A 72089-nucleotide genomic window follows, 5' to 3' on the forward strand; every position below is an offset into this window, starting at 1 on the left:
GAACCCCATCTTCCAGTCAAGGGAGTCACAAGATTGGCAGACTCTCCTTTTGTTTCACTTTCATCAGACCAAGTAGCAGCAAGACTCTTCTTCTATTTCTTGAGGTAGGTCCCACATTCAGCTCTAATGTGTCCATACGCTTCACATTCATGGCATTGAATTCCTTTGCCTTGTTTGATTTTTCTTCAGATTTTGTTCTTCTTCCAGCATCATTGGACCTACTGATGTCAAATGAGTTGTTCTTGACATTAGACTTTGACCTTACATCCATCCTTTTTAGGAGTTTGTTGAATTGTCTCCCCAATAATGCTACATCATTTGTTAGATCTTCATCAGTATCCTGACTACTGTCTTCCTCTTTCTCTTTAGTGTTTGACATAAAGGCTATGCTTTTGACTTTCTTTTCAGATCCATCACTCATTCCTAACTCGAATGTTTGGAGAGATCCAATTAGCTCATCCACTCTCATATTGCATATATCTTGAGATTCTTCTATGGCTGTCACTTTCATGGCAAATCTCTTGGGAAGTGACCTGAGAATTTTCCTCACAAGCTTTTCATCTGACATCTTCTTACCCAGGGCTCCTGAGGCATTAGCAATTTCAAGGATATTCATATGGAAGTCATGAATACTTTCATCTTCTTTCATCCTCAAATTCTCAAACTTAGTAGTAAGCAGCTGCAATCTAGATATCTTCACTCTAGAGGTACCTTCATGAGTGGTTTTGAGAATATTCCAAGCATCTTTAGCCACCTCGCAGTTGTTCACCAGTTTGAAGATGTTCTTATCAACCCCATTGAATATAGAATTCAATGCTTTAGAGTTTCCAAGAGCTAGTTCATCCTCCTCCTTTGTCCATTATTCCTCAGCCTTCTTATCAGTTGTGACTTCTCCTTCCTTAGTAACGAAGGGATGTTCTCAGCCTGTTAGAACAGCCTTCCAAGCCTTATTATCCAAAGATTTCAAGAAGGCTACCATTCAAGGTTTCCAGTAGTCATAGTTAGATCCATCCAGAATTGGTGGTCTGTGTACAGATCCTCCGTCTCTGCCCATAGTACTAGAAAGTAACATCCCAAGATCTCACCCAGAACCAGAGCAGGATGCCTGCTCTGATACCAATTGAAATTCTGGTATCAGATATGAGATGTCGAAGGTAATATCACGACACTAATATCTGAACAACAACTAAAATATAAACAGGATAAAAGACAAAGAAACAATAGAACAAGTGACACAAGCAATTGTTAACCCAGTTCGATGCAAACTCACCTACGTCTGGGGGCTACCAAGCCAGGAAGGAAATCCACTAAACAGAATTAGTTCAAAGACTCCCAGTAAACAACTTCAAGTTACAGTCTTTTCATCTAATCTCTACCCGTGTGACTTCTATCTAAAAACTCTTAGATACGAGACCCTACTCACTCCCCCTCAATTGCAGCAGTGATATAAAAACAAATATTATAAAGAAAGAAGACACTCTTCAAGAACACATACTTGATCTTGCTTAAAAGCTTCAACCAAGTAAACAAACACTCATGCTTCAAAGCCTAGAGTGGACAAATTACAACACAAAAGTCAGTCCAATTCAATCATCAATAAGATGAATGAATGGCTCACAATACATAAGCTCACACAAGGTTAAAACCTTGTAACTCTCTCACTATTTCGTTCATTTCTCTTGTGTGTTAAAACCAGGTTTTACATGGCCTTTAAATAGAAGCTTTTGAATGGGTCTGGGCATCATAAAACCCTAAATCTATTTTCCTTGCGTATCTTCTTATTTAACGACAGCTAACCATCCCTTATTGGAAAATAGATCATTCTGGTTTTAAATCAAATTACTCCTTGAATAGTGCATTCAATCTCCACATAATCACACACAAATTTGCATGAAAAACACAATCTTAAGATACATAACATTCAGACTTAATGTTCTGTATACACATGTCTTAACATCGGGTCTGACATCTTAGCTAAATCTTGCACAACCATATTTAAACATCCTACAGGAAACTCATATCACATGTCAAGACAATACGCGTAACAACTTGTGATAACTCTAGGTTTTACCAAAATTGATGCCAACACATAGAACCAACAGGTTGAAACACTATAATGGAGGTGACATCCCTACATATTACTCTGGCCATACTCTAATTGATCCACCAATTGCTACTTCTACAATATGAGTTCTATAATCGTCGAGCTAACGACGTTAAAATAAGCGCTGCGTGAGAGGCATTACTTTATTATTTTTGTCTTATTTTCCATTATTATCAAAAGGTAAATTATTTAATTTATTATTTTCTTAACAGGACTGACTTATGTGATGTTTATGTTTCAGGTTTCAGATTCATCCCTCTCCATAGCACATTCTCCACTAACCATATTTTTCAGGATGCAGAGCTTCGACGATATGCATGTTGTGTTCAGAGATGGTACTTAGAGGAAACAATATGTGGTCCTTTTTGAGAGACCATTGTTGCCAACCAGAAATCCTGACCCCATTTTCCTAAAAGCCTTAGGTCTTGAAACAAGTGTGATATACCTTTGCCACCAACTTCAATGGGAGGAATATTCTGATGCCATTAGTGTTACCTACACACACCTCACCCTAGAATTTCTTAGCTCACTCACCTATGAACCTTACATTGGTAGAGGATTCAAAAGAGGTCGTATTAACTTCAGACTGTTTGGAAATTAGTACACCTTCAACCATAAGGAATTTGCTAACCTGCTAGGATTTCAGTGTGGCCTTGATGCTATACCTGAACTCCCTGTTGGTGATTTCATGCAAGATGAGCTTGATAAGTTTTAGAGTGATATCATAGGTGGGAGAGGCCCTGACCCATCCACCAGCTTTCAAACTGCATTCGTAACCCAACTTTTAGATGCTTCTAAATGATCTTAGCCCATACCTTCTTTTGGAAGAGTGAGACTGATGACCATGTTAGTGTCGAGGAGATATTTATGATTTTTGTATCACCCGGTCACGTCCTGTAGCCTTAGAAAATTTCCTAATTGATAACCTTAACCTTACTGCTAGATCCTCCGAGGGACCTATACATGTAGGAGGAACGGTGACCAACATAGCCTATACCTTAGATCTCATTAGCAAACTATCTCGCCTAACCGCCTATTGTGGTTATACTTTAATTGAGCTGAACCATTGCTTGGACCGTGGCCTAGTAAGGGGAGTCTATTTTAGTCTTGTCCATTATAAGCTCCTGATAGACAATGAAACTATCCATTACTTTGGTTTACCACACCCAACAAGAACAAATGTCCATAACAAAGAAAATTGGTCATATGCCTTAGAAGCCCAGGATGAGATACCTGATAGACCCAAGACCCTTCCTGTTCCTGAATACCACCTTGTACCCCTCCCAAAAAAGACCACAGTTTATTCATCTAATGTTAATTTGCAGTGGCGCGATATTATCTTTAAGCTTGACACTATGCGCAAAGAGATGGTTTCCCTATGAGAAGATTTTATTGGCCTGACTTTATAGATGGAGGTCTCAGATGTTACACATGCCACAAAGACAAATTACCTTTATCAGGAAGTCTATAGTCTCCGACGCCAGCTAGCAGAGGCACAGGGTTCCTGACGCATATCACTTTAGAAGAGTTACTGGAAGCATTGAGGACACTACTCACACTACGTGTGAGGGAGATTTACCATTTTATTTATCTGATTCACCGTTATTAGACATGTTTCTATTATTGATTATATTTTTTATGCATATTAGATTTATTTATTCCCATAAATTATATTTGATTTCCCACATTCAATATTAAATACAATTATTCACGTAATTATCTCGATACATTGCATATAATACACTTGTTATGCAAATATATATCAGTATTATGCATTTACCGGTGATATTTAAAATTTTATGTGTCATTATTTATATTAAATATTATTTTTATTATGTCAAAATGTCATTGACGTTTCATGCATGTACCAATACAAATAAGAACCTTAGAAGATGCTACATACACCCCCGGATAAGGAACCAAGCCAAGCCAAAGCCTAAAATCCGTAAGAAGAATATGGCCCAATAACCATTTCGTGAAGATGGCGGACGCCATCTACCCCTTGGCGAATGCCATGGGGTCTGGAGCCTAAATTCGAGACAGATTTGAAAAAACACCTTTTTGCTCTAATTTCTTTCATCTTCAACCTCTCCAAACCCCATTTCCTCCACCATAAACCAACTTTAAAACCCACTTAACCTCAATAACACTCATCTACTCACTAACTCGTTACCATTCCCACTATCCCACTCACTTTCCATCCATAAAAACCTCACATTTCACCCAAAATCCACAAAAACCCCATTTCACCACCTCTCACTAAAATTTCCATTTTTCATCAACAAACATCAACAATGGCAGAAATTGGAGATAGAGAAATTATTTTTCGCAAGGGAAAAAATGAGAATAGGCAGAGGCGACAATTTGAAGAGTTGCAGACACGCAAATTTTTTGCTACGAGGTATATTGATGATAATTGTTTGTATAGCTTAGATATTTACCATAATGTTTTCTACATTCTTGATAACTTAGGATCACATGGTATTTTTTAGCATAAAAAACCTACCTATGAGAGGTTGACCTGGGAATTCTTGAGTTCCATGATTTATAATATCAGTCATAATGTGGAATTTAGAATGTTTAACGTGGAATATGAGTACACTACCGACTACCTTGCAGGTCTATTAGGATTCCTTTATGGAGAAGGTGTTGTTTATGAGGCACCCTTAGATTCCAATTGATCAAATGAGGCATTCCAACTGTGGAGAAATATGACAGACCACAACATTGTTTCCTTCGAAGGAAACCTGGCCTCAGATATCCACAACCCGACCATACGTGTTTTTCGACTTTTGTTGGCATGCACTACTTTCGCCAGGGAAAATTCCAATAAATTAAATGCTAAAGAGTTTATCTTTTTACAGGTTGCCCTCACACAGAGGAGATTAAATTTCGTCCCTTTGATGATAGTACACATGTGTGTTGTTGTGAAAAAGAAGTGGACCATATCATTTGGAGGATTGATTACCTCCATTGCACGAACTTTAGAGATAGACACTGAGCTAGATACATTAGAACCATTACCGAACTGCATAATTAATTTAAAATTTCTAAGAGACAAGCGTTTGTGCAAGGTAAGGGAAGAGGGAGGCTATCATCTCATGGTTCATAATGTGGCTATCCCAAGTGTTGTTTTACTCTGTTCTCGTCGTACCGATGTGCGACTTGAAAGAAATTGGACCTTTGACCTACAAATTGTACCCTTTGTCGGTCCATTGCCACCAAATGTCCCGGCGAACGAAGGTGATGGAACCGGTGACGAATATGAGCGGAGAAACCAGTCTACCGTTCATAATGCACCTCCACCTCATACATCACCCGCACACACCACCTTTTACTCACCCTTTTGCAGGTACATCTACTGGCCACTACTTTACTGAAGAAATGCTGAGAGAGAGAAAAGAGCTCGTGAAGAAGAACATGATGATCTGTTGTATGCCATGTATGAGCATCAACGGGACGCGATGGACTTCATGAACGATTCTCAGAGACAGACTGCGCGATCTATGCAGACCATCCTAAAGTCTCAGCACACCATTGCTTCTCAGCAGCAACGCTATCAAGCTTACATGGCCAGTCACTTCAACCTTATGGATATGAATCAAGCTTATATACTAGGGAACATCAGAAGACTTCAAGAGTCAAACACCGCACTGATAACACAGGTTGAGCAACTTGAAATTTCATAGAGTTCTCGTCACCGCAGTAGGAGACGTCACCCTCGACGTTCAGATCAGAGAGGAAAGGGTACTAGTGGCCAGCAGTAGAGTTGTCTAGGTTTTACCTATCACTTTTCACCTTTTATCGAAACATTGGGGACAATATTTGGTTTAAGTGTGGGAAGAGATATTTACTGTTTTCATTTTTATTTATGTTTTCTAATTTTATTGCTTTCTAGTTAGTTTTAATTATGCTTCTAGTTTGTTTTTAATAATTTCATGTGCTTGACGAGTCGTATGTGTAGTTTGTCTATTTCCCCTATTTCTTGAGTCATAACAATTTTTTTGAATAAGAAAACAACTGTTATTTTGAAAGTTTTGGGTTGTTTGACAAGTTTATGCTAGGTTGCAGAGACTTGGGAAAACTTTTGGAAAATCGATATCGTTTTGACACCGTAAGTTTCTTAATTATAGGAACCAACCCGAATACTTATTAAGTTGTGGCCTTGAAATCTCACCCTTGAATTAATCCTTAAGTAGTTTATTTTAGCAGTCAACACCATCTTAGCTACCACTACGTGAACAAGCTAATGCAAATAGGTGAATGATCCAGTAAAAAGAAAGAAAAAGAAAAAAATACATGTAGAAAAAACTAAGAATTTGAAAATGGATCCGCCCTCTTAGTTAGGTAACCCTCACCCGGTTATTTAACCCAATGGTAGAGAAACTTCAAAAACTTATACTTATATGTCTGTGCTAAATAGAAAAATTATTGAATGTTGACACAAATTTGGATCAGGGTCACCAACATGTTCGTTCACCATGTGAGTACAAGATAACGAGCTTAATGTGATTGCGCCTGAATGAAAAAGGATGAAAAAGGAATGAGTAAGTTAGGCCTAAGTATAATAACATAACATGGATTGGTTTGTATAGGAAGGAAACTTATGACCGCAAACTACGGAAAGTGTTACTATGATATCCTTAGTTCACGAGTTAGTACCTATCTATACAACCTTGATCAAACTAAAAGTCTTTAGCCTGAATTTGACACTGTGTTGCTGTTTTTTTTTCTTTTGTGCTCATAAGAGTTCGTTTGAGAATAAGCAAAGGTTTAAAAGTGGGAGAATTTGATAACACTGAAACACATTGCGTATTTGGCTCGAATTGCACATGATTATTATAGTTTTATTGTTATTTTCTTGCATTATGCTTGTATTTTGTCTTGTTTTCAGGTACATTACCTAAATAAATCCTTTCACAGAAAAAGGAAGCGAAAAGAGCAAGAATTAGAGATTTTCAGTGGAAAATACACACATGGCATTCCACATGGCGTTGGCCATATGGGTAGCCATGATGTGTAAGCTTTTACCCACGTTTCAAAGGTCACAAGACCATGTCTTCCACACTTTGTACACATGGCGGATGCCACGCCTATATGGCAGGCGCTATCTTCCTATTTCGTGCCCAGTCAAGGGCGGTTGCTAATAAGTGGCCATGACTAGAGTTTTTTTTTCCACACGAATTTTGAAAGTGTTATGTAACTTCCAAGGCATTGTTACACTATAAATAGAACTTGGGTCTTTAGTTGTAGGCATCCAAGTCTAGTTGCAGCATAGGCCATAAAATCACACCATTAAAGCAATAATTCCTCATATCAGAGGATTATTGCACCATTGTTGTAATCAGTTTGGAGCACTGTAGAGTAGAAGTTAATCTTGCCGTCAGTTTACTTTCAAGTCAAATTTATTTCAAGTTTATATCAGATTCAAGTCTCCGATTTAGAGCAGGTTTTTTTATACAATTCGCATTATTATTATTTATTTCTCGCACTGCCTTTAATTTGTTTATTTCTCGCACTCCCTTTAATTTGTTTATTTTCCTTGTCAGATTTATTTTATCATCGTAAATCCTTAGTGCTGGAATGTGAGGAGCATCATTTCGACAGTACTCCGTATGTTGTATCTGTAGGAATACTTTAGGGTCTGTTTTGATTTTAATATAAGTTTTATGTGTTTAATTTGACCGATTACTATGAAAGTAGATCCGTGATTAAGTCGGGTAAGATCGAAATTCGTCCGACATTTAAGATAAAACTCAGTTAGTTTTTAATTGATAAAAATAGCGAAAGCGCTTTGTTAAATTAATTAGGAGATTTTAATATTATTGGAAAGTGATTTTAAAACTGATTTCGGACGCGTTTATAGGTTTAGGATCCGGTTAGCCGAGCATATGCCGGAAACACTTTTATGTTAAAAGTTTCCAATCAAAAACACTTTTCAACAGAGCCTTAGAGGTAATTATATAAAAAAATGTTTTTTTCACTTTAACGCAATACGCGACCGGTGCACCGTGAGCGGCTGGTATAGATTAGAGGTTAGGTCCGGTTCTGATTACGCTAACACGATAGTTCCTTTTTGATTAACTATTTTTTAAGGAATAAAATATTTCCACATAAGTAATTCTATTTAGAAACAATATGAGTATTGTTTAATCGATGTGAATTACATTCCAGTATCATTTTCTTTAAATTTATCTTCACTATTTTTAATTCTTGTGCACTCCATACACCTGTTTGATTAACCTTAGATAAACATCGTTACGATAGTAATCGATAGATTGGAATTGGTCTTTGTGGGATCGATAATCTTTTATATTACTGTGACGTATTTCGTATACTTGCGGAAAGCACGCATCAGAAGCCAGTATATATTTTATTGATGCCTTCGGTCAAAGTCCAACCTAGTCTAGCAAAATCTATTTGAAACAGGTATATATTTTACCGGTGCCTTCGGTCAAAGTCCAGTCTCATCTAGCAAACTTTGTTTGAAGCCGATATATATTTTACTAATGTCTTCGGTCAAGTCCAGCTTGGTCTGGAAAACTCTGTTTAAAGTCGATATATATTTTATTAATGTCTTCGGGTTAAGTCTAGTGTCGTCTGGCTTTCTGTCTTTTAAAGTCCAGTCCCATCTGACAATTCTGTCTTTTAAAGCCCAGTGTCGTCTAACATCTTCCCCCAATGTCCTTTCTTCAACAAATTGTTACCCTCAGTGAGTATTCCCTTATTGTCCTTTTCATTCTTTATGGACAATCACTACCACATATCTTCATCATTCCCCACGGGTCTACTTATCATCCATCATAAAGTATAATGCAAGGGTTCATCTCATATCATAACATATCCCTAGCAAATCAAAATGAAAAAAAAAAGTGTCATTCATGCATGCATAACATATCATATCATGTCATATGCATTCAGGGACAAAATTCGAGTCATTTAGTGTTTAACTATCTACCACTGTGATCATATCAAAAATGTCCTTCTTCATATTCTATGGTTAAAGATGCTTAAATAGGGGCAACTGTCACACCTTAATTTTGATCCTGAATCAGCGAATTAATACATCAATCATGACATTTGCATCACCTGTACAACATAACATGCATTCCATCTCCCATCATGTATAAAATATCAACCAGAATAATTTTCCAGGTCTACAAACTGATCAGTTGAATCAATTATCGAATGTACGTCAAATTAACAGACAAAAAATTTCAAGATTGAGCCTGGAGATGTCAATTTTATTAATCTACAATTTGCGTAGTTTAACCTGGTATGCTCGTTTTATTTTTTCGACTTCTTTTGCGGTTATATTTTGACCAGTCTGAGCCTTTTCAACCAAACATTTTTTAATTTCAAAATTCGATCTTTTCTTGTCTGATTTTTGGAACTTTATTTTTTGTAAATCATTTTAACGCATTCTGTTTAATTTTTCAAGCACTTTTGCACCTGATTTTTATTCATTTTGAGTCGTTTTTTTTTTGTCAAAGTGTCTGAAATAATTAAATAGAATTTTCTATATTTTTATTTCGATTGAATTTTGATTATTTAGATTAGTTTAATTTTATTTGATTTAGTTATTTTTAATTCATTTTACACTAAAACTCCTCACAAGGACGTTTATGGCATTGTTGAAAATTAAACCCTGGTTAGCAATATACATATACTTCATTTCAGCACACACCAACATGTTAAAACTCTTCACCACCATTAACCATTTTTTTCTATCAACTCACATAATAACACGTTCTTCATTTCATCCCTACCAACACAACATAAACTTTATCACAATCACAGTCACAATCTTCATGCTTTCCTCACACCTCACATTTCAAGTCTCCATGTAAAACCACTATTCCATCTTCATGATACAAACACTCCACAAAATCAAAATCTTCAACATCATATAACCAACAACATATCCAGCATAAAAACATCATATTCACACTCTTCTACACAAACCGAACACCATAAACTCATAATCCTCCATGAAACCTTTCACTACAAACAAAACCATACAACAAAATCTATTCTTCTAGCTACAACCAAAACAACTCCTCCAAAAATTTCTTCAACTCCATAACAACACAAACACATACTCCAGGACAATACACATACAAAAAACCCTCATAAAAACACAAGTCTCATACAAAAATCCACTTAAAAAATATCTCCTAATCTTCTCCATCTAACCACATTATACACTTCATGTAAAAAAAAACATAACTCCGCATCTCTCATTCACATCTTAATTGGAAATGAAAAAAAAAAAGAAAAAATAGAAAAGAGTTCCATGAGGAAAATTTTGCAGACATGACTCTCTCTCACTTTGGTTCATCACCTTAACCATTACATATTCTTCACTCCCATACACCACTTACCTTCTTAAAAAAACACTTTATGTTCTTCATAACATCAACCTTTTCTTCTCTCCAACAAACCAATTGGACCGCTAACTCAAAACTTGTAGCTCTGCCGTGAAACACACATTCCGATCGATGTGACCACCACGAACATCTCTTCCTCACGGCCACGTGCATGCAGCCACCTCCGCCGCAAGGACACCACCAGTAACACCTTATTTCTTCTACTTTCCCATTATTTTGTTTGAATGAGAATTTAGGATTTGATTTGTTTTATTTTACTATAAGATTGAGAAAGAGAGAAGCAAGGTTATATTAGATTTTTGTTGTTGTTTGTTCGCGAGCGAGAGAGAGGGCGTGGAACAAAGAGTTTTTGTTGTTGTTGTTTTCCTCCGCTTTTGTTTATTTCACGAATACAAACATGAGAGAGAGGTAGGATGTTATTTGTTTTTTCTCTCATTTCTTTCCCTTTCCAAGTGTCACAATGTGATTGGTAATTTTTAAAATTTGATTTTTTAACAACAACATAAGGGGCGGTTCTACCAGCATGAGTTTTGTTTTTCTTTTTTTGGATTTTTTTTCTATTATTTAGTGTATATCTTAATTAGGTTTAGTTATTTGGGCATTGGATCATGTTACTTTGCTAACTTCCCTCTCATATTTATGCATGCACCCTTATTGTTTTTATTTTTTTATTTTTATTATTATCTTTTTTTATTTAATTAATTTAAATTAGTAGTTAGTTAATTGATTAGTTGATTATAGTCTTAATTATTTATTTGCTTTTTGTTAAGTGGATTTATTTGACTATTTATTTAGTCGATCTCATGTGCTTAGTACTTTAAATAGGAAATTTCTCTATCCATGTCATTATTTCACATGTGAATAATCACACTTGACATTTTGCACAATTTCAATTTCGCCGCATGTTAGTTTAGGCTCATATCATTTTTGCTCGGTTTCTTATAGAGTAATTCCTACATGAATCCACTTTAAGTTAGTTTAGAACTAAATTCAGTATTCTAATTTTTGATTTGTTTTTGGTCCCCTGCCTTTTTCTTGGGCTTTCTTAGAATGAGCTCCTTGTTTGTTTATATTTACTTATTTAACAAGCTTGTATTTTAATCGCTTCATTATATCTCCATTCGATAAAATATACCCCAATTCCCATGACGTGTAATAATTTTACCGGTTTCCTTTATTTTTGTTCTAGTTGCATTAGTTAATTGTTAATTCAAGATTAGTATAAAATCAACCATTTTCAAACAAAAAAAAGAGCAAAAGAATAAAAATAAACGCTCGATCCAACTTCGAGTAATTTTCTCAAATCAAATCATTTCAAACCATTTCAATTATCCCAACTTCTTAACATTTCACATTCAAATCATTTTCAAACCCTTAAACCAACCATTTTTGTAAACGATAATCAAATGCTTGATCCATCGTCAAGCTCTTTCCTAAAATGAGAATCCAAAACACTTAATTCTTATTGAACATTTTTCAATAAAAATGGAAAAAGAATGGGGTGGATACCACGAGCTATAGAGGCTAGATACGAGATGGATATCTCGTCCATCTGAGTTCTTATTATCACTCAAAACTTTCAAATGCGACTTTCACAAACCTTTTTTATCAATCAAAAACCTCAAAACACCTAAAAATATCAAACCCTTTTGAAAATAAGATGGAAGAGAAATATGGTGGATACCATGAGCTCTAGAGGCTAGGATTCAAGATGGATATCTCGCCCATCCAAGCTCTCACCATCATTCAAAATACATCTAACACATCAAAATCTTTTCTCGCCGTCACACAATGATCTTCAAACCCTTTTCACAAATGAAAGTTATATTGTCTCGAGACGATGCAAAACAATGCTTCATCCACAAATGTGTGAATTAAGATAAGTGACGTTTTCCCATGAATGTTGATATGTAGAAATTCATTCAATATGATGCAAACGTCTTTTCCTCAAACTGTTTTGGATAATAAGTGTTTCCCATCGATTGAGACAAAATAACTTTCACTAAAATCGACAAATAAATAAACATTTTCTAACCATAACTACATAGCCTTGAGTTCTCCATAACACCCGGAGATACGTATGAGCGAGATTCAAAGTCTCGTCAGGCCCCCTAATAAAAAATAAAAAATTTAGTTATATTATTTCCTCTTTTAATAACTCTAGAAGTCTAACATTTCAAAGTAAACACTAATGCGTATAACTAGCTAAATGTCTCCCATTGAGTACAACAGAGGTGAATGGTGCCAATACCTCCCCCTTACGTAATCGACTCTCGAACCTAAATTTGGTTGTGACGACCATATCTTAGTCGTTCTTTTAGGGGTTTTATCGATATTTTCCTTTCCCCTATTTGGAAATAAATAAAGTTCGGTGGCGACTCTGTTATTCTATTCCATGAACACGCGATTGTGCTTTACGAGGCCGTGCTCTCATTGTTTAGAGGTATGACAACCATGTTTTGAATCACGACACTACTATTAAGGATCATGGCCATAATTTCATGGTCCTCTAGCTTTCTTTTATTGGAAAGAATCTATTTTAAGAATTTATCATAGAAGGGAATTTGAGTTAGTGTCTCGGTGAAAGGCACGTCGAGGTTGATATTTTTGAATTGGGCCTCCATTTTGGATTTCACAAGCCTTTGTGGGAAAGAAAGAATAGGTTTTTAGGAAGGAGGATCAATATAGGGTGCTTCCTTCTCAACCTCTTCAACGACCTCCTTTTTAGGTGGTGTTGGCACACTCTCTTCAACCTCTATATCTCTCTCCATAGAAATACCCACTTGCTTACAACTACAGGTTGTCACGACCTTAAGATGTCACTTAACATATTCTTTGGGTTGCCCCGAAAATGATCAAGGAGGGATGGAAGAAGCAGTTTATTGTTGTGCTACTTGGGAGATTTTAGTCTCCAATATTTCGGTATGACTGAAAAGATTGTCAACCTTAGTGTCCAAGTGCCTAAGCGCCTCATTGGTGAAGAGGTTTTGATTTTTAAACTCATCGTTTTGACGGGTTTGCGTCAACACGAAATTTTCCATAAAAAGTTCAAGGTTAGATTTCTTAGGCTCAATTGGTGTAGATTTTTGGAAACCCAGAGGTCTCATGGCTTTTTAGGGTTTTTTGTTCCTATAAGAGAAGTTAGGGTGATCACGACACCCCGATTTATAGGTGCTGGAGTACGAATTGTTCCGCTGGTTATTGTTCATAAAGTTTGCATTTTCTTGGGTGGATCCTCCCGTGAGGATCATTTGACAATCTCTATCAGTATGCCCATTAACTCCGCATATCTCACAGTAGAGAGTAGCAGGGGCAACATAAGCAATAAGGGCTTGAATAACATGTGTGGAAGGTGCGTCACTTAGGTTATTTATCTTTTGGTAAAAGGCATCCACCTTAGCATTCATATGGTCAAACACATTAACCTCATAAAGACCATCGATCTTAGGGGTTGACCTAGCGGTAACTTGTCGCACGCTTCCTCGTGAGTGGTGGTTTTTTGCCATCTCTTCTATCAAGTTATAAGTTACATCTTAAGGACTATTCATTAGGGCTCCGCCAAAAGCTGCATCTAAGGCCAACCTTGTGGATTAAAGGACACCATTGTAAAAGGTGTGAATAATCATCCATTTCTCAAGCTCATGAAAAAGGTATAGTCTTAACAAATCTTTATACCACTCCCACACATCAAACAAGGATTCTCCATCTTCTTACCCGAGGTTGTTAATCTCATTCCTAATTTGGGCCATTTTGCTTGGCAGAAAGTATCGTGCAAGAAATGCCACTTTCAATTGGGTCCAAGAAGTAATAAAATTGGAGGGCATGGCTTGAAGTCAAGCCCACACACGTTCTCTTACAGAAAAGGGAAAAAAATCAAAGATGGATGGAATTTTGGTCAACACCATTGGCCTTTATAGTATTACAATTAGCAACAAAGATAGAAAATGAAGATTCGGATTTTCTGAAGGTAAACAACAAATTGGTTTTGTTACACCATACCAATAAAAAAAAGGTTTTACTTCAAAATTATTAGTCGTAATCGGCGGGTGCACAATACTATAATGCAATTTCTCTTTAGTGGGAATTGCATAATCTTTAAGGGGATTAGTATCAACCGGGTCAACCATAACTTGTAATCTAAGATTTCAATGTCTCTCGAGTAAGAAACCCTTGATTTCCTCACGGGCTCAACTAAGTTTCCAACATAACGAATTCTTCGCATACAAGAGCAGCGATAACCACATAAAAAAACACAATGAAAAAAGCAGAAAAATAAGCTTTAGTATATAGGATGATCAAAGAGAAATTCAAAATTAAATGCAATTGGTCCTCGACAATGGCGCCAAAAACTTGATGCAACCGCAAGTGCACGACTGTGCGAAATAATAAAAGATATCGAACCACATATACAAATGGCTTTAATTATCGAATTCTTTCATATCGGTGTATATCTAGAGACATTGAAATTATGTATTTTAGTACAACAACTTAAATGAAAAGCACTTAAATAAAAACAACTTATTCATAAAATCACTTAAATCTCAATTAGGGCAAGTCGGACCCGGGGTTATGGTTCTTACTCTAACACAATCGCACGATATGTGTTACTTCTATTACGAGAATTTTGTATAAATTATAGAAAATAGATAAATATGGGCAATACCCGCTTTCGCCAGCATATTGCCCTATGGACGACAAATAATCTGTCTATTTTTGCACGACCGAATTATTCTTCGATGATTTGTTACTTTTGCTTAGCTATTGACACATATCCTTTCATACTACTGTCGATACCTGAGAACCACTTACTTTCGTAACGAAGTTGGAATGCACATACTCAGATTATAAAATAAGTTTAAACTAAAATTCTTATAATCGATAGTGACGAATCATACAAGAGGTCATAAGATAATCCTCATAACCCCTTGTCCCTAATGGACTACCCACTCATGGTGAGGGAAAACACAATCAAATTGGTATTCAACATTGAATTCATATTAAACAATTACAATAGATGAATAATTGAAGAAGAATGAATAAGGAAACTTGAATTAAGATTAAGTTTTGATCCATAATTGCTCCCTTGGAGACTTGAGTTACAGAGAAAAAGAAGAATAAAATACGTAGAAACTTTCTGGAATAAAATCCCAATCCTGAAACTCATAACAGGCGATGATTTTTATAGAAAAAAAGTAAAATTGCACACAATCCTTGGTTTAGTCACTATTCGATAAGATTTGCATCAGATCAAATAGTGCTTAAGAACCGCAATAAAAGAGAATCAATCCAAATAAGGAACACAAAACAAATCTTCCTCGCACTCCTGCTACGGCCCGCAGTAGTTGCTACGACCCGTAGAAGTTGCTACGGATGGCCATAGCAGGCGTTTGCCTTTTGTACTGTGAGATGATTGTGGGAGATCCCTAGGGTGATTTGATGTTATGGCCCATAGCAGCTGCTACGGGTGGCCGTAGCAGCTCCTTGGTTTTACTATGGAGAAAACTTATCTTTTTTTTTTGTTTAGCTTGTTTTGTATCCCTATTGGTCTTGGATGCTCATATGGCCCTAAAAATAGCAAGAATGCATAAACCAAAGCATAAAACTTTGTAATTGGAAGTAAACTTATCAAAATGCAATAAAATATTAAAAGAAAACGACTAGATATAATGACCAAAATAGATATTTGATGATTGGTTTATCTCAAGAACTAAATTCAATGTTCTCAAGAGTATCGCACTCCCAAGAATAAAACAAATAACATGACCACTTACAAAACTCTTTCTCACAAGCACTGAGGAAACTTTAAGTTAAAGATATATTTTCTAGAGAGAGGGAATAAGAAATTGGAAATATAAATCGTTGGAAAGTGGTGTGAAATGAATAAGATATCTCAAGAAGCAAACTCAATTTTCTCAAGAGTATCGCACTCCCAAGAGTTAAACAAACAACACGACCACTTATAAAACTCTTTCTCACAAGCAAAGTTTCACTCACAAGCACTGAGGCAACTTTAAGTGAAAGAAATATTTTCTAGATAGAGGGAGAGATAAATTAGAAAGATAAATTCCAACGAAAATGTAAATCGTTAGAGAGTGGTGTGAAATGAATAGGATGCGAGCCTATTTTATATATGAGTTGGAAAAACAAAAAAAAGGAAGTAATCCATGAGCAAAATTGATATGCCATTCGATTGGCTCAAGGCCCAATTAGTTAGTCTAGTCATTTTTTATTGATTACCTCGCCCAACATGGAAATATTTGATATAGATATGTTACAAGTCATTAAGGTGCTGTCCTAATCACTTAGTTAATCGATTAGGCCCTCTCCAATTGATTAACTTAATGCTTCAATCAATTGGAAGACTCATAAAACTTCTCCCAATCGATTGTCTTGAGTCCTAGTCGATTGGTTAGTTAAAAAATGCTTCAAATGATTGTGGATAACTTCTTAATCACTTTGCTTCGTTTTGAAAACAATTATAAGTAGTCTTTTATGTGTGTGTGTGTGTGCGCGCGCATGTGTATGTGTATGTGCATGTGAGCTGCCTTAGAACTTAAGAGTTACTTCCTTACTTTTACAAAACTTTGCCCAATGAGACAAACATAAAAACTTGACACAACTTGGCGAACTTTCACACATTATATGAGACTTCAAGATTCTTTGTTGGACACATCAATTATATAATCACTTCAATCTTGAGTCTCTTTTCTTAATGAGGGTTTGGGATATTTTACTAGTTGGTTCACCATCATTAGAGTCTTGCGAGTTATTACCACCGACTCTAATATCACAACTATTTATGTTGTCGTCAACAAAACACCGACTCTAATATCACAAATATTTACGTTGTCGTCATCAAAACTTCAAAGATGATCTTTTGCAAATTTATTAACTTTATATCTGCAAGCACGTAGATCCATAACTAGAAGATAAAAAAACATCAATAAACACAAAAATATCAACAAACAAGATTCAAGGCTATAAGATGAATACAATTTTGACTTCTTTCATATAGGATTATGATGATGTACAATAAGAATTCAAATATAATCATAATGTTATCATTGGGAAAATTCTTTTTGAGAAACCCATACATAAAAACTCGTTCAATTTTGGCTTAGTGGGAATCTGATGCGATTTCGTGGGTATCCGAACTTCGAAAATTAAACTTGGCCTCAATAGAATTACCATGGATAATCATATGGATGTAAAACTTATTATGAAAGGATACCCTTGGTTGTTCCAGAAATTTTGGTTGGCGGTGCAACCTTGGGATTCAAAGATCAATCATAATCAACTATCTTTCAACAAGGTTCCTACATGGATCCAAATATGGGAAGTCCTTGTAAAAATCAAAACTAGGAAGATGGGAGAAAAAAAATGAGCAATTTTGGGAAAAGTTCTTGAATTGAATCTTTTCATGTACCCTAAAAGGATCACCATCATTAAAGTTAATATTCGGCTAGATGTTACTAAGCCTTTCAAACCTGGCATGCACATTGGGAATGTGAAAGACAGTACACCATGTATAAATTTTAGATATAAAAAATTGTCAGGATTTTGCTTCAACTGTATTATAATTGGGCATTGTGAAGAGTTTTACCAACAAAAGTCCCAAAAAAGCACATAACCTAATGTAAAAAAACTGTTTGAGCCTTGACTTAGATCATCAAAATTTGACAAGCGTATCATGGAACAATATAAAAACAAATACAATAGTAATCCTATGCCGTCACCCGATTATGGTGTCTATAGCCATATTCCCGAGGCCATGTTAAAGCGATTGGGCCTTTAGTCATCAGAGTCTTCTATTGGAAAACAACCACGAAGGTATTGAGGACAAATTGAACACATACCTTCACCCTCAAATATGGAAGAAAAACATAAACAAGCTTTTTAATTAAGAGCTCAATATTAACGATAAGCCCGACTAGATGCAAGATGATAGAGAATCATAAGCTTACAAGCAGGACAACACGAAACAAACCATAAGAAACATCAATGTTGACGAGAGCCTTGTCACCACTCACACAAATGCCAACCCTGTCATAATTGAAGATTGGAACTTGGGAGTTATATTCCATGACATATACAACAACACAATCGTATAAATTATGTGGACTAAAAAAAGGGTACAATAACCCTCTCACAGTTGAGAACCAAGCCATTATCAACACAATTTAGATAGCTTGAATCATGGTTTTAACTATGATTCAAGTGATAACAGATTGTAAAATGATAATGGACGAAGTTGAGAAGAAAGGTGAGAATGCCACTAAAAGACATATCTCACATTGGTTATCAAATCAACCAAATTCAAAAAACCCTAAAAGACTTTGTAATGAGTAAGATACGATTTATGAGAAAAGAGCATAAAGGTCAGACCGACAATCTAGCCCAAAGAGTCTCGACAAAAATAAAACAAGGCTTGACAAGCCCAATCCGAATGTACTATATAGCTTTTGCTAACACTTATCAATATAATTTGATTTTATTGCTTAGAAAAAATTATTACTAGACACATACATATAAAAAAGGTGTTGTCATACTTGGTTCGTGCAAGTCATGTTTTTCCAACCACATCAAATGATGTGGCCACACATGATTAGTTCATGCAATTTATATTTTCTATATTAATATATCGAGAAAATTATATCCATTATCTATCAAGAAAATTATATCCATTTGAATTATTGAAGAAATGGGCCCAAAATAAAGGGGTAGCCCAATTTTAAATCACTTTCCAGTGTCTACCCTAATTTCCTCATCGCGTTTACTTTTCGCCACCGCACCTCAGACCAACCAGATCATTTCTTCCATCTCCGATCAGCTCAACGCTTTCCCGACTCCGTTTTCCGGTAACGATTCAACATACAGTGTAATTGTCCCAAACTTCCAGTTTTTCTGGTCTGAAAGTCGTCGGAGGCCGGGGTTTCGGGATTCCCCATCGCAAATTAGGGGAATCAGATTACGCAAACCGAGACAAAATTCAGTTTCCAAATTCTCGTATCAGATCGATCCATTCACCTTTTTCGTGATCTTCCTCTCGCGATCGCAAGTGTGAAGTATTGTGCTTATTTTGTTACTGTTTTGATGGTTTAATAATGAATTATGTTTAAGCTGATGCGGTTTATTCAACGTGTTATCGTATTCAGGTTGGTGATTGGTTTCAAGGAGAAGACTCTACACACTGTTCTTGTCGCGGGGATGAATTGTTGCCTGATCTGTTGAAATTCCTGCAATGTCCGGTTTACTTAATGTATTCTCCTTATGCCATGTAGAACAAGCAATATACAATTTTTATCAGTTATCTTATCATCAACAGCAAATTGCTATGATTTAGAAGTTAGAATTTTGTCAATTTCATTGAATACCTTGTTTAATAATGCTAGATCAGGATTTATATGACTTCTTCCTCTGTTTTTAGTCTGATATTTAAGCTTATTTAGATATTCTGTTAAGATTCTAGCTTGATCAATCATATTTGGTGTATCGTTTTTGTTCATTCTTGTGTATTGCATGCTTACATTCTTTGATATTTACTTATAATTAGAATGTTTTGCCAACATTTTGATATATTAGATACCAATTCAAGTATTAGTTTATGTAGTGAGAGAATAACATGGATGATGTGGAATGATAAACCTGTAGTAGGTCTCTATGGTAGAAGGATAAACCTATTAACCAATTCAAGTATTAGCTTATGTAGTGAGAGACCAATAAATCTAGAGTATTCTGTGGGGCACTCCCCTAACTTTGATTTTTGATACAAGACAAGGAAATATGGGTATTATAATTACCGCAAAAAATCTGAATGACATTAGTCATCTCTAAGGTAGTTTTTATCTATAGTTACTAAAGATAAAATCTTAAACAAATCCTAATTAAGTAGTATAAAATCCTACCCAAAATTGAATTCTATCAAGAAGACTCAATGATTCCTAATCATTTTTTTAGGACTGTCTAAAAATTACTTATTTTGTAAAATTTCTATCTGCTATGTAGATCATGCTTTATGCATATTTGATCTATCACATAAATGAATGCAACTTTTTTTTTATAAATTTTTTATATTCATAATCATATTATAATTATTGTTGTTGTTGCTGTTGTTATTCTTATTCTTATTGTTTTTGTCAGATATCGATTTATTTTTATGGCCTTTCATTCACTGTTGATGTAATTATAACAGAGCTGTGTTTGCAGTCTTCTCTGAACGGATCTGCTTCAAATCTTCCAGACGGTGCTGGGCGTTCTTTTACTACATCATTCTCTAGTCAGTCTGGTGCAGCCTCGCCAATTTATCAGCACACTGGTGGGAATATTGTGCTGGAATCAATCTTTTTAATCCCCTCCTTTATTTAGTTTCATAATCACTACCTAATTTGCTGCAGGAGGTATTCAGGGGTTGCACAACATGCACGGGAGCTTTAACATTCCTAACATGCCTAGTACACTTACATCAAGAAACTCATCATTAAACAGCATGCCATCTGGAGCAGTTCAGCAACCTACATCAAGTCTTTCTAGTGGAAGATTTTCATCAAATAATCTACCTGCTGCTCTGTCACAGGTACATATGATTGCCTGTGTTTGAACATCTCGAGAATAATTGCTGAGCTATTGAGCATACTTATCTGTTCTGTCTTTCATTATCTTTCTACTGGTGTATATATTTGCAGCTATCTCATGGAAGCTCTCACGGACATTCAGGAGTCAACAGTAGAGGAGGTATAAGTGTTGTAGGAAATCCTGGATTTAATAGTAACACAAATGGAGTTGCTGGTTCTATTCCTGGGATTCTTCCAACTTCTGCTGCAATTGGTAACCGTAATGCTGTTCCAGGATTGGGAGTATCCCCAATTTTGGGAAATGCAGGTCCGAGGATAACAAGTTCGATGGGGAACATGGTTGCTGGGGGAAACATTGGGAGGATAAGCTCTGGAGGATTGTCCATTCCTGGTCTTGCTTCACGTCTAAATTTAAATGGAAGCAGCGGATCTGGCGGCTTAGGCGTGCAAGGACAAAATCGATTGATGAGTGGCGTGCTTCCTCAAGGTATGTATTTTTGTATTCACAACAAGTTCAGTAAAATGACGTGGAAGTATTATTTCTCATAAGAAATATCCAGTTATATTGAGGTATCTTCATATTTTAGGTTGAGAATTTTTTCAAAAGAGTTAGAATATAGATATTAAAGTGATGCATTCTTTTGTTTATATAAATTTTTACATATAAAGTTATATTTATCCAGGGAAATATAGTACTATACTACACTGCACTTTTTTTTTCACGGATGAACTTTTCAAATGTTACCAACTTAATTATCTTGGATACAATTTCTCCTAAGAAATATCCAAATATATTGAGGTTATCTTCATATGTTTAGTTGAGATCTCTTTCAAAAGAGTTAGAATCTAGATATTAAAGTGATGCAAACTTTGTTTATATATATTTTTTTACGTATAAAATTATATTTATCCGGGAAAATATAGTAGTATACTACACTTTACTCTTTTTCACGCACGGGTTTTTCATATCTTACCAACTTTATTATCTTGGATACAATTTTCTTACTATGCACTCTGTTGCATTTTATAATCTGAGTTTTCATTTTTGAATCTCATGAAGCTATGTTGTACTTCTTTCTGATAAAGCCAGACCTTCTCATGTTTTGATTCAGGATCTCCTCAGGTAATTTCAATGCTAGGAAATTCTTATCCAAGTGCTGGAGGTCCACTTTCACAAAGCCATATTCAAGCAGTACATCACTTGAACTCTATGGGAATGTTGAATGACTTGAATTCCAGTGACAGTTCACCCTTTGACCTCAATGACTTCCCTCAACTATCAAGTCGTCCTAGTTCTGCTGGAGGGCCTCAAGGACAGTTGGGTGTGTAATGGAAAATTTTATTTTGCTTATTATAGTATTCACCATCTACAATAAAGAATAAACAATAATGTAATCTATAAATTTCAGGCTCTTTACGAAAACAGGGTCTTAGTCCTATTGTACAACAAAACCAAGAGTTTAGCATTCAAAATGAAGACTTCCCAGCTTTACCAGGATACAAAGGTACTGTTTATAATTTGACTGATCTTTGTTTGCTAATTGGTTACATATTTTGTTCGAAAACTTTCGTTGCTCAGCTGTGTTATTTTCTTGTTTTTGGGGTTATAGACTTTAGAGTGAAATATATACTCTTCCTGGGGGTTATATGCTTTTTAACTTCATAATGTTGTGCAGAATGCATCAATGTTTTGTCTCCATTTGCTTTTCATTTTTGACAGGAATTATAACAGTTCCTTGCATTAATGTTTTTTATATATCTGTGTGACCTGTCATACATTTAGCAAATATGCTTTAATGGTTCATATTGTTGAAGAGGAGTGAAAGATTTATGATGTTTGCACTGGAACATTTCATGACTTGTTGGAAGTAACATCTCAGTAGTCTGTCTCTGATGACATTTTTATTATTTTTGGTCATCTTCATTCGCAGAACTGAGAAATCTAATTTACAGAGGTTAGTCAGTTGGTTTTGTGCATTTGTTTTTATCATAATATTTGTACACAGGTGGTAATGGAGAGTTTACTATGGATATGCATCAGAAAGAACAACTTCATGACAATGCTATGTCAATGATGCAGTCACAGCATTTCTCCGTGAGTTTCATACAGTAAATAATTAAGATACATTTTAAGTGTTTTTATCGTTGTTTATGATATTATTGGACCTAAATCTGATCTCAGTCCTACCTGGATTCTTTCTGCAGATGGGGAGGTCTGCCGGTTTCAGCTTGGGAGGATCTTATTCATCACATCGTACTCAACAGCAACAGCAGCATACTCCTTCTGCCAGTAACAGTGGTGTCTCTTTTTCATCTGTGAACAATCAAGATCTTCATCTGCATGGGTCGGACGTTTTTCCGTCTCCAAACTCTACGTATCATTCACAGGTACAGTCTTTCCTAAATGTAAATGAGGAGGAACTCGCTTGTGTGAGAATACATCTCTATTTTAAAACTTTTTATGTGACATTAGGTTTCCAATTGAGCTGAAATTCCATATTCCCATCAAAGCATGTTTCTGACGTTCTAGTTACTTCTGGTTTTTGGTTTAGACCAGCGGACCTCCTGGCATTGGATTAAGGCCACTAAATTCTCCAAATAATGTTTCTGGTACGGGTTCATATGACCAGCTCATCCAGCAGTATCAACAGCACCAGAATCAGTCCCAATTTCGCCTTCAGCAAATGTCAGCTGTAAATCAGACCTTTAGGGATCATGGCATGAAGTCTATGCAAACTGCACAACCAGCTCCTGATCCATTTGGTTTGCTTGGCTTGTTAAGTGTAATCAGGATGAGTGATCCTGATCTGACATCTCTTGCTCTTGGAATTGATCTTACAACACTCGGATTAAATTTGAATTCATCAGAAAATCTTCACAAGACTTTTGGGTCTCCTTGGTCAGAGGAACCAGCTAAGGGTGATCCAGAGTTTAGTGTGCTTCAATGTTATTATGCTAAACCACCTCCTGCCCTACACGTGAGGCGCTCTTTCTTTTCCTTTATTTATTTTCACCGTTCTTTATATATTTTCTTCTTTTTATTTCGTCTAAATATTTTATGTGATGCAGCAAGGGTATTTTGCAAAGTTTACTTTGGATACATTGTTTTACATATTTTACAGGTGCCTATTGAAACCAATCCTATCACTTTCACTATGCTTGCATGTTATTATATTTACAGTAGTAGTAATTTAAATTTGGTCTTTCATTGCAGCATGCCTAAAGACGAAGCACAACTATATGCAGCGAATGAACTGTATGAATTCTATCAATTCATATACACCCTTGTCGTGTTATCCTTTTGTTTTGTTTTATTTGTATTTGGTCTTGTTTTCAAGTTATTCTCGGATAACTACGCCCATAGATTCTTGGCAAGAGTTTTTAATTTGAAAATAAGCAGCGGTTTAATGAGTTGCTACATGGTTATAGCAATCAACCATTCCAAAAATCTTATCCATTCACCCACTGGATATTCTTTTAACTTGAATCATTGTCAGTTTTTGTATCAATACAAAAATTACTAACAAGCTATGGCTGTTGCTCTCAGGTACAAACGAGGCTGGTTTTATCATAAAGAGCATCGCATGTGGTATATAAGAGTGCCTAACATGGAGCCGCTTGTCAAAACAAACACATATGAGAGAGGATCTTACCACTGTTTTGATCCAAGCACTTTTGAAACTGTCCGGAGGGTGAGTTTCTTGAACACACCGCCGTCATTCTTCTGTTATGTTATTTATTTACAAAGTAATTGTCCTGTTTATGCTTCTAATGGACAAACTTCTTGCAGGATAATTTTGTTCTTCATTATGAAATGGTGGAAAAGAGACCGTCTTTACCGCAACATTAAGGAGCACATAGCAAACCTTCAGTGTAAAGCTTTTTATGTATCAATATAATTTGTTATTATGGAAGCCATTTTATTTAAATACATTAGTGTAACTTTAATCTGGCGTTTCTCTTATCTTGTGGCCCAATTATTGTAGTTATTAGAGTAGATGCGAGGTTAACCTAACCTAGCTTTCTCTGTCTGTCAAACACATATATCTAAATATATTGTATGCAGTGCCTGGTAGTTTGACCCATACACAAATGAAGTTTTTTTAATATGTTGTGGAGAGGAACATGGCTCTTGAATAGTGAAATAAAACGGATTAGCTCGTGTTTTTTTCTTCAATTATCAGTATACACAGATTATGGAAAAGAAATGATTACATTGATGTTATTAGATTAGAAGCTGCTTTTACCACAAGATCGGAACTCCCAATTTTTCAATTCTTGCATGACATGATTTCCGATGTAGTCATTCTTATTGATAATACCCTGTCTTCAAAATCAGTTTTGCAGAACATGAAAACTGCAGAACAATGATCTTTAGCAGTAATGAAATTGAACAGGTGCTTCTGTCAATGCCTGAATCTTGTGATAAAAGCTCGGGGAATCTTTGTGTTTTGTTTTGTTGATCTTTTAGATTCTGACAGCAGCTGAAGGAACTCCAATCAATGGCCATGGTCTGTAAATTTTATAAAAGATAGGGCCTGTATGACTTATCAAAGGAGGGATGAGTACAACATGCAAAATAATTAACCGACCCGAAGAAACACAAGGGGTCATTGTGAGCGAGGGATACACCATCTTGCAATCTCAAGACTTTTAGACGTTGGAATAGTCCGCGCAACCCAAGGGCGTTTTCGAGTCCATCTTAGTGAAACGTGGTATGTGGATGATATGTGTTGACTATTGGGCTTTGAACAAGGCGACTATTTCAGTTAAGTTTTCCATTCCCTTCATGGAAGATTTGTTGGATGAGCTCCAGAGAGTGTTTTTTTCTCAAAAAATATCCTCAAATCCGGGGTATCAGAAGAAGTACACAACTGTATTTCAGACCCATGAAAGACATTACGAATGATGTTTTTAAGCATCTTTTGCGTAAGCTTGTGATTGTTTTTTAATGATATACTAGTGTATAATACTACTAAGAGGGACATATGCTACACCCGAGTAAAGTCCTGCAAATTCTCTTGAATAAAAAATTGGTTGCAAGCCAAAATACATGCTATTTATCTCAACGTTTGGTGGAATATTTAGGCCACTTTATTCTTAATGAAGGAGCAACCATGGATCCAACTAAAAAATCACATGTTTTCTTCAATTGTCGGAAGTAACTAATGTAATAGAGACAAAGAAGCAGTGAGGTTACCAATTTGACATATTTTATAAGTCAGTTTGAAAAATAAAAGGGATGATATCTTGTCTCATATGCATGACAACATTGAGTTGCATTTGTTGGTGCATTATCCAGTGTCGGGGAGACTATTGAATTACTTGAAGAGGAGCATAAGGATGGAGTCTTTAAGAACATCATTGTTGCCTTAAGAATGAGAACCAACTAAGTTTGGATCACCGAGGGGTTTTGTTTTATAAAGAAAATTTGGTTTTAGCTCTTTAAGAACATCATTGTTGCCTTAAGAATGAGAAAATAGTTTGGATCACCCCAACCAGTTTAATATGGTTTGGGATGAAGAAATGTGTGGCGGTTGTACCCTGTGCCAACCACTTCTAATTCAATATCAAATTTGGAATGATATTTCAATGAATTTTTATTATTGGATTATTAAATTCTAAGGCTCATGAGGCACTAATGGACAAGCTATCCAAATATGCACACTTTATTCCAATGAAGCTATTGGAGAGATCGAGGAAGTCAAGAGTACTAGCATGTGTCTAGTTTTTGATGGAGGCATATGTCTAGTTTTAGATGGAGATGTGGATCTCTCTCTCTCCCTCGTCATGGTTAGATTCAGTGGGGGAGTGGAAGTGAGATTCTAATATGAATCAAGACATTTGTAGAGGAGATTGTTGAATTCAAATTTGAGTGGTTAAATCTCACATTGAATAGAAATGTAGGAAATGTTGAATTTATAAGAAAGGTGATTCATATAGCTTATTCCTTAAAGTTTTGGGTGAAGATATGATGTCTCCCTCTTCTGTGGTCATGAAACATTGGTTGTTCTCGTCTTCTCCGGTCTACCCAACAAATGGTATCAGAGCTATGACTCAGCTTGGTGGGGAAGCGGGAGATGGATCATGTGTTGGATCCTGTTATAGGATGTGGAAAATTATTGGATGCATGTGTGAGTGGTTAAGTCTTATATCGTATATGAGTGAGTGAAATGTTAGATTTATAAGAGAGGTCACTCATATACCTAATACCTTAAGGTTTTGGGTGGATATGTGACGTCTCTCTTATGGTCTTAGCATTGGTGATGTGTTGTTGCTTCTGTTTTTTTCGGACTCTCTAACAAGTGGTATAAGAGTCAGGGTTAGACTCAGTGTAGGATAAAAGCGAGATCCTTGTAGGAGTCAAGAATTTTGTGGAGGAAATTGTTGAATTCAAGTGAGTGATTAAATCTCACATCGATTAGGATGAGTGAGTATGTGGTGTAAAGACTTTTCGAATCTTAGTCTATTGACAATGTCAATTCTTCCCAAACTCTCCAACAAATAATATTAGAGCCATAATTTATCTTAATGATAAAATTGTGGAATTGTCATGTTGGTTATCACAATACTCTAACACACGTCACCATACTCTTTTATTATAGATTCCATTAAATTTTAAATTTATGCGATACCCTCCTGATTTGATAGAATTTATATAAATTTTAACCTAGAGAATAAAAATGTTATATATATACAAGCACTTTAACTCAAAATCTATATCTAAAAACTAAGTTCAACTATGATTTTATCAAGACCCGATTGTACAATCACTTTAACTCAAAATTTATATCTAAAAGCTTAAAATCAGACGATTTTTCGAGTTAAAAAGAGATTTTACAACCCCTATTGGAATTAATGAGAGATACACATTTAAAATTCCACCTTAGTTGTATATAGTTCCATCAAGTTAGGTGCTTTACATTAGAAAAGAAGAAAATGAATTAAAAAAAAAGAATGTTATAATAGTATAACTCTCCTAAATAGCATACATTTTCTTAAAGTCATTGTTTATCAACTCAGAATCTGATAAAGCAGTCACAGAGAATGACTTTGCACTGCTATCCAATGAGGATCTCCTCATGTTCTTCAAATTTTTTGTCTCAATTCTATGCCTAATCACCCAATAACACATAGTTCCCAACGTTGTAGCCATTATAGTTGTCCCTATAATGGTAACACCAATTGCCAACCATCTTTCTTCCTTTCCAACCACAACAAATGACAATGCCAAAAATGCCACAGAAATAAGCACACAAGCTAACCACATTAGCTTATTAATAATAGCCATCATTTGTTTCTTTGCTTTGCTTTCTATAACAACGACCGAAGTTTGAACAATCACAACGGCTAGAGAAATGAAGAGCGCGATTGAATCAAACACGAAGAAAATTATAAACGATACTTCTGGCGCTATATTCGCTTCACCGAGTGCCATCCCCGGTGGAATATTGTTTGGATCGTCCACAAATTGACCAGGGACGGTGAAAATCGCGGCAAATGCAACCGTTGCTATTAGTACTGCAACAACGGTTGTTGAGTTTATTGCGTTGTCGAGTCCTTCTGTATGCATTTTGTTGATCCGTTTCGCGATTCCTTGGACGCGCTTTCGCGTTTGTCGAGTGTGTTCTAGTTGGTAATGTACCTCGTTCTTTATGTCGCTTACCGTTTGTTTTAACTCGCGAGCCGTTGTAGTTGTTCCTTGTGGTTTTATAGTTTTCGCACTTTGAACGCCATGTTCTAATAGAATGGCTCTAACATCTTGGTTCCCTATTTTCTCAGCAGTGTCTACCGCGGTTTCGCCTGATCTATTAACAGCATTTGTATCTGTTTCCTTTTGTGCTAACAGCATCTTTACAATCTGCACAAAAAAATCACAAACTTGATTAAGTGCTTATTAAATAAGCGCTTATCGTATAACTTAACTATAAGCTATATGATTTACCTGAGCCCTGGCTTTCCTGGTTGCTATATGCAATGCGGTGTTTCCTTTAGTATCAACCATGTTTATCGTCGAAGGATCGGCTTTTATCAACTCTTCCACTACCTCAAGATTTTGTCCCTTAACAGCCATGTGAAGTGCTGTTTGTCCCTTTTTATCAACCCTTATTGCAACACCAGGCTCTTTCTCAAGAAGTGCTTTCACAACCTCCAAATGTCCGTTTCTCGCGGCAGAATGAAGAGCGGTTTTACCGTTACTTTTAGCAATGGTTGCTAAGCTACTTCCTGCTTCCAATAGGAATTTTACTATATCAATATGTCCTTGTGCTGCGGCTGTGTGCAAAGCTGTTGTGTTTGATGGATCCACTGTCATTGACAATTCCGGATGAACTTCCATTAGGATCTTCAATATATCTGCAACCACACGTCAGAATGGAATGTGTCTCAGATAGACTCCGATACCATCTTAGAATTTGAGTCGAGTCTAATTCAACATTACAAAACCGATGAAAAACATACCTATATCTCCTTGTTTAGCAGCGATATGAAATGCATCAAAACCATTTCTTGCTTTAATTGCCGCCTCAGCGAGATCATAATACTGAATCATTTCCCGAACAACATTGACGTAACCATATTCAGCAGCAACATAAAGAGCAGTTTCACCATCTTGATTTTGCCTAGCCAATAATTCAACCAACTCATCTCCTTCAGCATCTTTAAGGGTTTCTTTCACAACTTCTAAATTCCCCGCTCTTGCCGCAGAATGCAAATGTGTATCATCTCTTTTTCCTGTCAATTGTTTCGTCATTTTCTTCCTCGGCGTGCTCACAGACATAACCTGTGTCTGCGCCATTGGTGACACCACTTTGATTTCACCCATCTTCAAATTTCCTATCTTTTGATGCATACTTGTTATATGTCAAAACCTTCAAGCAAAACCACACAAGGTTCTTTCACATGATCATCAAAATCATTGTGGAATCTGATAAAAACACAAATGGGTTAAAAATGATTATATTCTTAAGAAACAAAACAACCCAAAAAAAGGTAAAATGGGTTCATTCATTGTATTGGTTGAATGATGATGATTATGGAAAATGTAACGAAATGGGTGAGATGGAAAAAGAGAAAAGAAAGAAACTTGAAGAAGAATTAAACCTGGGGTTGGAGAAAGAACCTTCTCAACCCTTATGGTATATAGCTTCTTTCTAGCAAGCAACCGTGAAAACTATAACATTTTGAAGGAAACAAGTTTTGCAAAGGTGGTTGGTTATGGTGTCGGAAAAATCTATGTTTGAGAGAGAGAGAGAAAGAGAGACAAAAGCCGCAGGAAGGACGAGAAACTGAAATAACAGAACCACCACCACGCATAGGATAATTGTTCTTTTTTTGCTCTTTATTTCTATTGGCGCCAAAGGAAATGCCATTAACAGTTAACACCAAAAAATTTCCAAGTATAATTTCCTGCGTTATACGGACTTTACAAATTAGATGGTATGTCAAAGGGAAGCAAAAATTGAATTTAGCATAAATAGTCTAGACACGTACAAATGGCGATGAATAATATTAATTTTTTCAAAATCGTTGTACATAATAGAGATTAAAATTCTCTTATTCTAAGAGTTAAGTAAAAAATATTAAGAGAAGAAAAAAAGGAAAACTAAAATGTGCTCAAATGATAAAAAGAAAACATACCCTTAATCCTATATACTTTATCCTACAAATATACTATTTATTTATTTATTTTTTAGTTAATATATTTATTTGTTTGAGTTTGGTCTATACAAATGTGTACTTTTATTTGTTGTCATAAAATTGGTTTCCGTTGTAAGTGATATATGTAATTAGGGGCTCGACTTGTCAATAAGTATAAAATATGTGACATCTTTATGTTAGTAGGGATGGTCGGACGTTTTAATGGCTTTTTAGGAGTTAGAATTTGTTTACGGTGGTGAGAAATTCTATTTTGTGATGTTTTGACAATAGAGTATGCTTATGTGAGGTGAGAAATTCTATACTCTTAGAATATTTTATATTGTGACTTGTTATTAGTTGTTCTTCCTCTTAAGAGATAAAGTATTTATAGAGATTAATAAATATAAGTTTGAAGTTAGGATCTCGGAGAGACCCGACCCTGTGCAACTAGAGCCAGAACACATGGCCTCAACTTTCTAGGGGGCTCCAAATAAAACTATATGCTTTAGTTATATAATTTATTTTGCGTCAAATACAATTGATCTATCCAAAATAGGTGGTTGAATGTTATGTTTTGAAGAGAAAAGATTGACTCTTCAAAACAATATACTCCCTCCGTTTTATTTTATTTTATTGTAAGTCGTTTTTGACTTTTCACATATATTAAGAAATATAATAATTATGGTATGAAAAAGAGAAATTATGAAGAGTTTTATAAAATTGTCCTTCATTAATTATATTGGAAAGACAACTTTACATTGAAAGGAGAGAGAATAATAAATATTTAATGGTATAATAGGAAAAACAACATTAATGATTCATTGATATTATAAAACGACTTATATTCTGATACAAAATATTTTTCCAAAGTGACTTATAATAAAAAACAGAGGTAGTATCTTTTAATGCACATATTTATCTACTTAATTTAAAAGCAAAAGCCTTTTAACTTCTCTTATTTTACCGTCTTTTTAAATGAGATATTATATACATTGTGGTTTCGTCTATTTTGTTTTTGATAAAAATATATATTATTTTTTAAAATTATTTTGTTATATTTTATTTTATAATAATATATTATAAAATTAGTAAATTTTTATTAATTTTAATTAAGTCATTACGATTAAATAAATTATTACATTTAAAAGTATTTTTGAATAATTTAATTTAATATAATATTTATAAAATTTTATAATTTTTTCACAAATTTAATTTCTTTCATGTTATTATATCAACTACTAATAAAATATCTATATATTTTTCTAAAGAGAAATATTAGTATATATTTTATATTTTGTTGAGAAATATTAATGTATATTTTATATTTTATTTTATAAGAGGCCTATTTAAAATATTGAACCAGAGCCTCTCAATTGTTTGGGCTGACCCTGATCTCGGAAATAATAACCACTCACTTAGTCATAGTAGTGTGCCGTTGAATCCATATTTTCTAGCGAAATTCACTTTAATCTGTTGACTCTGTCTTCCCTCTAGGTGAGACATGTCTTTTCCCATGTTTCCCACAACATGGTGAGATGTGGGAGCGTTAAAGGCGATATCACCCCAATAACAGGCGATAGAAAGGTGTCGCCCCTTACGGCCAGACACGACATCCTCGCCATTAATCTCAAACATGAGTGCTTGATAAAAGGCAATTTGCTTTAGTCGCTCATGGGTTCTTCAAGCAAGATAATACGCTAGGTTTGTCCGACGAGACTCCAAATCCTTCAGGTGATATCATACATTGAGCCTGTATGGTGAAACTCCGAGTCCTTTAGGTGTTGAGTCTCTCAGGCAAAACTTCGGTTGAGACCTTTAGAAAGAATTTTATGTTAAGTCTCTCGGGCCAGACTTTGGTAGAGTCCATTAGGCGAGATCTTATGACATACCTTGTTTGAGGAGACTCTAAGTCTCTCAAGCGAGGCAATTAGATGTGTTTGTTTGATAGGAACCTAAGCCCTTCAGGAGAGATTATATGTTAAGTCTGTCTGATGAGACTCCATGTCCTGTAGGTGAGGCGCTGAGTCCCTCAGTCAAGAATTTGGTCGAGACCCTTAGGAGATACTTTTAAGTTAAGTCTCTCTGATCAAACTTTGGTCGAGTCCCTTAGGTAAGACCTTAGGCTAGACCTTTCCCGAGGAGATTCTAAATCCCTTAAGCGAGGCAGTTAGATGAGTCTGTTTGATAGGACTCTAAGTCCTTCAGGCGAGATTATATGTTGAGCGTGTCTGATGAGACTCCAAGTCCCTTAGGCAAGGCGTTGAATCTCTCCGGAAAGATTTCAGTCGAGACTCTCAAGAAAGACTTTTAACTTAAGTCTTTCGGGGCAGGCTTTGGCCGAGTTCAGTAGGTAAGACCTTAGGTTGGACCTTGTTTGAGGAAATTCTAAGTCCCTCAGTCGAGACAGTTAGATGAGTATGTTTAATAGAACCCTAAGTCCTTCAGGTGAGATTATTATGATGAACCTGTATGATGAGACTCCAAGTCCCTCATGCGAGGTGTTGGATGAGGTAAGTTATTTGTATCACCCTTTAAGAACGATAATGGCATTCCCGTGGAACTCCATCATATTCGTATTCCTTGTGGGGGCGACAAGGATCTTCTTATGGAAGTCCATCATATTTGTATTGCCTTGAGAAGTGGAAAAGATGTTCCTGTGGAAGTCCAACGTATTTGTGTATCCTTGAGAGACGACAAAGATCTTCTTATAGAAATCCAACGTATTTGTGTGACCTTGAGAGGCAACTAGGATCTTCCTATAGAAATCCATCGTATTTAAATCTTGCGCACATAATAGCAAAAACTGAAATATTCTCCCTAATCTTAAATATTCAAAAATTCATACATAGGCAAGTGTTATGCCCCTTTTGAAAATTCATACATAGGCAAGTGTTATGCCCCTTTTGAAAATTCATACATAGTTTAATTGTAATAGGCAAGTGTTATGCCCCTTTTGAAAATTCATATATAATTTAATTGTAATAATACTTTAGGTGGATGGAATTCCAAGTCGTGGGGACGAGCCGCCCATCCAATTCTTAGAGTTTATAGGCTCTATGTGATAGCTTTTAGAATATGCGATACGACCCTTTTTAATTAGGTTGCAATTTTATCATTATTGTTGGATGAAAAAATCAAACAATACAAATTTAAGTTTGTTTTATTACTATAAAATTTAAAAATTTAAATAAATTTTTTGGAATTCTTGTTTTTTTCCTTAAAATTTATTGTTTTTCAATAAATGCTTAAAATTTATTGTTGCAACTATATCCTTATATTTTAATAATAGAATATATATATATTTTTAATTTTATACGGATTCACAAGTTAGATGGTATGTCATGAGAGTTCAAAATAAAATACATCATAAATAGTATGAATAGTATAGGTAAAAGCAAAACTCGTTCGAATCACAATAAATAATATAATTTTTAAAAATATTTTAATATGTAATAGAGAATAAAATTAAAATTCTCTTATTATAAAGGTGAAATAAATAAAAAATTTAAGAGAAGAAAAAAGGAAAACTAGAATATACTCAAATAAATAAAAACAAGCAAATAGTTAATCCTATAATTTCTCTTAAAAATATACTATTTTAATTTTATTTTAATTTATATATTTATTTGTTTGACTTCGGTCTTTACAAATATATGTTCATTTATTTGTCTTCATTGTTACTTACTTCGTTTGATTTTTTTTTTTTTGTAAAATTGATTTATCTTGTAAGTAATCCATGTAATTAGAAATGTACATGAGTTAGGTTATTCAATCAACACTACTATGAAAAATATCTTTTGTTTCGGTTAGAAAATATATTTTACAATAATTTTACATGCGAGGTAATGAATGATGTCATAAAAATTTACTCTTTTTCTGTTTGGTTGTAGATCCATCGAGGAGGAAATTGTATTGATAATTTGTTCGAACCCCATAAACAACATTGTTGTGATTTTCAAAATTAGAAAGTGCGTGCCACATATCTCTTGATTTCTGTTATTATTAGAGGGAAAAAATAAGTATTTATCTCAATTTGAAATAATAACTGAGGGATAAAACATAATTTTTTTTATCAATTATAATTTTTTATATATTTTAAGTTGACTTGTATATTTTAGAAAAATTCTATATACAATTTTTGTGAGAGAATCAAAATATTTTATTTTACATACACAAAATACCAAATTACAATGATTACAAAACCAAATATACACATATCTAAAATGTATAACAAGAGGACTTATATACATATTTGAAAATATAATCATAATGACAAAACCAAATTCAGGTGTAACAAAAAATATATACACAAAGTGTACAACAACCAAGAAAAACTAGTGTTGTTGAAATTCATAAAAAAGATAAGAAGCAACTGGCCCAACATGATCAAATATTATCTATATCTTCTTGTGAAAATGATGTTGTGTCGTTAAACACCTATATTTTGAACAAAATTTAAATCAGAATAACCAAAAAACAACAACATTAAATATTCAATCTCAACATAAACCTTTTACTAGCTAACAACAACAACATTAACTTAAAAGCTATAAATAAAGTAGGGTCAAATATGTTTTTTCCCTCTAAATATCAGTTATTTCACTTTTAATTCCTTAAAAAAATTCTTCAAAGAATCCTCCTCATAATATCCCTCGTGCTAACGTTTTTTAATAGAAACTGATGTGGCATTACCACATGAACATTTTTTTATGACTAGACATACACGCCACAATATTAATGTGACAAATATGCTGACATGGACGCCATATGGAATTTGATCACCATTTGATATTGCTTATATTAATAAAATTTATAGCGACAAAAATTGTGTCGCTAAATCCGTCGCTAACATGAACATCCTACAAAAATCTAGAAATTATAGCTAATCCTTAGCTAATTCGCATCTAACCTCTAGCTAATTAAAACACATCATTCTTATGACCTAGACTTTATTTTTTCATGATTTTTTTGCATGAAAGTTTATGACATTATAAGGATATCTCTCACAAAAATTGATTTTATTTTGACTTGAGATGAATTAAATATGAATTTTTTAAGCGTCGGTTTTCCATGAAACAAAAACAACGCAAATTGTGATCCCTAAATTCCATAAGTATGTGACATTGATTTGAATAACCATTATGCCGAGACCTTAAACTCGAAGTTTTTGAAGTAGCCTCTTAAGTAGTTTATTTAAGTAGTCAACACCATCCTAAGCACACATTGAGTAAGGAAGTCGACGCAAATAAGTGTATGATCTCAGGCTTAAAATGAAAAAAAGTAAAAAACGGTGATAAGATATTGTAAGACCCCAATTTTGACCCTAAGATCCCTCATGTTATCTCATCATATGCATTAGCATTGCGATCACAATTTGGCATCCTCCTTACCCTTCATTCATTGGGTTTGCATTAGGAGAGATCACCAAGCACATTTTATTGTATCATACTTCATTTTTTTCTTTATTTTACTAACTGAAATACCAAAAATATGTCATTGTATAGTTTAACTCTTTTATAGGTAGCGTGTATGCTCACTTATGCTCTATCAAGCTCATATCTAGGGTTTGAGACCCTTAATCCAAGGAGCTCAATCAAGAATTGGTCTACATTGGCTCTAAGTTTCATATATGGATCCCCATGGTCTTCACATGTTATTTTGATCAAGAAATCATCAAGAGTTTGGAGTTGGTTTGCCTTGGAAACCCTAATTCATCTAGGTATCTTATGTGACTTCTTCAACAAGTTTCCTTAGAAATTGATCAAATACTTCAAGGGGTATTTCAAATTTCATCATCTTATGCATATATGATCCTCCATGAGTCCAAAAAAGTCAAGAGAATGTCAAGCTAGCAAGATGGTTCATGGTGGTTGACTAGAGAAAGTCAACTGGTCAAAACTAGGGTTCCCTAGACCCTATCTCCTACAACTTTTGTCATATGAAAATAATTCCAAGAGAAAAGTTACTCTAAATGACACTCCAAACACCTTTTATGTTGATGTTAAGAGCTATTTTTGCTTGGAAAGTCATTTTTTATGGTGAAACATTATAGGTCATTTTGTCTAAACCCTAATTTGGAGGTCAACTTCCTAAGACCATAACTTGCTAATTTTTTATGAGATGACAAACATTCAAATTGAATTATCAACTTCAATATGTCTAATTAAACGTTTATGTTTGGAGGAAGTTCAAATTCAACTTGAAAATGCAAGTGCCAAGAGGAAACATTATAGGTCATTTTGGGCCAATACCATTGAACAAGTGATTTTCCTCAACTTCTAAAATGCATAACTCCTTCATGCCAAATACAAATGAGGTAAAATTTGTGACCAAATTGAATAAGTTTGAAAGAGATACAACTTTGATGAAGGAACATTTCTCATTTGAACTCCATAGAAAAAGTTATTCAATGTGAAAGAAGTGAACATTTGACTTGGGACTTTGAAACTTTTCAAATATGTTTGATTTCCCAAACTTCCACCTCAAAATTAATCATGATCCAAGCTTCAAATGAAAAAGTGTTCAACATGAAAGTTGTTCCCCTTGATCTTATCTTTCCAAAACATCCAAGATCATCTCATTTGAACCAAAATTGAAGGACTTGCATATGGCTTCATTATGGGAAGTGTTTTGGCAAGTTTGAACTTCAAATGATCATTTGCTTTTGCATGCTTGTACATTATGCATTCAATAGACTTTGTGCATGATTTGGAGTTGGATTACATCAATCTCAAGGCCCAAATGATTGCCCATGCACCCATGCAAGTGAATTACTATTTTTGTCAAATTTTCAAGTGGTGCAAATATCAAACACAATGCCTATTTAAACAAGCTTAAGGCTTCAGATTCATCATCAACACCTTTCCCAAGCTTTGCTAGACCTCTACAAACCCTCATTACCATAGAATTTTTGGAAATTTCTTTGAAATTGAGCTTGAACTTCACCGTCTGTTTGAAGGTTCAAACTCCAGAAATTCACTTCCATTTTCGGTTTATTTGGTTCCTGCAAGCAAGAGGAGGAGAAAGCAATCAAATCCAGATCAAGATCAAGTCAAATTGGATCAACTCGAAGGTGAATTTTCAGAAACTTCCACTCTTCGATTCTCTCTTATTTCTCCACTATTGTTGTTGATTTTTGGTTGTCTGAAGTCCTACCATTGTAGGCAACAAGATTGAGTTGCTTTGAGGTTAAATTGAAGCAACTCAGATCATGATCCTCAAAATTCAACTCCCTGTATCTTTTCATATACTTGGAGTTAGACAAAATTGAGGCCAGATTCGAGCTCCCGAGCATTTTTCTTTAAATCCATGTCTTGCTTTTTCATTTTGGTGATGGTTGAAGGTGGACCAGTCCGGTGAGGTCCACCGGAGAAGAAGACCGGAGCTCTGGCTCCGGCGATGTATTGGCAAGCTTCACAACCACAGGATCCAATCAGTTTGTTCTAATCTTGAGTGTTGGTTGTGATTACCACGTGTGCTACACAGTTGGCTGATGACCATATGGAGCGCGCGCTTTGGACCATTTGATATGCCACCTCAATTAATGAGGGAGATCCGATGGTCCACATATATTGTAATTTCTGAATTTTCATTTTATTTGCTTTATTTTCATAAATTCATATTAATTTTAATATTGATCCAAAAAATATGGGACTTTCACAAAAATTTCAAATATTTTTCTCTTTCATTTTCTGAATTAAAATTATTTTTTGGATAAATATTAATAATTTTCATGATTTAATTGTTTTTGTGCATATTTTTAATTGTTTAAAAATACTTCTGACTTTTCAAAAATAGTGAAAATTTTTCTCCAAGGTCCTTTGACCTTTGATAAATCTCTTGGCCATTTATTTTAGTGAAATTTTTAATGAATTTTTAATTGATTTTTAATTTGTTTAATTGAAAATAAATTGTGTTGATCTATTTCTACTGACTTTTGTTTAATTGAAAATAAATTGTGTTGATCTATTTCTACTGACTTGTGGAGTTTGACTATTGTGTTTGGGCCTTGGTCAAGGTTGATTTGACTTTTGTTGGATTAAAATCATTGGATTTAGGGGATTGATGAAATGTATATTTCATCTTCCAAAATGAATGAATGATTTTAATTTGATAAAATTCCTCCCATGACCAATTTGTGTTTGTCTCATTTCCCCTCCCTCTTCATCTTCAACCCCTTTCTATCCCACTTCTCTCATTGGTCAATGACATCTCAATATCCTAAGGCTAATTTGTTGATGAACTAATACAAGTATGGATGAGATTAGGTCCACCCTTTGACCATTTTATTTTTGTGTGTGGTATGTTTTAGGAGTATGGTTCATTATACCATATCTCTAACATGCATTAACACCAAAAAATTTATTGCTCAACCTCAGATAGTTGTGACTTCTACATAAGTCCAATTACGATTGCTTAACATAACACTAAATTTTGACCCAAAGGCATAGTATTATATTAAGTGAGATTGTAAGTCTCCTCCCTTTCATGGTATTGTGTGGAAACTTAGCCTTTTTTCCTTCCTTTGGAAGATGTCTTGGTTCAAGGATCCATTCTTGTGAATAGAGGGTTGAGTGTTCTCCAAAGAATGACTTAAACAATAAAAAAGCAAAACTCCACTAACTTCTAATCAACTAACATTTGAATAACTTTTAATTTCAATCCATTTATGTTTATGCACTTTAAATATAAGCCATTTATCATTTGCCATTATACATACCATCAAACTTGTGAATTGAGCTCCCATCTGATACAAGTGTTGGGTTCCTTATGAGTTCATCTACTACATGGTCTTGATGCAAATGTTACTTTGAACCTGTGCCTAATGCCTTATTCTGAGCCTTTCAAGGAGTATGTCACCTGATACATAGGGAAGATTATGAAAAAGACTATGAAGTTGCTTTCTTGGATGTGGCTATCTTTATTTGATGCCTTGCTCTTCATCTTGCTTGCTTATTGATATTGCTTGATTCTAAAGTCCAAGGGAAAAGTGGGGTTCTATATGACATTCTTGTCTATTGGATTGCATCCCATTGGTCAGATCTTTTCAACTCTTAAATTTTAAATTATTGCTTAGGATTAGTCTCTTCATCTCCTCCCACTTCTTAAATTTCAAATATCCCCCCCTTTTTAAAATCTTATTTGCTCGTGATTTCTAAACTTAGACTTTATTGCAAATTAGAAACTTTGGCCTTATGCCATTGCATTTTTAAACTTTTTTTTTAAAAATCAAACCTGTAAATGAATTTAACCATATTGACTTAAACTTTCAAAAGACAAAAAGAACTAACACTCATTCAAACTCTTTTAGGCCCTTGATGCCTTTCTTAAACTTAAATTTTTGTTAAAATCAATTCACTCACTTTGAAATTGATACCACGAACTACGAGGTTTTGATCCCTCATTTTTATGTTGGTACGTAGGAACAAGTCCGAAGGTCTTGTCAAACATAAAAATATAATTAATAAATTCTTTTCTCATCCCCACACTCTATTTATTGCAAACATCTTTTGTACCAAAACACATACACACATAAAAAAGGGCTCCCTAGGAGTACCTAGGACACTTTGGGTGCTAATACCTTCCCTCTGTGTAACCAACCCCCTTACCTGTAATCTCTGACATTTTATTAGTTTTGATTTGAAAACTTCTTATCTTTGGGTTTTGTTCGTACTTTTCCTTTTTCCCTTGGAAACAATAAAAGTGCGGTGGCGACTCTGGTTTTATTGACGTTAAGTTTATCCATAGCTTAATGGTCATGAATTTACCACTACAGAAATTAAGTGGCGACTCCGCTGGGGAGTAATATCCAGTGGGTTTAGCCTACTTTTTTATGTGTATATATTTGTGTATTTGATGTTTGTATATTTGTTTGTATGATATAATCTTCTTGTTGTGCTTGGTGATCTCTGAGTGGTGAGATAAGTTCTAATCTGAACTTGAGTGCAATTAAGATATGAGGATGGTATAGTCCTGTTCGAGTTGTGTGGAGTAGTCCTTAACAAGTTGGCTTGAGACCCATCTACTCAGTGGAGACCTTTTTGGAGCTATTGATGTCACACAAGTATTTGTGGTTAGGCATTACTTTCTCTGATTTGGGGTCCGAGAAGCTGAGGACCGTAGAACATTTAACCCATCTTGGCCTATTTAGAACGTAATGTGGAGACTGTTCAGGTGTAAACTTGATAACAGTTGTTACGCGATACTACACTCAGACGAGTTTCTCTTGAGAATGTTATGGGTTGATGAGTCAGTCATCCTAACCTATAATATCCGATAGATGGAATTAAGACTCTGGGAACTTTTTAGAACATGGTCTACAGGTTTTTATCCTTAGTACACTCCTTTGGGATGGTTCTTAACCTGACTCCATGCTCGTGACTCACAACAATCCCTTGATTCTTGGTTGATCCAATCAAGTCTTGTCAATATAAATGGAACTTGGGTGTTAATAAGGTGAAAACCATAATCCACCAAAATGGATGATTGATCTTGACAATGACTTGATTCATCCCTTGACCTTTGTTTTTTTGCCTTGTGTGTGATCCCTTATTAGTGATTGTTGCATTCATGCATTCATGAGCATCATAACATTTATCACATAGAAAATGATTTTAAGGAACTGAGGTTTTATTTGCAAATATTTTCAGATCATGGATTGTGGATGAAGGAACACCAAGAAGTACAGTTTCAGATGTCCTGATTTGAAAGAGCTAAGGAAGTTATCATCCTTTGTATTAGATCCCTTGGTCTTCAGACAACATCATGAGAAGCTTCTATCTGTATTATTTGCTGATGTGGTCGAAGGACTCTTGAGTGTGTTGGTTCAGTTCTATGACCCTCTCTACCGTTGCTTCACTTTTCCCGATTATCAACTTATGCCTACGTTAGAGGAGTATGCCCATCTCTTGGGAGTAACTGTTTCTAACAAGGTGCCTTTTAATGGATTGGAGGAGATTCCCATATCTCATATTATAGCTGAAGCTTTTCATCTGAAGAAGTGTGAGATTGAGGATCATTGGGTGAAGAAAGGATGAATGTTTGGGTTGACTTCTGAATTCCTTATTGGGAAAGCTACTGCCTTTGCTCAAGCCGGTAATGTGGATGTTTTTGAATCCATCTTCGTGTTGCTCATCTATGGTTTGGCTTTGTTCCCTAACATTGATGGTTTTGTTGATGTTAATTCCATGAGAATCTTCTTGATTGGGAATCATGTGCTACTTTGTTGGGTGGTATGTACTTCTCTTTGCATTTAAGGAATTCTAAAGGTGGTGTAACTATTATGTGTTGTGTTCCTCTTCTGTACAAGTTGTTTATTTCGCACTTGCCTCAGACGCCTGCTTTTGTGGAGAACAAACAATGTCTTCGATGGTCTCAGAGACTTATGTCTCTCACTAATGATGGTATAGTTTAGTATGACTCCGCATTGAGTAGCTTGGATATTATTTATTGTTGTGGTGAATTCTCTAATGTGCTTCTCTTTGGTACATAAGGAGGAATCAACTACAACCCTGCTTTGGCTCGTCGTCAACTTGGGTTCCTCTTGAGAGACAAGCCTAATAACACTCGGTTAGAAGGTCTTTTCTATCAAGAGGGTAAAGATCCCCAACATTTGAAGCAGAAGATGGTGCATGCTTGGCATAATGTGCATAGGAAAGGAAGATCCGAGCTTGGTCCATGCAACTATGTAGCTTTGGAAGCTTACACTTCTTAGGTGAAAAAGAGAGCTTTGGAGCTGAAGATGTCGTATGCTTGTGAAAGACCTATGTCTATGGTTATGGTTGAGTCATTAACTCTCCCTAACCAAGATGTAGAGGAGTTGGAAGACGCACTCGCCAAGATGAAGTAAGAGAAAGATATGTGGGAAGATCGGTTCCATGCTTTGAGCCGAAAGCATGAGGAGTTGCGGCTTGAGTCTAAGGACAAAGATGCACTATTGTGTTTCTTGAAGACCGAGCAGTGAAGAGACAGAGAGAGCCAGAGGTTTCGTCTTCCTCTAGTATGCCTCAGCCTTCTGGTGCTTGGAAGAAGATTGTTGATCAGCTTGTCCTCGAGAAGGCTCAGATGAAGACATCTTTTGAGTCCGAGATTCGACGCATCCGAAGGAAGTACGCGCCAACATCTAGATCATCTGACACTGTTGTTAGGGGATCCTCAGGATGATTAGTTTTCTTTTCTCTTGTATTTGTACTTTGGTTTCTAAAATTGTACTCAGTGTAATTATTCCAATTATATGAATAAAAGGGATTTTTATGGTCAAATCAAATTGCTACAATTGTTATTATATATTTGCAAATAAAATAGTATGTTTCTTGAAAATAAAAAAACAATCAAAACATTGCATTTCAAATGCATCATTTGCATAACAGGTGTAAGACCCCAATTTTGACCCTAAGATCCCTCATGCAATTTCATCATATGCATAAGCATTGAGATCATACCTTGGCACCTTCCTTACCCCTCTTTCATTGGGATTGTTTTGGGAGAGATCACCAAGCACTATGTGATTGTATCATACTTGTATATTATCATTTTATTAACCAAAATACCAAAAATATGTCTTTGTATTTGCCTAACTCTTTTGTAGGTAGGACATGATCACCATTGATCCATCAAGTTCACATCTAGGGTTTGAAGGACCTTGGAGAAAAAATTTCATTAATTTTGGAAACTTAAAACTATTTTTAAACAATTAAAAATATTCACCAAAACAATTAAATCATGAAAAATATTAATAATGATCCAAAATATGATTTTAATTCAGAAACTGAAAGAGGAATTTATTTAATTTTTTTTGGTGAAACTCTCATATTTTTTGGATCAATATTAAATTTAGTATGAATTAATGAAAATAAACCAAATAAAATGAAAATCAGAAAATAGCAAAAAACATGGACCATTTGATCTCCCTCATTAATTGAGGTGGCGGATCAAGTGGTCCTCAGCGCGCGTTCCATCATGGACACGAGTCAAAGCGCTGCAGGGATGGTATGCAAAACCAATGCACGAGATTAAAACATTTCAAAAGGATCATGTGGTTCAGATGAGCGCCAGCATACCACCGGAGCCAAAGCTCCGGTCTCCTTCTCTGTCGAGCTTCACCAGACTGGTTCACTCACAACCATCACCAAAATTAAAAAGAAGGACATGAATTTAAAGTAAAAATGCTCAGGAGCTCGAATATGGCCTCAATTTCATCTAACTCCAATTATATTGAAAGATATAGGGAGTTGAATTTTGAGGATCATGATCTGAGTTACTTCGATTTGACCTCAAAGCAACTCAATCTTGTTGCCTACATTGGTAGGACTTCAGACAACCAAAGATCAAAAAGAATTATGGAGAATTGAGTGAGAATCGAAGAGATGAAAATTTCTGGAAAATACCTCAATGCAGGTCTGTATACACTCGATCTTGCTTCCAATTGCTCTTAATCTTGCTCAGGACAATTGATGGAATGTAAATGAATCAGCAAAAGGTACAGGACTCTTGGAGATTTGAATCTCAAAACATTGGAGATTCAAACTCAATTTCTAATTTAAATTCTCAAGGTTATCCTTTGAATGAGAGGGTTTGGAGCTAGGGATTCAAGGATGGCGCACATGGTCCTTAATTCTGAGCATGAAGGGCTCTACTTATAGCCATATGATTGCTAAATGCACACTTGAAATAAAGATCAAAAAATAGAAATGTACATTGCATAGATTCATGGGAGTGTGATAAGCCCATGTAATCATCTCTTCTGGTCCAAAAATGAGTACAAACATTGCTGAAGTCACATAGGTAAGCCATGCAATTGTGTATGAGAAATGCAAGTTCAATTATGCCAAATGGTCATCCATGTTCAAGCCATGCGCAAGTCACTCATACTTTGTCTAAATGGGATGAAATTGGACTTTTAGGAAAGGTTAGATCAAGGGGAACAACTTTCATGATGAATTTTGAGGTGGAAGTTGGGAAAATCAAACATGTCAAAAACTTTTCTAAGTGTCAAGCCATATGTTCACTTATTCCACCTTGTCTAACTTTTTATGTGAGCTTCAAATGAAAATAGTTCCTTCATAAAAGTTGTATCTCTCTCTATTTCCTTCAAAATGATCATAAATTTGACCTCATTTGGATTTATCATGAAGGATTTATGCATTTTTGAAGTTGAGGAAAATCACTTGTTCAATGGCATTGGTCCAAAATGACCTATAATGTATCCTCATATCACAAGCATATAAAAGTTGAATTGGATATTCCTACAAACATAAAAGTTGAATTAGACATATTGACTTTGATTGTGCAACTTGGAAATATTTCATCTCATAAAAATTGAGCAAGTTATGGCCTTGGGAAGTTGACCTCCAAATTAGGGTTTAGACAAAATGACCTATAATCTTTCACCATAAAAAATGACTTTCCAAGCAAAACTAGTTCTTGACCTCAACATGAAAGTTGTTTGGAATGTCATTTAGAGTAACGTTTCTCTTGGAATCATTTTGATATGACATAAAGTGTAGGATATAGGGTCTAGGGAACCCAATTTTGATAAGATGAATTCCTCTGGTCAACCACCATGAACCATCTTGCTAGCTTTCCATTCTCTTGACGTTTGGGACTAATGGAGGATCGTATATGCATAAGATAAAGAAATTTGAAGTATCCCTTAAATATTTGATCAATTGGTGAAGAAGCTTGTTAGAGAATTTACACAAGATACCCAAATGAATTAGGGTTTCCAAGGGAAACCAATTCCAAACTCTTGATGATTTCTTGATCAAATTAACATGTAAAGATCATGGGGATTCATATATGATTCTTAGAGCCATAGTAAACCAAATCTTGATTGAGCTCCTTGCACTGAGGATCTTAAACCCTAGATGTGAGTTTGATAGATCAAAGGTGAGCACATGCCCTACCTACAAAAGAGTTAGTTTATACAAAGACATATTTTTGGTATTTTGGTTAGTAAAAATGATAAAATACAAAGTATGATACAATCACATGATGTTTGGTGATCTCTCCCAATGCAAACCCAATGAATGAGGGGTAACGAGGATGCCAAGGTGTGATCCCAATGCCAATGCACATGATTAGATAGCATGAGGGATCTTAGGGTCAAAATTGGGGTCTTACAGCTGCCCCTATTTAAGGACGTTCTGACTGAGGAGATGAAGGTTAAAATCTTTGCATCGACTCAATAGAATGGGCTTAAATAACAACATATAGAAACAAATTTTGGGCCCTAAGAGACCTCATGATGCATATGAAATGTTATGTTGAAATAATCTTTGTGGGGAGATGTTGCCACAAAGGAAAAGAATCTAGAGAGATTGAAAGCCCACATGAGTATAATGCATTCCATAAGGAAAACTCATTGGGGAGACAAAGACTCTGGGGAAAAAGGTTTGTGCGTAGGCTAGGCTACGACTTAAAAATAACTGGGGGACTTGAGGGATTTTCATGAAAATAAATCAATGGAAAGACTCAACCGGGGAACAAAAGGAACATCTGCAAGGGAAACAGGTAGATCAGGACAAAGCTGAAATACTCGAACCAAGCAAGCAACAATGATTTCACTAAGGAAATGCACACTCAAATTCAATCGGGGAAGAAAAGATCTTCAACACAAGAGGATCAAAAATCTATTATCCATTACCGGCTACTGGGTAAAGGGATAACAAAAATCTGTCAGGGAGGACATCCGTTACCGGTTAGGGTAAACATATCAAGGATGACTCGGTGAAGGCAGCCAGAAGGTGTATTCATTACCGGTTACTGGGTAAGAATAAACTGCTGAGAAAAGCCAAAATAGGATTTACAACTACCGGTTATTGGGCCAAAGACCAAAGAGAGGGAATATCTGTCATCGGTTAAAGTGAACATATTAAGGATAGACTCAGAGGAAAGAAAATCTGTCATCGGTTAGGATGAACATATCAAGGATAGACTTACCTGGGGATTCTAGGGAGGATATCCGTCTCTGGTTAGGATGAACATATCAAGGATAAACTGTCTGAAAAAGTAGGAATTACATCTATCGAATATCAGATAGAATACCAAAAAGAGAATATCTGTCATTGGTTAGGATGAACATATCAAGGATAGACTCGGAGGGGAAAATAGGAATTACATATATCAGTTACTGGATAGAATACCAAAAAGAGAGTATCTGTCATCGATTAGGATGAACATATCAAGGATAAACTCTGCAAAGGGGAGAAAAGCAGGATTTACATCTACCGGTTACCGGGTAGAAGAACGCAAAGAGAAGGAAATTTGTCGCCGATTAAGATGAACATATCAAGGATTAACTCTCTGGGGAACAAAATAGGGATTACAACTACCGGTTACTAGGTAGAATACCAAAGAGAGAATATTCGTCACCGGTTAGGATGAACATATCAAGGATAGACTCAAACAAGGGAAGAGAATATCCGTCATCGGTTAGGATGAACATATCAAGGATATACTTCCTAGGAGATGTAGAAACGAATCCGCTGGGGAAACAAGGTTACCTTTGCTGGGTATTGGGCAAAAGTGACAAACATGAGAAGAATATTACCAGTTACTGGGGTAATAGGCTCTCAGGGGACCAAAAGCATCTATCTAGGTAAGATCTAGAAATAAAGGTCAATCAAAGAGTCAACCCAATAAGGATATAACTCAAGGGGAGCGGTTTCATCCAGATAATCAACTGGGGAGGAAGCTGAAATAATGATCATCCACGAGGAAAAAACTCAATGGGGAAAGGAGAAAGTTTAAAGTCTTTCTACTGAATGGGCTGACACTCTACAATTAAAAGAGGACAGACAAACCAAATCTGCATGGGGAAAAAGTACACCACCATAGCAGAGGATCAAAGTGAATGATGAATCACAAAGTGCAACAATGAAATAATGAAATTATATGAGTGTATATGTATATGTATATGTATATGTATATGTATATGTATATGTATATGTATATGTATATGTATATGATGATTATGCTGACAAAACGATCACAAAGGATACAAGTGTCACTGATTTGAATCATTGATACAACCCCTAGCCAATCCTCATAGGAGGGAAACAACTGCTGGAGAGAAATCAAACGAACATCTCAAAGGCTCAATCCGGGTCGGGGAAAACACAAGGAGAGGATATGCTGAGGAAATTATTACAAACTCTGCGGGGAATTTTAGGTCTACACCATATCAAATGGGAGACAACCCTGCAGGGGACAAACACAATAGTTGCTCAAAATCAGGAGTAACTTTGACGATTTGCGGAGAAACAAAATTCTGCCGAAGCTCTGCAAACTGCCAAAATAACATGCTTACAACTCAAGGGAGGCCAACAAACTCGGCTGGGGAAACCTCTAGAACTTGGTTACTGAAATTCCGTCGGGGATGAAATGGGGATCACGCCCATTGCCTGGGGAGAACCAATATTGCTCCGCACTTAGGGCTTACCGCTTTTCAAACCGCTGTTGACATTCCTTTAAGTGATATCATTTGCTTAAAATAACTGCTTTATATATTTAAGAAAACACAATTTTGATTTTAAAATTTCATTTAAAAAATGATCATAATAAAATTTAAATCTATTTGGCTGAATTAAACAAGAGTAGAAACAATTGGATAAAAAGCTCAACTTTATTTAATGGAATGGTAGTGTGTAAATGACAAGACTCCATAGATCTTTACAAAAGTTGAAAAATGGTAATTTACATGGAAAAGGGCTACATTGAATACAATGACCAATAATACTTCTACCAACTTTTGATATCCACTATGCTCTGGGCGTCTGCTGGAGATGATGAATCAAAATGTAACCGATTTGCTCAAGAATGTCTTCAAAACCGAAGATCAACATGATGCAGTTACTTGCCATAATCCCTAATTTTTTCACAAATTGTCTCAAGGTGGGGTACTTAATTTATCGGGATAATTTTTTCTGTTTTATGTCTCTAACTTTTGCCTGGATCGCCCTTTCGGGGTTCAATCCATCGAGACGCTCATTTTTGCCTAAGCCTCCCTTTCAAGTTTTCAACTTAGCGAGTTGTTCTTTTCTTTTTACGCGAAGTATTTCTTGACTGCATCTGCGTTCACATGACGTGTGAACTCTTCACCATTCATAGTTGTAAGAATCAAAGCACCGCCTGAAAAGGCTCTCTTAATAACATATGCGCCTTCATAATTAAGAGTCCATTTGCCCCTAGCATCAGGTTTGAAAGATAGAATCTTCTTGAGTACAAGGCCACCTTCTCTGAACACACGAGGTCTGACCTTCTTATCAAAAGCTTTCTTCATCCTCTACTGATACAACTGACCATGGCACATGGCAGTCAATCTCTTCTCTTCTATCAAATTCAACTGGTCATACCTGGTCTGACACCATTCAGCCTCAGTCAACTTAGCTTCCAATAAGACGTGTAATGATGGGATCTCCACCTCTACTGGGAGTATAGCTTCCATGCCATAAACGAGTGAGAAAGGGGTTGCCCCTGTTGAAGTGCGGGCGAATGTACGGTATCCATGCAAAGCAAATTGGAGCATCTCATGCCAATCTTTGTATGTTACAACCATTTTCTGAATGATCTTCTTGATGTTCTTATTTGCAGCTTCAACATCCCCATTCATCTTAGGTCTGTAGGGAAAAGAATTATGATGTGCAATCTTGAAGTCTTTGCAAAGAGCTTCCACCATATTATTATTCAAGTTCGATCCATTATTAGTAATGATCTTACTTGGCACACCATAGCGGCATATAATTTGATTCTTGATAAACCTTACAACAACTTTCTTGGTTACATTCGCATACGATGCCACTTCAACCCACTTTGTGAAGTAGTCAATTGCCACCAAAATGAAACGATGTCCATTCGATGCTTTGGGCTCAATCATATCAATTCCCCACATGGAGAAGGGCCATGGGGAGGAAATAACGTTCAACAGTGTCAGAGGAACATGAATCTTATCTGCATAAATTTGACACTTGTGGCATTTCTTCACAAACTTGCAATAGTCAGATTCCATTCTCAACCAATAGTAACCTGCTCGCAATATCTTCTTAGCCATAGCATGCCCATTGGAATGAGTACCAAAGGAACCTTCATGGACTTCTGTCATTAATAAGTCTGCTTCGTTTCTATCCATGCATCTGAGCAGAACCATATCGAAGTTTCTTTTGAACAATACATCACCGTTCAGGTAGAAATTGCCGGCGAATCTTCTCAAAGTCTTCTTATCTTTCAAAGATGCCCCATGCGGGTAAATCTGACTTTGGAGGAAACATTTGATGTCAAAATACCATGGCTTCTCATCTTTGATCTCCTCAACAACAAACACATGCGTTGGCCTATCAAGATGCATCACAGTTAGATTGGGAACTTCATTCCAATACTTTACCAAAATCATTGAAGCCAACGTTGCAAGAGCATTTGCCATTCGGTTTTCATCTCGAGGGATATGATGAAACTCAACCTTTGTAAAGAAAGTTGAAATCCTCCTTGCATAATCTCTATATGGTATGAAACCGGGTTGATTTATCTCCCATTCACGTTTGATTTGATTCACAACCAAAGCTGAATCTCCATAGACGTCTAAATACTTGATTTTGAGATCAATGGCCTCTTCAAGCCCCATAATTCAAGCTTCATACTCAACCATATTATTTGTACATTTGAAAGTCAATCTAGCTGTAAATGGAAAATGCGTGCCTTGAGGAGTAATAATTACTGCCCCAATGCCATTACCATATTGATTAACAGCTCCATCAAATACCATGCCCCATCGGGAACCAGGTGCTGGTCCTTCTTCAAGCAATGGTTCGTCACAATCTTTCATTTTCAGGTAAAAAATCTCTTCATCAGGAAAATCATACTACACTGACTGGTAATCTTCAATTGGTTGGTGAGCCAAATGGTCAGCCAAGACACTACCTTTGATCGTTTTCTGAGATCAGTATTCGATATCATACTCTGATAACAACATCTGCCAACAGGAAATCCTTCAATTAAAGCAGGCTTCTCAAAAATATACTTGATTGGATCCATTTTGGATATCAACCAAGTGATATGATTTAACATATACTGACGGAGACGCTTAGCAGCCTAAGCCAGTGCGCAACAAGTCTTATCAAGTATAGAATACCGAGTCTCACAATCGTTGGACTTCTTACTGAGGTAGTAAATTGCATATTCTTTCTTTCCAATCTCATCTTGCTGACCAAGAACACAACCCATACTCTCTTCAAGCACAGTCAAATACATGATCAACGGTCTTCCTTCAACAGGCGGAGATAGAATCGGAGGTTCAAGCAGATACTTTTTGATACTGTCAAAAGCTTTCTGGCAATCTTCGATCCAATCACAAGACTGATCTTTCTGAAGAAGCTTGAATATAGGAGCACATGTGATAGTCATGTGTGAAATGAATCTTGTGATATAATTCAAGCGGCCGAGAAAACCTCTGACTTGCTTCTCAGTCTTGGGCGCAGACATCTCTTATATTGCTTTGACCTTGGAAAGATCAACTTCAATACCTTTCTCGCTAACAATAAATCCCAACAACTTACCAGAACGAACACCAAATGTACACTTATTGGGATTCAACGGAGTTTGTATTTCCTCAAACGCTGGAATAGCTTCAACAAATGCTCAACATGTCCCTCTTCATTAATGGATTTGGCAATCATATCATCAACGTAGACTTTAATCTCTTTATGCATCATATCATGAAAAAGAGTAGTCATTGCTCTCTGGTAAGTTGCACCAGCATTCTTTAGACCGAAAGGCATCACTCTATAACAAAATGTTCCCCAGGGTGTAAAGAATGTGGTCTTCTCCATGTCCTCGGGTGCTATCTTAATCTGATTATAACCGGAAAATCCGTCCATAAACGAAAAGACTTTGAATTTAGCTGTGTTATCTACCAACATATCAATGTGTGGCATAGGGAAATCATCTTTCGGACTGGCTTTATTCAAATCGCTATAATCAACACACATGCAGACTCTTCCATCCTTCTTCAAAACAGGCACAATATAGGCCACCCTCTACGGATACTCAGCAGTAACAAGGAACCCATCCTCAATCTGCTTTTGCACTTCTTCTTTGATTTTCACTACCATATCAGGATGAGTCTCCTCAACTTTTGCTTGAATGGCGGGCATTCTGGATTCAACGACAATCTATGCTCCATAATCTCAGAATTCAACCCAAGCATGTTTTGATAGGACCAGGCAAACACGTTTGAATACTCTCGGAGAAGATCAATCAACCTCTTCTTCACTTCTGGACACAGTCGAGACCTAACCTTGACTTCCTTCACATCATCCTCGGAACCCAATTTGACTAACTCAATATGCTCTTCGAATGGCTGAATGGCTTTTTCCTCGTGCTCAAGTAGACGAGACAATTCATCAGATACTTCTTCATCACTTCCTTCCTCAGCTTCAAACACAGGGAATTCAAAATTTGGCGAAGGAGTAGGATCATTGTATTCAATGGGTTTAGAAACTAACCTACATAATGATTTGATATTTTGATTTTAGAGAAGTGATTTGGTGACCAAATATTATGCAAATGGACAAATTATACTTTAATTATGTTTTTTGTGATTACCATTTTCAGAAAAGCAAAAAGTAAAAATAAAACATCATAGATGTGGATGAATAGAATTGAATTTTATTAATGATCAAATTTGAAAATGCCAACAATGTTCACTTCTTCCTTAGGCATAGGAGAAGGATTTTCAAAAACAATAAGAGCAATTACTAGAAAGATGCATAATAACAGGGACATCAACAGCAGTTCAATTGTTGCAAGCTTTTCCATGCCTCATAAAATTGGTGCAGTCTTCATCTTCATCACCCTCGATCACGACAGCTAAGTGTTGTTCATTACCATGAATGAACCCTCCACTACGGAAACTGGGTTACACATCTTCACCTCTAATCTCGGATGGACCTTGTTGGAATCCCAAACCGGCTCTACTCTTGTTCTCGGTGACCTCTATCATCTTTCCCCACTGATCAGAAATACCGTCTTCAACAATCTTCTGAGCATCTTTGAAGGTGGACATAGGTGCCCCAACTCTCTTTTCCTTAGTAATAGATAGAGCTTGGAACGGAGTTCCAACCTCATCCCCAGCTTCTACATAATAGAAAGATGACATGTGGCTTACCAACAAAGCCTTCTCCCCACAAGCGATAACAAGCTTTCCATTCTTGACAAACTTCAATTTCAGATGTAGCATTGATGTAACGGCTCATACCTCATATATCCATGGCCTTCCTAACAAGCAGCTATAGGCCGGTTGGATATCCATTACTTGGAAAGTAACTTGGAAATCACTCGGACATATCTTCACTGGAAGGTCCACTTCACCAATAACATTCTTGCGAGAACCATCAAATGCCTTGACGATCACGCCACTATATCTCATTGGAGCTCCTTGATATGACAATCTAGAAAGAGTTGATTTGGGAAGAACATTCAATGAAGAACTGACATCCACCAATACGTAAGACTAAGCATCCTCCTTGTAGTTCATTGAAATGTGCAACGCTAGATTGTGATTTCTACCTTCCTCAGGGAGTTCCTTACCACAGAAGCTCAAATTGCTGCAGGAAGTGATGTTAGACACAATATAATCAAACTGATCAACCGTTACATCATGCTCAACATAAGCTTGCTCCAATACTCTCTGCAATTCTTCTCTGCGCGCTTCAGAATTCATGAGCAGAGACAACACTGAAATCTTGGAAGGAGTTTGGAGCAGCTACTCCACCACATTAAACTCACTCTTCTTAATCAACCGGAGTACCTCATCATCATCATTAGGCTTCAAACCGCTGGATTCACCATACTGACACTTTGGAGCTCTAATCGGATCAATTACAAGCCCTTCAACACTCTTACTGGCAGATATATCTTCTACACTCTTTGGGAACACCAACCCAAAAACATGACCGCTATGGGTTACCTTCATAACATCAACAATGCTTACAACATAACTGGTCGTAGGCAAAGGAACCTCTTGACCATTCTCTAACATAGTCACATTATATTGGTACGAAACAACTTTATCAGATGCGTACAGGACGAAGCCCACTAACCATATAACTAACGGTGATACCGATCTATTACTAACACTGTTACTGCTGCTGCTGTCAAATTGAATCACCACTCTCTCTGGTGTCTTGAATACTATAACTATAACATTCACATCGTCACCTAAGTGACGGGACTAAAGAATCTGAATCATACCCTCATCCATCAACCTCTGGATGTCTCTTTTCACAACCACACAACCTCGGGGATTGACACTGCAAATTGCACAACCATCATGGTCATGCTCACAATCACTCACCTATCAGATATCCTTGTGCATCATCACCAAGGACCTTCTAATGAAACAAACAAATATACTTTGAACTCCCCAGGACAACCATCTACCATATTAACAGAAGGGTTACCATGAGTAGGTAGTGGGTTGGCTTTGACATTCGGTGCACGGTCCTCAAAGGACACCATCCCACTTTTAACTAATTTCTGAACTTCGTACTTCAAGGGGTAACAATTCTCAATATCATGGCCAGGAGCCCCTTGGTGAAAGGCACAGTGAAGCTCTGGCTTGTACCACCATGGAATTGGTTCAGGAATCTGTGGAGGATTTCTTGGTTGCAAAAGGTTCTTGAGAACCAATGATGGATACAATTCAGCATAAGACATAGGAATCGGGTCAAAAGAGACCTTCTTCCTCTTGAAGTTCTATTGTTGTTGATGATTGTTGGTGTTGTTATTATAGTTGTTTGTTCTTTGAGGTGGTTGTTGTTGACGTTGTTGTTGAACGACCATTGATTGATTGTTTGAAAATACTGGAATAACAAATGATACCTAATGATGGTGTTGACGGGGTTGTGGATTCCTTCTAACATGAGGCCTTATCTGCCTCCCAACGGATACTGCATTAGTCTCTCCTTCTTTCTTTCTAGCAAACCCACTACCGTACTTCTTGTTAGACGAAACCTCCTCTCTAGATAACCGTCCCTCTCGGACACCTTCTTCTAACCTCATCCCCATGTTTACCATTTCGGTAAAATCACTGGGGGAACTGGAAATCATCCGCTCATAGTAAAATGAGCTCAGGGACTTGAGAAAAATCTTGGTCATCTCCTTTTCTTCCAAAGAAGGGGTAATCTGAGCAGCTAGCTCTCTCCATTATTGAGCGTATTCTTTCAATGTCTCCTTGTCCTTCTGAGTCAATGACCTCAATTGGTCCCTATCCGACACCATATCCATATTATACGTGTACTGCTTTACGAATGCTTCACCCAAATCATTGAATGTGTGGACACTCGCACTATCCAAACCCATGTACCACCTCAAAGCAGCACCAGTAAGACTGTCTTGGAAATAATGAATCAATAACTAATCATTATCAGTTTGCATTGACATCTTTCTAGAATACATGACGAGATGACTGAGTGGACATGTATTCCCCTTATACTTTTCAAAGTCAGGGACTCTGAACTTCATCGAGATCTTGACATTAGGAACCAAGCAAAGTTCCGCAGCACTCTTACCGAACAAGTCTTTTCCCCTCAGGGTCTTCAACTCCTTTCGCAGCTCAAGGAATTTATCTTTCATTTCATCCATCTTTTCATAAACATCCGGACCCTCAGACGGCTCAGAATGATAGACGGTGTCCTCGACATGAGGCAGAGTGTGAACAATCGGTGGTGGCATAGACATGATCGGGCTAGATGTCGACATAGAAGCAAAACTAGGCGCAAAACCTTCAGGCACAATGTTGGTCGGCATTCCCCACGGGAATCCGGCAGGCATGGAGGGAGGGAAATGAGCGGCAGGCACGGTTGAAGAAACAACCTCTGATATGACCGTCCTCTGAGGAGGAGGAGTTGCAGGCGTTTGAGAAGATTGACTTTGAGCAGCTAGGACTGACTCCATCATGGCATTCAGACGGGCAATCTCGTCCTTCAAATCTCTGTTCTCTTGCTCTAGATGTTCCATGATCCTTGGATGATTGGCGCGGGTATTGTATCAATGAGTCAGCTTGGCTGAAGCACAAAAGAAGAACCAATAAGACATCTGGAGAAACCTGTTTATGAAAATGATGCATGAAATGCAATGCTTGATTATTTTTATTTTCAAGGAACATACTATTTTATTTGCAAATATATAATAATAACAATTGCACAATTTGATTGACCATAAAAATCTCTTTTATTTATATAATTTGGAAGGATTACACTGAGTACAATTTCAAAAACCAAAGTACAAATACAAGAGAAAAGGAGACTAGTCATCCTAAGGATCCCTAACAACAACGTGAGATGTCGGAGTCAAAAGAAGTTTTCATCTGAGTCTTCTCGAGGACAAGCTGATCAACAATCTTCTTCCAAGCAACGGAAGGCTGAGGCATACTAGAGGAAGATGAAACTTATGGCTCTCTCTGTCTCTTTATTACTCGGTCTTCAAGAAGCTCAATTAGTGTATTCTTGTCCTTAGACTCAAGCTGCAACTCCTCATGCTTTCTGCTCAAAGCATGGAAATGCTCTTCCCACATATCCTTCTCTTGCTTCATCTTGGCGAGTGCGTCTTTCAAATCCTCTACATCTTGGTTAGGGAGAGTTAATGGCTCAACCACAACCATAGACATATGTCTCTCACAAGCATACGACATCTTCAATTCCAAATCTCTCTTCTTCATCCAAAGAGTGTAAGCTTCCAAAGCTACACAATTGTGCAGACCAAGCTCAGATATTCCTTTCCTATGCAGATTATGCCAAGCATGAACCATCTTATGCTTCAAAAGTTGAGGATCTTTACCATCTTGATAGAAAAGACCTTATAACAAAGTGTTATTAGGTTTGTCTCTCAAGGGGAACCCAAGTTGACGACGAGCCAGAGCAGGATTGTAGTTGATTCCTCCTTGTGTACCAATGAGAGGAACATTAGAGAATTCACCGCAACAATCAATAATCTTGAAGCTACTCAATGAACAATCATACCAAACTATATCATCATTAATGAGAGACATAAGTCTCTGAGGCCACCTTAGACATTGTTTATTCTTCACAAAAGTAGGCGTTTGAGGCAAGTTTGAAATAAACCACTTGTACAGAAGAAGAACACAACACACAATAGTTCCACCACCTTTAAAATCCCTTAGATCCAAAGAGAAGTACATATCACCCAACAAAGTAGGCACAAGATTCCCAATCAAGAAGATTCTAATTGCGTTAACATCAACAAAACCATCAATGTTAGGGAACAAGGCTAATCCATAGATGAGCAATACAAAGATAGCTTCAAAAGCATCCACACTACCGGCTTGAGCAAAGGCAGTAGCTTCCTTGATGAGGAACTGAGAAGTCAATCCAAACAATCCTCCTTTCTTCACCCAATGAGCCTTTATCTCAGACTTTTTCAAGTGAAGAGCTTCAGCTATGATGTGAGATCTGGGAATCTCCTCCAATCCACTAAAAGGCACTTTGCTAGAAATAGGTATTCCCAAGAGATGGGCATACTCCTCTAACATAGACACAAGCTGATAGTACAGAAAAGTGAAGCAATGGTAGAGAGGATCATAGAACTGAACCAACACACTCAACATTCCTTCAACCATATCAGCAGTCAAAATAGATAGAAGCTTCCCATGACGTTGCTTGAAGTCCAAGGGATCTAATACAAAGGATGATAGCTTCCTTAACTCTTTCAAGTCGGGACATCTGAAACTGTACTTCTTAGTGTTCCTTCGTCCATAATCCATGGTCTGAAAATATTTGCAAATAAGACCTCAGTTCCTTGAAATTATTTCTGGTGTGATGAATGTTATGATGCGCATGAATGCATGAATGCAACAATCACAAATAAGGGATCACACATAAGGCAAACAAACAAAGGTCAAGGGATGAATCAAGTCATTTACAAGATCAATCATCCATTTTGGTGGATTATGGTTTTCACCTTATCAATACCTAAGTTCCATTGATATTGACAAGACTTGATTGGATCAACCAAGATTCAAGGGTTTGTTGTGAGTCACGAGTATGAAGTCTGGGTAAGAACCATCCCAAAGGAGTGTACTAAGGATAAAACCTGTAGATCATGTGCTAAAAAGTTCCCAATATCTTAATTCCATCTATCAGATATTACAGGTTAGGATGACTGACTCATCAACCCATAATATTCTCAAGAGAAACTCGTCTGAGTGTAGTATCGCGTAACAATTATTATCAAGTTTACACCTGAACAGTCTCCGTACTACGTCCTAAATAGGCCAAGCGGGGTTAAATGTTCTACGGTCCTCAGCTTCTCAGACCCCAAATCAGAGAGAGTAATGCCTAACCACATATAACTTGTGTGACATTCATAACTCTAAAAGGGTCTCCACTTAGTAGATGGATCTCAAGCCAACTTATTAAGGACTACTCCACACAAGTCGAACATGACTCTACCGTCCTCCTATCTTAATTGCACTCAAGTTCGGGTTAGAACTTATCTCACCACTCAGAGATCACCAAGCACAATAAGCAGATTATATCATAAATACACAATTATATACACACAAAAAAGTAGGCTGAACCCACTGGAGACTACTCCCCAGCAGAGTCGCCACTTAATTTCTGTAGCAGTAAATTCATGACCATCAAGCTATGGTAAGCTAGACGTCAATTAAACCAGAGTCGTCACCTCGCTTTTATTGTTTCCAAGGGAAAGGGAAAAGTATGAACAAAACCCAAAGATAATAAGTTTTCAAATCAAAACTAATAAAATGCCAGAGATTACAGGTAAGGGGGTTGGTTACACAGAGGGAAGGTGTTAGCACCCAAAGTGTCCTAGGTACTCCTAGGGAGCCCTTTCTTGTGTGCATATGTGTTTTTGTATAAAATGATGTTTGTAATAAATAAATAGAATGGAGGGATGAGAAAAGAATTCATTAATTATATTTTTGTGTTTGACAAGATCTTCGGACTTGTGCCTACTATAGCGGTAAATTCATGACCATCAAGCTATGGATAAGCTAGACGTCAATAAAACCAGAGTTGCCACCGCGCTTTTATTGTTTCCAAGGGAAAGGGAAAAATACGAACAAAATCAAAAATATAAGAAGTTTTCAAATCAAAACTAATAAAATGCCAGAGATTACAGGTAAGGGGGTTGGTTACATAAAGGGAAGGTGTTAGGCACCCAAGGTGTCCTAGGTGCTCCTAGGGAGCCCTTTTTTTGTGTGCATATGTATTTTTGTACAAAAGATGTTTGAAATAAATATAATGGAGAGATGAGAAAAGAATTTATTAATTATATTTTTGTGTTTGACAAGACCTTCGGACTTGTGCCTACATACCAACATAAAATGAGGGATCAAAACTTCTTAGTTCGTGGTAACAATTTCAAAATGAGTGCATTTCTTTTAACAAAAATTTAAGTTTAACAAAGGCACAAGAGGCCTAAAAATGGTTTGAATGAGTGTTAGTTCTTTTTGGCTTTTGAAATTTTAAGTCAAGTATGATTAAGTTCATTTACAAGTTTAATTAAGAAAAGAGTTTAAAAAATGCAATAGCATAGTTTCTAATTTGCAAAATGGTCTAAGTTTAGAAAACAAACACAATCAAAGAAGATTTTAAAAGGATGGAGTGATTTGAAATTAAAGAAATGGGGAGGAGATGAAGATACTAATCCTAAGCACAAATTTAAAAGTTAAGAGTTGAAAAGATCTGACCAATGAGCTACAATCTAATAGACAAGAATGTCATATAGAAACCCAAATTTCCCTTGGACTTTAGAATCAAGAAATATCAATATACAAATAGCAAGATGAAGAGCAATGCATCAAATAAAGATAGCCACATCCAAGATTAGAAACTTCATGATCTTCTTCATAATCTCCCATGCATCAAATGAACTCAAAGATAAGCACTAGGCACAAGTTCAAAGTAACAACTTCAATCAGACCATGTTGCAGATGAACTCAAATGGGATCACAATACTTGCTTTAGATGAAGTTTCAAATCACAAGCACTTGGTTTCATGAAAGTTGGCATTAGCCAAGTCCTTTTGCATAAGAAGTATTGCCTAATTCTAAGTCCAATGTCTCAGAGAAAACCAACAGTCCACAAAAAATGTCTTTTAGGGTTTTTGTTGTTATTATGTACATTAAGGTCAAAAGAACACAAACAAGTATATACAATCACGGAATAATCACAAGATATGGCTCAAATGAGCAAATTGAAAATGACATTAAAGTAAACAAGTCAAATGGTATGAATAATGGCAAATGAATAAAAGCTCAAAATTAAAGTGCATAAAAATAAATGGCTTGAAATTAAATGTTAGTTCTTAATTGATTAGAAGTTAGTATTGCTTTTGCTTTTGTTTTGTTTAAGTCATTCTTTGGAGAACACTCAACCCACTATTCACAAGCATGAATCCTTGAACCAAGACATCTTCCAAAGGAAGGAAAAAAGGCAAAGTTTCCATACAATACCATGAAAGAGGGATCGATTTACAATCTCACTTACTAGAATGCTATGCCTTTTGTGTCACAAATTTAGCGCTATGTTAAGCAATCGTAATTGGACTTATGTAGAAGTCACAACTATTTGAGGTCTGGCAATAGAAATTTTGGTGTTAATGCATGTTAGAGAGATAGTATAATGGACTATGCTCCTAAAACATACCACACACAAAAAGAATATGCAAAAGAGGTGGACCTAATCTCATCCACACATATGTTGATTTTGCAATCAACTATCCTTAGGATATAGAGATATCATAGGTCCATGACATGAATGAATAGAGAAGGGGATTGAGATGAAGAGGGAGGGGGAATGGAATCAACACAAATTGGTCAAAGGAGGACTTTTATCAAATTAAAATCATTCATTCATTTTGGGAGATGAAATGTATATTTCATCAATCCCCTAAATCCAATAATTTTAACTCAACAAAGTCAAATTAACCTTGACCAAGGCCCAACAACACAAGTCAAACTCAACAAGTTAAGATTAGAATCTCAACATAATTTATTTTGCAATTAAATAATTAAAATCAATTAAATAATGCATTAAATTAAATTATGGTTTATCAAAATCCTAAAACCTCATCAAAACACCAAATAAATGGCCATGAGATTTATCATAGGTCAAACAAGGTCAAAGGACCTTGGAGAAAAAATTTCATAATTTTGGAAACTTAAAAGTATTTTTAAACAATTAAAAGTATTCACAAAATCATGAAAAATATTAATAATGATCAAAAAAATAATTTTAATTCAGAAAATGAAAGAGGAATTTATTTAAATTTTTTTGGTGAAACTCTCATATTTTTTGGATCAATATTAAATTAATATGAATTAATGAAAATAAACCAAATAAAATAAAAATCAGAAAATGAGAAAAAACGTGGACCACTTGATCTCCCTCATTAATTGATGTGGCGGATCAAGTGGCTGCTAGCGCGTATTCCACCATAATCACGAGTCAAAGCGTAACACAAGTGGTAATCAGTTTCAACGCGTGAGATTAGGTCATTTTAAATGGATCAAGTGGCTCAGATGAATGCCAACTCACCACCAGAGCCAAAGCTCTGGTGTCCTTCTCCGGTGAGCTTCACCGAACTAGTTCACTCACAAGCATCACCAAAATTAAAAATAAGGACATGAATTTAAAGTAAAAATGCCTCTGAGCTCGAATTTGGCCTCAATTTATCCTAACTCCAAGTATATTGAGAGATACAAGAAGTTGAAATTTGAGGTGCACGATCTGAGTTGCTTTGATTTGACATTAAAGCAACTCAATCTTGTTGCCTACATTGGTAGGACTTCAGACAACCAAAGATCCAAGAGAATTATGGAGAATTGAGTGAGAATCGAAGAGATGAAAATTTCTATAGAATACCTTCCATGTAGGTCTGTGCTCGATTGATCTTGCTCTTGCTTGCTCTAGATCTTGTTTAGGACACTTGAAGGAGTAGAATTGAATGGATGAAAAGCTCAGGACTCTTGGAGTTTCGAATCTCAAAACAGTGAGATTCAAACTCAAATCCCAATGGAAATTATCAAGGTTATCCTTTGAAATGAGAGGGTTTGAAGGTATGGATTCAAAGCTAGCGCGCAGGGTCCTTGTTTTTGAGCATAGAGGGCTCTATTTATAGCAAAACCAATTGATATTTGCACACTTGAAATGAAATCCAAAAATAGCAATGTACATTGCATGGGTGCATGGGTGTGTACATGCCTATGAAATCACTTCTTCTGATCCATAATTGAGTACAAGCCTTGTTGAGATCATGTTGGAGTGTTATGCATTGGTGTATGGAATGTTCAAGTTCAATTTGTGCCAAATGATCATTCATGTTCAAGCCATGCGCAACCCATTCAAGTCTTGTCTAAAATGGATGAAATTGGACTTTTTGGAAGGGTTAGATCAAGAGGAACAACTTTCATACTGAACACTTTTTCATTTGAAGCTTGGATCATGATTAATTTTGAGGTGGAAGTTGGGAAAATCAAACATGTCAAAAATGTTTCTAAGTGTCAAGCCATATGTTCACTTATTCCACCTTGGCTAACTTTTTATGTGAGCTTCAAATGAGAAAGGTTCCTTCATCAAAGTTGTGTCTCTCTGAAAGTCATTCAAAATGGTCATAAATTTGACCTCATTTGGGTTTAATATGAAGGAGTTATGCATTTTTGAAGTTGAGGAAAATCACTTGTTCAATGGCATTGGTCCAAAATGACCTATAATGTATCCTCATATCACATGCACATAAAAGTTGAATTTACTCTTACTATAAACATCTAAGTTGAAGTAAGCATCTTGAATTTGATTGTGCAACTTGGAAATATTTCATCTCACAAAAATTGAGAAAGTTATGGTCTTGGTAATTTGACCTCCAAATTAGGGTTTAGACAAAATGACCTATAATCTTTCACCATAAAAAATGACTTTCCAAGCAAAACTAGCTTTATACCTCAACATGAAAGTTGTTTAGAATGTCATTTATAGTAACGTTTCTCTTGGAATAATTTTCATATGACAAAAATTATAGGAGATAGGGTCTAGGGAACCCAGTTTTGATTAGATGAATACCTCTGGTCAACCACCATCAACCAACTTGCTAACTTGCAATTCTATTGACCTTTGGGACTCATGGGAGATCATATATGCATAAGATGATGAATTTTGAAGTATACCTTGAATTATTTGATCAATTGTTGAAGAAGCTTGTTGAAGAAATTACGCAAGATACCCAAATGAGTTAGGGCTTCCAAGGCAAACCATCTCCAAACTCTTGATGATTACTTTGATCAAACTAACATGTGAAGCTCATGGGGATTCATATATGATGCCTAGTTACATAGTAGACCACTTCCTGATTGAGCTCCTTGCATTGAGGGTCTTAAGCCCTAGATATGAGCTTGATGAATCAAAGGTGAGCACATGCCTTACCTACAAAAGAGTTAGTGTATACAAAGACATATTTTTGGTATTTTTAGTTAGTAAATGATAAAGATACAAAGTATGATACAATCAAATAGTGCTTGGTGATCTCTCCCAATACAAACCCAATGAATGAGGGGTAAGGAGAATGCCAAGATATGATCCCAATGCCAATGCATATGATGAGATATCATGACGGATCTTAGGGTCAAAATTGGGGTCTTACAGATGCCCCTATTTAAGGATGTTCTAACTGAGGAGATGAAGGTTAAAATCTTTGCATCGACTCAGTGGAATGGACTTAAATAATAACATATAGAAACAAATGTTGGTCCCTAAGAGACCTCATGATGCATATGAAATGAATGTTAAAATAATATTTGTGGGGAAATATTGCCACAAAGGAAAAGAATCTGGAGAGACTGAAAATCCATAGGAGTATAATGCATTCCATAAGGAAAACTCAGTGGGGAGACAAAGACTCTAGGGGAATAAAAATGATTGTGCGTAGGCCAGGATACGACTTAAAAACAACTGGAGAGACTAGAGGGATTCCATGAAAATAAATCGATGGAAAGACTCAACCGGGGAACGAAAGGAACATCTGCAAGGGAAACGGGTAGATCAAGACAAAGCTGAAATACTCGAACCAAATAGGAAACAACAATTTCACTAAGGAAATGCGCACTCAAACTCAATTGGGGAAGAAAAGATCTTCAACACAGGAGGAGCAGAAGTCTATTATCCATTACCAGTTACTAGGTAAAGGGATAACAAAGATCTGACAGGGAGAACATCCATTACCGGTTAGGGTAAACATATAAAGGATGACTCACTGAAGGCAACCAGGAGGTGTATTCATTACCGGTTACTGGGTAAGAATAAACTGGTGGGGAAAACCCAAAAATAGGGTTTACAACTACCGGTTACTGGGAAGAAAACCAAAGAGAGAGAATATCCGTCACTGGTTAAAGTTTACATATCAAGGATAGACTCAAAGGAAAGAAAACATGTCATCGGTTAGGATGAACATATCAAGGATAGACTTGCTTGGGGATTCTTGGGAGAATATCCGTCACCGGTTAAGATGAACATATCAAGGATAAACTTCTTGACAAAATAGGAATTACATCTATCGAATGTTGAATAGAATACCGAAAAGAGAATATTTGTCATCGATTAGGATGAAAATATCAAAGATAGACTCATAGGGGAGAAATAGGAATTATATCTATCAGTTACTAGATAGAATACCAAAAAGAGAATATCCATCATCGGTTAGGATGAACATATCAAGGATAGACTCTGCAACTTGGAGAAGAGCAGGATTTACAACTACCGGTTACTGGCCAGAAGACCGCAAAGAGAAGGAAACCCGTCATCGGTTAAGATGAACATATCAAGGATTAACCTTCTGGGGAATAAAATAGGGATTATAACTACCTTTTTACTGGGTAGAAAACCAAAAAAAGAGAATATTTGTTACCGGTTAAGATGAACATATCAAGGATAAACTCAAAGCAGGGGAAGAAAATATCCGTCATCGGTTAGGATGAACATATCAAGGACATACTTCCTGGGGAAACATGGACACGAATCCGCTGGGGAAACAAAGGTTGTTCTTGCCGGGTATTGGGCGGAAGTAACAAACATGAGAAGAATATTACCAGTTACTGGGTAATATGCTCTCAGGGGACCAAAAGCTTCTATCTAGGTAAGATCTAGAAAGTAAAGGTAAATCAAAGGACTAAACCCAATGAGGATATAACCCAGGGGAGTGGTTCTATCCAGATAATCAACTGGGGAGGAAACTGAAATAATAATCATCCACGAGGAAATAATTTAGTGGGGAAAGGAGAAAGGTTAAAGTTTTTCTGCTTATTGGGCTGACACTCTACAACTGAAAGAGGACAGATACACCAAATCTACATGAGGAAAGGGTACCACCATAACAGAGGATCAAAGGCATAATGAATCATAAAGTGAAATGATGCAATAATGAAATTTATGAATATATATATATATATATATATATATATATATATATATATATATATATATATATATATATATATATATATATATATATATATATATATATATATATATATATATATATATGATCATGCTGATAAAACGATCACAAAGGATACAACTGTCATTGATCTGAATCATCGATACAACTCTCGACCACTCCACACAAGAGGGAAACAACTGCTGGAGAAAAGATCAAACATCTCGAAGGCTCGACCCAGGTTGGGGAATAAAAAGAGAGGATCTGCTGAGGAAGCTGCTACAAAGTCTGCGGGGAATTTTAGGTCAACACCATATCAAATGGGAGACAACCAAATTGCTGGAATAACGCGCCTACAACTCAAGGGAGGCCAACAAACTCGATTGGGGAAACCAGCAAACTCAGATAGGGATGTCATCAAAAACTCAGTTGCCGAAAGGCTGCTGAAATGCTGCTGAGGATGAAAAAAGAGTCACGCTGACTGCTTAGGGAGAACCAATAATGCTCCTCACTTAGGGCTTACCATTTTTCAAATTGTTGTTGATATTTATTTAAATGAGATTGATTGCTTAAAATAAATGCTTTTATATATTTAAGAAAATATGGTTTTAATTTAAAATTCAATTTCAAAAACGATCATAATAAAATTTAAATCCATTTGGTTGAATAATAAATAAGAGTATAAACAATTGGATAAAAGCTCAACTTTATTTAATAGAATGGTAATCTGTAAATGACAAGACTCCATAAATCTTTACAAAAGTTGAAAACTGGTAATTTATATGGAAAAGGGCTACATTGAATACAATGATCAATAATTCTTCTACCAACTCTTGACGTCCACTGTGCTCTTGGCGTCGGCTGGGAATGATGAATCACAACCAAACGTTGTGCTCAAGAAAGTCTTCAAAACTGAAGATCAACGGGATGCAATTACTAGCCATAATCCCTAATTTTTGCATAAATTTCCCCAAGGTGGGGGGTACTCAATTTATCGAGATGATTATCTCTGTTTTCATGTCTCTAATTTTTTCCTGGATCACCCTTTCGGGTTCAATCCACTGAGACGCTCATTTTTGCCAAATACGACCTTTCAGGTTTTCAACTTATTGAGCTATTTTTTTTTCTTTTTAGGCAAAGTATTTCTTGACTGCATCAGCATTCATAGGATGAGTGAACTCTTCACCATCCATAGTTGTAAGAATCAAAGCACCGGCTGAAAAGGCTCTCTTAACAACATATGGGCCTTCATAATTGGAAGTCTATTTTCCCCTAGAATCTGGTTTGAAAGATAGAATCTTCTTGAGCACAAGTTTACCTTCTCTAAACACACCAGGTAAGACCTTCTTATCAAAAGCTTTCTTCATTCTCTACTGATATAATTGACCATGAAACATGGCAGTCAATCTCTTCTCTTTAATTAAATTCAACTGGTAAAACCTGGTCTTACACCATTCAGCCTCAGTCAACTTAGCTTCCATCAGCACACACAGTGATGGGATCTCAACCTCCACCAGGAGCACGACTTCCATACCATAAACAAGCGAGAAAGGGGTTGCCCCTGTTGAAGTGCGGATGGATGTACGATACCCATGCAAAGAAAATGGGAGCATCTCATGCCAATCTTTATACATCACAACCATTTTCTGAATGATCTTATTGATGTACTTGTTTGCAGCTTCAATAGCCTCATTCATCTTATGTCTGTAGGGAGAAGAATTATGATGTCCGATCTTGAAGTCTTTGGAAAGAGCTTCCACCATATAATTATTCAAGTTTGATCCATTATCAATAATGATCTTACTTGGCACACCATAACGGCATATAATCTGATTCTTGATAAACCTCACAACAACTTGCTTGGTTACATTCGCATACGATTCCACTTAACCCATTTTGTGAAGTAGTCAATTGCCACCAGAATGAAACGATGTTCGTTCGAAGCTTTGGGCTCAATCATGCCAATCATATCAATTTCCCACATGGAGAAAGGCCATGGAGAGGAAATGACGTTCAACAGTGTCGGAGGAACATGAATCTTATCTGCATATATTTGACATTTGTGACACTTCTTCACAAATTTGCAACAGTCAGATTCCATTGTCAGCCAATAGTAACCTGCTTGTAACATCTTCTTAGCCATAGCATGTCCATTGGAATGAGTACCAAAGGAACCTTCATGGACTTCAGTCATCAATAATCCTGCTTCGTGTCTGTAGCGGGGTTTTCATTACCTTTAGGTTTATTGACTAAACCAAAAGTAAACATACAATTCGAGTCGCCACCGCACTTTTATTTGTCCAAAGGAAAGGCTAAAAAGCGAACAAAATCCAAGTAAGAAATTTTATCAAATCAAAAACTAATAAAAATGTCAGAGATCTAGGTAAGGGGGTTGGTTATGAAATGGGAAGGTTTTACCCACCCAAAACATCCTTAGCTCTAAGGGAACCCTTTTTGCAAATATGTGTTGTAGGTTGGTATTTGTGAAAATATGTGCAAAAGATTGGAGGGATGAGAAGAGAATATATTATATTTACAAATTTTGTTGTTTGAATGGATGAACCCATTGCCTACGTGCCATCACAAAGGAGGATCAAAACCTCGTAGTTCGGGGTAAAAATCTCAAAGATTGGTGAATTGATTTGATCAAAAGCCTTAAGGTCTTTTGTTATCAAAGGGAGAAAACTCAACCTAAACCAACAATCCACCATGTGAGGAAGGCTTCAACATACTAGTGAGGGGTTAACCCTATAATAAGTATGGAAGACTTATAATCCAATCACTAAGGATGAGGTGAGATTTACATCAACCACTATGATAACTCAAACCTATGACTAATGTTTTTGAAAAGGTTTAACAAAGGTGGCCATTGGAACCACAAAAACAACTTGAAGTGAGTTCTATTTACAAGTTAAGTTTATTTACAAAATGAAGTCAAAGTTGGATTAAAGTCTATTCACAATGAGTGTTTATGAAAAGATTTTTGAAAAGTCAAAGGCATAAGGCCTAGGTTTCTAGTTTGAAACAAAGTCAAAGTTTGAAGAAAAGATTTTTGGCTTGGGTTAGAGTGGGGAGAAGAAGAGAAGGGCTAGTCCTAAAGCAATGCAAAGATAAGAGGGAGAAGATAAAACCCTTGGAGTTCCTTTTCTTGAAATCATAGAGATGATTCAAGATGCTCCTTTCCTTTGGACTTAGCACACAATCAAGAAATCAAGCAATTTAGATTCAAGCTCCTAGAATCTCCATTTGGCTTGTCTCTCTTAACTTGGCTACTCATGACAATGGTCCTCTTACACAATCTCAAGATGGGATCCCTATCACACAAGAGCAAACATTAAAAAGTTCACAACACAATAAGAGGAATGGACAAAGAATAAGTTTAGATGAGAAGTCCTTTAAAATCAACTTTGAAATTTAGCATTCTAAAGGCATGAGGCCTGGTTGCTCTTCAACAAGTTTAGCATTCTAAAGGCATGAGGCCTAGTTGCTCTATAACTCCTTTAAGCATGTGTATGTCCTAATTCTAAGTCCTTTCTCCTTTTGTATTAGATTCACACAAAACAAAGACAAAATAATCACAAGACAATAATATATTTATATACAATAATGAGCTCAAATGAGTAAAAGGAAAATGACATAAACATAAAATATGTGCTCAAGTGAGCAAAATGAAAAGTAATATGAATAAATGAGCAAGAAATAAATTGCATTAAAATTAAAGGGCAAGAAATTAAATGCTCAAATTAAAGTTAGTAATTAGTGTGGTTATGTTATTTTGGTCATAAGACAATGTAGCGCTATGTTAAGCATTCGTAAGTGGACTAATGTAGTAGTCACACCTATCTGAGGCTGGTCAATAAAAATGTAGGCAAAGAACACAAGTTAGAGGTCATGACTAGTAAGCCAAGCTCCACAAACTTGCCATGCCAAAACAAAAGGGGAAGGGCCTTGTATGGACTTTAGGTTTTTTGCTTGACCAAGAAGCAACCTATCTTGGACACAAAATAACTCACTTGATCTTGGATCAAGTTGAGTTTGGGTTGGATCAAAGAAGGTTAAACCTCTCATTTGTCAAGACCAACCATAAGACATTAACTCATTAGGCAAATTATGAAAAGAAAGGGATGAAGATGAAATGGATGGAAAGAGAATTCAAGTATCAAACTCATTTGATCAAATGTGAACCAAGTCATCATCAATCAATGCCAAACAGAAGAGAAATGAAGATTACAAGTCAACAAGTCAAACATAATTTTTTGGTAATTTTTGAATAAAAAATAAATGCAAATAAAATAAGCAAAATATGGTCAAACCTCCAATTTAATTCAAATCAACTTCAACAAGTCCAATTAAATTCTCAACAATTTTTGAAATCAGAAACTATTTTAAAACAATTAAAAACAATAAAAAATAACATAATATGAATTAAAATCTCAAATAAATCTCAAATCAAATAAGAAATTGATGAGACTGTTTTTCATTGACTTATCATGATCCATAGGTGTTAGGAAAATATTTTTGGATTTTTCAAATATCAGAAAGTAATTAAAAATGAATTAAAACTATTAAAAATCAAATAATTCACCAAAAATATTAAATGGACTCACAAAAATAATTAAAAATCAAAATATGAAACTAGATTTTTCAAGAATTTTTTTGGCATTGGTCTCATATTTTTGTGACTTCAAATAAAATATTTATGAATTTTTTAAAATAAAAGGAATTAACTGAAATTAAAAGAAAATATGAATAATAGAAAAATCCAGCGCCACAGGATCAATTCATTAAATGACATGACAAGGGATCAAAGGCTCAGAGGCGCGGATGCATGGTACGCTGGAGTCAAACGCGTGACATGTTGCATTAAATCAAGTAAACATAAAGACTGGTCCAGATTAGAACGTGGAAGCACAATCCAAGGGCTGGGAAGGCTACCACGTGGTGATGGTGGTGGAAACCACCATCTTCTCTGATGAAGTACCAGATTTCGGCCACCACGCGCAGGGAAAAAGTTTGTAATGAAAATGAAATGTAAGGACATCAAAATGAAGCTCAGGTGATGTACATCACCACTGTATCCATGGATCATCCTCACTCTTTCTATTTAGAGAGAAATGTGAGATGGAAGATCATGGTATGTCAACTGGAATGACATGATTTGAACAATTAAGACCACCACTGGCCTGCCTCTAGTGAGAGGACTTCAGAAAACCACATAAACCAAAGAAAATCACATTGTATTGCAAGATCTAGATCAAAAAAATTTGAGGTTCTACCTCTGAAATGAAGCTTCAAATGCCACGAATTCTTCAAGATCTTGATCTGCTTTTGCTCTGGAAGTGTGATGGAGATGATAGGTTAAGGAATTGAGCTTTGAAAATCAACTAATGATGTTGAATTTCAAGCTTGAAAAAGAGAAAGAAAACTGAAAATTCCTTTAGTGAGGGTTGGGATTTCAATTCTGCAACACTTCAGGTCTCCACTTGGTTGAAAAATGAATGGGATTGAGCTCTTATTTATAGCTGAAGAGGGTTGTAAGACATGGTTCCCTCGTGTGCATGGGATTTGAATCTTCCTTGCATGGGCCTGTACAGGCATATGTAAGGCCCAATGATGGGTGATAAACCATGTTGAGATCAACTGGAATTGAATTGGACGTGCATAATGATCTTCACAAGCTTGCACATCAAGTTATATCATGAAATGCCAAAATGGACACAAAAAGAAAGCTCTTTGAAACTCACACATGGAAAGTCCAAAAAAGTAATATGGGTAATGGTTGGAAAGCCCTTGAAATAAGGAATAAAATTCATGTTAGGCAAAAATTCATTTGGCATTTGGAAATTAGTGAAAACTGGCTGTGAAAGTTTGGGCACAAAACATGTTTAAGTCACCCTTTGAAAATTTTCACCAAAAGCAAGCCTCTTCAAGCCCTTCTGTTTCAATGCTTCAAGCTTAAAATGAAAAAACCTCCAACCTCAAAGTTGTAGATATTTTCAAGATGATCAATTTAGACTCAAATTTTGAATCATTTGGATTTTTCATGAGAAAGTTATGGGCATTTGAAGTTGGGCATTTTTCAAATTCAATGACTTAGGTCCAAAGTGACCTATAATGTTTTGTATTATCACATGTATTTATTTTAGGATTATGAAATTTTGTCCAACATAACATTTAAAGTAGACATCTTAATATTTCCAAAGAATTTGGTCTCACATCAAGATCATAAAAATTAAAGAAGTTAGGTCCTTGGGAAGTTGACCCAAAATTAGAGTTTCAGTCAAAATGACCTATAATGTTTTGAAATTAATGATGACTTTACCAGTTTCAAATGGATTTTGGATGAACATGAAAGTTGTTCATATGGTTATTAAGAACAGTTTGGCTCTTGGGGTCATCTTCATTTGACAAACACATCAAAAGTTATATCTCAATGGTGTTCAGCTTAGTCAGATGACTTGACTGGTCAAATTTTCAAGGCCAAACTTCCAATCTTGATGAATGAATGATTGAGGGGCCTCAAATAGGATCATATATTAATAAAAGAATGAATTAAATAACTTCCCTTGATTAAATTTGATCATAGGTTGAGGTTGCTTCATGAGCAAGGCACAATCAAAGCACAATTGAATTAGGGTTTCCTTGGGAAACAATCCTCAAGCCCTTTGGGTTATCTTGATCAAATTGGAAAATTGAGATACTCGGGAGACATATATGATGATTAGGAACTTTTTGGACCATTGTCTTGCTTTTCCTCATCTTCATCTGGCCATTTCATTGGGCTTAGGAGCCTTCTAGGAGCATGGGAGCACATGATCACTTGAGCTTCAAAACAAAAAGAGTTAGTGACATATTTTTGTGCTTTTGATTAATAATCAAATGAGAAAAGCAATAATATATAATACAAGCATGCTTGGTGGTCTCAAA

At 36.0% G+C, this 72089-nt stretch overlaps 2 protein-coding genes and 1 non-coding gene across 12 annotated transcripts; 1 reads left to right on the forward strand and 2 right to left on the reverse strand.

The window, feature by feature from the left end:
• Positions 1 to 19174: 19174 nt before the first annotated feature.
• LOC127087114 (probable NOT transcription complex subunit VIP2) lies at positions 19175 to 26115 on the forward strand. 8 transcript variants are annotated; one of them, XR_007789786.1, is made up of 16 exons: positions 19175 to 19559; positions 19650 to 19753; positions 20701 to 20809; positions 20889 to 21067; positions 21177 to 21552; positions 22178 to 22387; positions 22475 to 22570; positions 23072 to 23160; positions 23271 to 23453; positions 23618 to 24043; positions 24135 to 24187; positions 24280 to 24321; positions 24613 to 24757; positions 24856 to 24938; positions 25405 to 25462; positions 25550 to 26115. XR_007789786.1 is itself a non-coding variant. In XM_051027964.1 (15 exons), exons 2-14 carry the CDS (start codon positions 19736 to 19738, stop codon positions 24913 to 24915), a joined length of 1986 nt encoding a protein of 661 aa, XP_050883921.1. In that variant the 5' UTR covers positions 19175 to 19559; positions 19650 to 19735; the 3' UTR covers positions 24916 to 24938; positions 25405 to 26115. The 8 variants fall into 8 exon arrangements, 7 of the variants coding, with proteins under 7 accessions (XP_050883921.1, XP_050883922.1, XP_050883924.1 ...); XM_051027964.1 differs by having other exon boundaries at positions 25405 to 26115; XM_051027965.1 differs by lacking the exon at positions 25405 to 25462 and having other exon boundaries at positions 25463 to 26115.
• On the reverse strand, positions 20729 to 20809 carry LOC127089984 (small nucleolar RNA snoR35). Its single transcript, XR_007791528.1, has one exon. It is a non-coding gene; the product is annotated as a small nucleolar RNA snoR35 (small nucleolar RNA).
• Positions 26116 to 28044: 1929 nt separating the features above from the next.
• LOC127083558 (ankyrin repeat-containing protein At5g02620) lies at positions 28045 to 35878 on the reverse strand. 3 transcript variants are annotated; one of them, XM_051023873.1, is made up of 4 exons: positions 35856 to 35878; positions 29526 to 29824; positions 29011 to 29420; positions 28045 to 28926 (listed from the first exon to the last, which is right to left on the reverse strand). In XM_051023873.1, the coding sequence occupies exons 2-4, from the start codon at positions 29815 to 29817 to the stop codon at positions 28045 to 28047; spliced, it is 1584 nt and encodes a 527-aa protein (XP_050879830.1). In that variant the 5' UTR covers positions 29818 to 29824; positions 35856 to 35878. The 3 variants fall into 3 exon arrangements, with proteins under 3 accessions (XP_050879830.1, XP_050879829.1, XP_050879828.1); XM_051023872.1 differs by lacking the exon at positions 35856 to 35878 and adding an exon at positions 31909 to 31926 and having other exon boundaries at positions 29526 to 29820; XM_051023871.1 differs by lacking the exon at positions 35856 to 35878 and having other exon boundaries at positions 29526 to 29967.
• Positions 35879 to 72089: the final 36211 nt, after the last annotated feature.

Source organism: Lathyrus oleraceus, chromosome 5, assembly GCF_024323335.1.
Source record: "Lathyrus oleraceus cultivar Zhongwan6 chromosome 5, CAAS_Psat_ZW6_1.0, whole genome shotgun sequence".
Classification (NCBI taxonomy): domain Eukaryota; kingdom Viridiplantae; phylum Streptophyta; class Magnoliopsida; order Fabales; family Fabaceae; genus Lathyrus; species Lathyrus oleraceus.

Excerpts from the sequence above, each read along its gene's own strand:
- LOC127087114 (XM_051027964.1), top strand. Across the intron at positions 23,161-23,270 it reads TGCAGTCACAGCATTTCTCC|ATGGGGAGGTCTGCCGGTTT; the intron begins GTGAGTTTCATA and ends TTCTTTCTGCAG. Across the intron at positions 23,454-23,617 it reads ACTCTACGTATCATTCACAG|ACCAGCGGACCTCCTGGCAT; the intron begins GTACAGTCTTTC and ends TTTTTGGTTTAG.
- LOC127083558 (XM_051023871.1), bottom strand. The coding sequence starts at position 29,916 with ATGCATCAAAAGATAGGAAATTTGAAGATGGGTGAAATCAAAGTGGTG. Across the intron at positions 29,421-29,525 it reads TGCTAAACAAGGAGATATAG|ATATATTGAAGATCCTAATG; the intron begins GTATGTTTTTCA and ends GTGTGGTTGCAG. Across the intron at positions 28,927-29,010 it reads CCAGGAAAGCCAGGGCTCAG|ATTGTAAAGATGCTGTTAGC; the intron begins GTAAATCATATA and ends TTTTTTGTGCAG.